Raw genomic sequence first — 72,089 nt, 5'->3', positions numbered from 1 at the left:
TGGTAAATGGGATTCAAGTCAATGTGTTTGTTGATAGAGTTCCAGTTGGAATGCCATACTCCTAGGAATTCTTGTGCATGTCTCTATTTGGCTTGTCCTAGGATGGATGTGTTGTCCCAATCGAAGTGGTGTTCTTCCTCATCTGTACATAAGAATACAAGTGAGAGGAAATGATGTCACCACAGGAAATGACTACCAACCCAAGAAAACTCAAACATACAGGTGACTGACTGTGTGGAGTTTGCACATTCCCCCCGTGTCTGCATAGGTTTCCTCCGGGTGCTCCGGTTTCCTCCACAGTCCAAAGATGTGCAGGTCAGGTGAATTGGCCATGCTAAATTGCCCGTAATGTTAGGTGAAGGGGTAAATGTAGGGGTATGGGTGGGGTGTGGACTTGTTGGGCTGAAGGGCCAGTTTCTACACTGTAAGTAATCTAATCTAATCTAATCTAATATAAAATACAAAGCGGGCAACACCACTCGTGATTAATTCGGAGGCTCACTGAAGCTATTCCCCAGTATGGTGACGAAACATCTGAAAACAAACCTTCCACCTCAGTGAGCAAACCTACATCCAGATGTAAGTGTTTCTTTACACAGATACTGAATATTTCGAGAATTTTGAAAGACTCTTTCCCAAAGGCAGCAATACCTTATTCAGAATTAACTTTTGGCCACATGCAAAATGGTTGTTTTCTACATCCGCTATAAACTTCTTAGCGATTACAGCATTCTTACAAATTAATTTGAAAAGCAAGACAATGATATGTTGTTCTGTTAAACCCATTCAACTACTTTTACTTAACACTTTTGATGGACATCAGAGATAGGAGATGAACTACTTATATGAAATGGAAACACAAATAGCTCACAAAAATGATTGCTCCTCTCAAGTTTCTAAATTTACCTCAGAAAGCTTGGGGGGGTGGGTGGGCACAGTGGCTCAGTGGTTAGCACTGCTGCCTCACAGCACCTGGGACCTGGGTTCGATTCCAGCTTCGGCAACTGTCTGTGTGGAGTTTGCACCTTCTCCCCTTGCCTGTGTAGGTTTCTTCCAGGTTTCTTCCCACAGTCCAAAGATGTGCAGGTTAGGTGAATTGGCCATGCTAAATTGCCCATAGTGTTAGGTGCATTAGTCAGAGGCAAGTGGGTCTGGGTGGGTTACTCTTTGGAGGGTCGGTGTGGACTTGTTGGGCTGAAGGGCCTGTTTCCGCACTTTATGGAATCTAATGTAAAGTAATCTGTTACCAATTCTTTGAACTAATGTTGCATCAGTTCAGATGAAATGAAACTGCTAACTGAAATTATTGGAGCATTTTAATCAATAAATCAGAAATTAACGTTCATAACTTTGTATTTTCAGACATATTTGCTAAGGCCACAATCAGATCAGCCCATGATTTTATTGAATGATGGAATATGGTTTGATTGCCCTACCTCTGTTCCAACTTCTCACATTCATTTTTCTCTTTGTTGCATTGGAAACAGCTAGGCAGCCTGAAAATAATGAGCTTTTACACTTCTTAACAATATTGAAAGTTTATTATTTGATAAAATCAAATAACCAGCCATTAGAAGAAAATAATTTAATGAAAATATATATAATTATAATCAACAGATACAAAAAGGAGACGTGAAATGTCCCTCAGTGCTCATCAATGGTCTAAACGTCTTTTCAATCAAGCATTTTATTATTTTTGCTACCTTCCCTCTGAGTGTCTGAGATAACTGAAATTTGAAAAAAAAGCTAGCTTTACTTATGAAACACGACACAACATACATTCAGCGAACAGAAAAATGGATACACAATCACTTTTGATGTTTTGTTTTGCAGCAAGTGAATAGCCACAGTTATCGAGGAGAAACCACCCATTTCATTCATGTTTGCTTATTCAATTAATCAGATCCAGGACACTGAAACATTTCATTTCATGGCAGTGTTATATAACAAGACTCCGCTGTTTTCAATTAGTGTGATCCTTTCATGTGTGGCTATACAATGGAGAAATGGTTTGAAAAAAAACCTCTGAAAAATAAAGACTAACAAGAAAGTGGAAGGGGACCATTCATTACAATGCATAGTCTGTGGTTGAAATAATGCTTTTTGAATCAAAATAATGGCAGCTCTTAAAAGAAGTGATGAATGGTAACAATGTTGAGCTGCAGTTTCACTGCAATCACAGACTGACTAAAAATCACAGCCACACAGTTGCACGAAATGCTTTTTCACTAGAAAACAAACCTCACCAAATATGAAATCTGTCAGTACTTTAAAAAGGAGTTCTTCCATTTTGTTTCTCTGAGTGGCTTTTTCCCACATTGTGGCCCAAACAAGTCACTTTTGCTTTAACAGATTCACTTTTAGCCAGATGTATGCCAATACTAGCTCTCTGTAGCCATTCAAACAGTTGTTCAAGTGTTGTAAATGATTTTTTTCAGGTTTGGCTGAAGAGAGCCATGTTGTTTATTTTTAATGTTGGGTCATCCTTTACTGGTCTTGCTGGTCAATTTTGGAAGTTGCTGGTGAATCTTTCATTCCAAACAATATGACTCGACATGGAAAAGGTTCATTGACGCCTCAAAAGCTGATTTCTTTTGGTTGCATCAGCCAATGGAACTTGCCAATATCCTCTGAACAAGTCAATTTTTGTAACCAGTCATGCTTGTCTAATCTGCTCAATACAATTCTGCAATTGTGGAAACAATATTGATCTGCCCTTGTTACTGCATTGGCATTGCAATAATTAATGCCTGTTACAATCAGATCCTGGGTAATGTTCTTCAATTCCTTACACTTCCTGCTGGGATACCCCAAACTGTTAAGGTCCCATGTGAGGAGGGATGAACTGCTCCCCACGTCCCTTCTCTCCCACTCCCCACCACCCCCAAACCCCACCTTCTTTATTCATTCACCCCCTTGGTTTGTTGCAACTAGATTAATTTAGAAAGACTCCCTTCCTTTGTGGATGCCTTTCTTCCCCATCCCAAATGGGAATGGCATGGTGGCTCAATGGTTAGCACTACTGCCTCATAGCACAAGGGACCCGCATTTGATTCCAGCCTCAGGTGACTGTTTGTGTCCCTTTGGTTTCCTCCCAAAGATGTGCAGATGAATTGGCCATGTACAGATTCTATGAAAATGAACTCATGTTTTAAAAGCAGCCAAATTAACCGGGTTTTCTTAAACTAACAAAGGATGAGATTATTAATTATTAAACACAACAAAAATTGGTAATGCTACACACAGATTAGAAATAAGAGATGAATCCTGAAAGATAAAAGTGAAAAAAAAATTAGTCCCTGCACTGTTCATGATCTATTTCGGACAGATATCTCAAAGTCTCTCTTTTTCTTTGATATTTGTGTTTTCCCACATGACCATCTACCCACCTGTAATTGTCGGTGCAAGATATCACAATAAACTGCCAGGAACTCTGCTTCTTGAATCTTTAATACCTGACACAATCAGTTTTTAAGTTTGTTGGAACGTAATTTCAGAATTCTTCCATGATCATCATTTCCCTCACAGTCTCAATTTTCTTTCTAGCTTTAGAGATCTAAAGTAATGATTCCACAGCCTTGCAAACTATCTAAATGCCTGATTAGGTTCATTTCTTGTTGTCCTAAATTTGAACTGACAGACTTCAGACACAAGCTCATAAGCAATGAATATTGCCAGTTTCATAATCTGCAGATTGTTCTTCTGACTAACTGCCACAGAGATATTATTGTACCTGTCAAAACACTGTGAAACGTGAAAGTCCAATCAACTTTTGGCCACTTCATTTATCCAGCTACCTTCCCATTGCTATGAAATACATTTCAACGTCCTGCTCAGGACATTTAGACACCAAGTATCGATACTTAGTTAAATCAAGCTGCTCATTGACATCAGAATCGTTCTCTGAGCTAGCACCTTTTGTTTCCTTCTATAATCTAAGCTTTTCTATGGCCAACTCATATTATCTAATTACTCTAACTGCTTGGTTTTTAAATCCCATGTCCTTTTCCACTGGTCTCTGTTTATCTTTTCCCTAACTTTCCATTAGCCTTTGTTCTTTGCTGTCTCAAGTAATTTTATTTTGAACTGTATCTTAGTAAATTCCAGCTGTAAATTCTCAATTTCAGATTTCCCTTCTTCCAATTCTAGATGTTGGATAATCAGTTGAAACATCTTCCTCTTAGGAGGTGCGGTTACTAATTCTGCCTTTCATCCATCTGCTAACTCTCTAAGTTTAGTTCTGCTCAAATAAACGGCTGTTATATCTTGCACTTCATGATGAGGTATATGGGAAGGATTTACAGGCTGTGATAATCAAGTTGTTTGATCATGCTATTAATGCACCTTTGATGGTCAAAGTCCCTGAAATGGAACTCGAATCCAGAGGTAGGACAGTACCACTGCATCATTAATCCTCCCTCCTTGTGGTCAAGAATAACACTGGAGTTACAGGGCTGTTCTTCTGAATAGATACTTTGTCATCTATTGGTACAGTTGCTGCAAAGAAGGGGATTACTTAGTCACTTCTTTTTGCAGTTTGAGTAATAAGATTTACTGGCAATTGCCAACTAGTTGATGGTAACAGGGCATCTGAATAACTCAGATTCAGACAGAGTAACATAGCAGTCAGAATAATTTCTCTCTCCGTAGGGAAGTATATAATCAGGAAGGGTAAATTTGCCATAGTCTTACCATGAGCAAAAGATGACTGCTGGTAGTTTAACCTAAGGGTCATCATGCCTCAGGTGAGGAGAGTGGTTGAGAAGGGAGGACCTTCATGTTAATCTCAGCTGTTACAGGAATTGCTGGCATCACTCGCCAGCCAACTGAGCTAAGTAATCCCCAATTGTGTAATTGCTAATCTCATGCAATGTGTTCTATTTAATGAGCATCTTTCTAGTAAAAAAAATAAGAATCCCAAAAAACTAGAAACATAATTTGCAATCATTTTGACCCCATCTATTCTGTGTGTTCACTGATGCTGTGAGACTCCCAGATAGTCTAGTGATAATGACAAGGCAATCATTTTGCATGTAAGGAACAATGACATGCTAATCTATCTAGAGAGTAAACTGTTATCACTTGGTGACTTTATGCGTTCCTAAACAACAGATTCTCATTATTCCCCGACAACCAATGTGTGGTTAGTAAATTGATAATCTTGCTTACCTTTCTTAAACAATGATGTTATATTGGCAGTTTACTAATCTAAAGGGACAAGTGTGAATCAAGAGGGCTTTGTCAGCTCTTGAGCAGGCTTCAGAGATGTGTCTAATTTTAATTTCTTTCCCTGGTATGGGAGGCTTTCTTGATTTGATTTTCCTTGCATGAGACTGGTATGTAAGGTAGAGGTCACTATAGCTCTACTGGACCATATGGCTGCTGTCTCATTAGGGAGAGGTGACTGGTGGCAGTTTAACTTGAGGGTCACCATGCCTCAGGGGAAGGGAAAGGTTGAGAAGGAAGTGTTTGATGGTAATCTGAGCCCCTGCAGGAATTGAACCCACATTATCAGTATCACTCTGCATCACAACTCAGTCAATGAGCTAACCACCCTTATATATATATGCTTACTGCTAAAGAATAATTGGACTGAATGTGACAATGTGCTACATATTAGATACCACCCTTTGCAATATTGGAGAGTTCTGACCTGGCTGTCAGATTTCTAAAGGTTTGCTTTGCAGTTAAGATGAAGTTTATGGGCAAGACTGTGTTAATTGTTCTTCCCTGGATGTCTTAATAATGCCATGGTGATTTTTTTTTCTTTTAAAGTGATTTTTTTGTGCAACCAGATGGCTTTCAAAGCCACTTCCGAAAGAATTAAAAGCCATCCCCATTATGTCATGCGTATGCCAGAGTTGGAAAGCTTAGCACACCTCATATTCTGAGAGGAATTAGGGGACTACTTAGATTTTGATTACCAGAATTGACTAGTTTTATGATCATTTTTCTTGATACTTCCTCACAAATGATCAGGTTTATTAAATTCCACAGCTTCCTGTGATGAGATTTGAATTCACATTGACTATCAAAACCCCTGTGTTAGCCTGCCCAATATCAGTTCTGAAACAAGATGGATCTCAATCATTAAACTTAACCATCAAGTTATGTGTCTGTTCAAACAATCCATGTAGGAGGTGGGTTGTGCCACATTTCTTCGGTTTGTGAAATACTGCCCTGAATATGTTGTTCATTAAACTCTTTCATTTGTTTATCCCTCACAGTGCCAGGGACCCAGGTTCGATTCCACCCTTAGGCCGCTGTCTGTGCGGAGTTTGCACGTTCTCCCTGTGCCTGCGTAGGTTTCCCCCGGATGCTCTGATTTCCTCCCACAGTCCAAAGATGTGCAGATCAGGTGGATTGGCCATGCTAAATAGCCCAGAGTGTCCAGGAATGTGCAGGCTAGGTTGGTTAGCCATGGGAAATGCAGGGATATGGGGATAGGGTGGGTCTAGGTGGGATGCTCTTTGGAGGGTCAGTATGGAGTCAATGGGCCAAATGGCCTTTGTCCACACTGTAGGGATTCTATTATTCTTTTAAGAAGTTGAAATGTGCAGTTAGCTAATGCTTGCTTAACCATGTTTTTTTTAAGCATGCTTGGAATTTTGGACTTGCCAGCAAGGCCAATATTGCTACATTCCCAGTTTTCCATGAAAAGAAGTTCATACCTTCTTTTTGACCTCCTGCAGTCTGTGTGGGGAATAAATGAATGAATGACTTAATGTCATATATAACTTGAAGATGAAGGGATAAGTGTTTTGTTGCCATAATCCAACGCCATTTTGAGTTACAATAAGGATAAAAAGAAATTATTTAAATAAGAGTTCATCTTCTGTTGAAATTGGAGACTCAAGCACAGCTTCAGGTCTTCTGCAAGGTCTCTGCAAGGCGTTCTGGTCCTCAAGGACTCCGGCTCCAGGAACCACAACCACGATGCTGATGCCCCAGGAGACCCCAGCTCTGCTGCTGTCTCATTGAAGATAATCCTATGGTGAGATTAGGTAGGGAGTTCTTGGATTTGAATTCAATAATAATGAAGCACTGGTGAGTTCAGGATGGTGTGCCATGATGATGGGCCAGAATGCTGAAGTACCATGGACATTTTTAAGTCATTGAGTCATACGTCATAGAAACAGGCCCTTCAGCCCACCAACAAACATCGAACTACACTCATCCCATTTAACCTGCATTGGCCCAACGCCTACGACACCCTGGTATTTTAAGTGCTCATCCAGATGCCAGACCCTCTCAGGCAGCACCTTCCTTTTATCTGTCACCGCCCTGGTGAAACCAGTTTTTCTTGTATCCCCTCTTCACCTTAATCTTATGCTGTCTGGTTTTAGGTATGTCTGCCATGGGGGAAGGATTCTCACAATCTGCTCAGTCTACCCCTCTCATAATGCTGTAAATCTCGATCAGATTCCCCCTCAGCCTCCTCTGTTCCAAGAAAACAAACCCAGCCTATCCAGTTCCCATCATAACTGAGACTTTCCATCCCAGGCAACATCCTGGTGAATCTCCTCTGTACCCTCTCTAGTGCAATCACATCCTTCTGATAGTGTGATGACCAGAGCTGCACACAGCATTCCCTCAGTGACCAACCTAAAATTTTATGAAATTGAAACAAGATTTCCTTGCTCCTATATTCTGTGTCCTGATTAATGAAGGAAAGCATCCCATTTGCCTTCTTCACCACCCTCTCTACCTGTGCTGATATATTGAACAATCTATGGACTTGTAAACCAAAGGTCTCTTTGTTCATCTGTACTCCTTAAGGACCTATCATTCATTGTGTAAATCCTTCCATTCCAAAATGCATCACCTCATGCTTTTCGGAATTAAATTCCATCTGAAATTATTCTGCCCAATTTACCAGCTGATCAGTATCAGACTGTAGCCTGACATCATTTTCCTCACTGTCAGCAACACCACCAATTTTCGTGTCATCTCCAAACTTATAATTTTAAATATATTTTTATAAAGTGGGGTGATACAGCCAAAAATGGCTGCATCTAAATCAAGTAAATCAAGTCTGGAAAGAGAGACAGAGACAGAGACTTATAGAATGTTACAATTAATGATACAGAGGGAACTACAAACCACAACCCCTCAAAGGGGGAAATGGCAAGACAACATGGACTAGAGTGTAATCTCTTTTGAGTACAAAGATAACACAGGCTGACAAGTCCCTACTCAACAGCAACCACCCCTCCCCCACCTCAAAATGACAGATACATCTTATGCTTCTCACTTTGAAGAATACTCAAGGACAATGGTTCAAAGGCCTGGTTAAACTCTACAGGAGTGTGCAGTGGGACTGAGCGTCAACAAACTAAAGTACCCAGGTTTACTAGTGTCGTGGAAATTAAATTGACTTGACTCAATAATTAGCAAGAGCAAAGCAAGGGTTTTTATTAAAAATCTTGCAAGATTGACTCATTACACTAAGTCAGATGCCTCAATGCAATGAGTACCGAAAATTACACAGACGCCTGCCTTATAGCATTCCTTATCACATTCTCAAGGGCAGAGACTGGGGAAACTCAAGTAGTTATCCTCTCATCCCCTGATCCTAGACATAGCAGTTATTCAGCTTTCGCTGAGTCCGACTATCGCAAGGTCGAGTTGAATGTTTACAGAATTCAAACAGAGATAAGCTAACTGCACACCTTCATCAAAGCATCATTTACAAAGCTCAGCACAGCGTTGATTTAAACAAGCATTGTCTTTAAATTTCACAGTAAATGGATAATTAATTTCACAGTAAATGGATCATTTTCCATTACACTAACCTGAGTTTTAACATTAATGTGCTGTACAGGTCATGGTCAAATAACTGTCCCCTGTGGGTGGCACAGTGGTTCAGTGGTTTGCATTGCTGCATCACAGTACAGTTTGATTCCACCCTCAGGAAACTGTGTGGAGTTTGCATGTTCTCCCTGTGTCTGCGTGGGTTTCCTCCAGGTGCTCTGGTTTCCTCCTACAGTCCAAAGATGTACAGGTTAGGTGAATTAACCTTGTGAAATGCAGAATTACAGGTATAGTTTAGGGGAGTGGGTCTGGGTGGGATGCTCTCTGGAGGTCAGTGTGAACTTGATGGGCTGAATGGCTGTTTCCATACTGTAGGAACTCTAGTCACCTTTATGTTGTGGGTAAAACTCTATGACTCTGAAAGGCAGAAGTCAACGAGCTAGCAAGCCAGACAAAGGAAACAGGACACACAAGGATTCTTGTTCACTCTGAATACTGGCATTGAATCACAGTCAAAAGGAATCAAACCTTCAGAATTTCAACCAACCTGCAAAAGTAAGGATTGTAACACCAACTGCTAGATTACCAGTGTCAAAACTGTAGATAACCTGCATTGCAATGGCTGCAATGTTCAACTATCTGCCCTTCAAGGACAACTTAGAGACCTTTTTTAACTTATATCTTTTCGAACTCAGTTTTTATTTATGATTTGTGTATATCTTCTTGTGTTACTTATTCTTCACATTTAATAAATAATAAACTCATTCTTTGTTTATTCAAGTATCACAAAGCTGGGCCCTTCTGAAAGTTGTTCCTTTTCTCAAGGGTATTACATCCTTGTTTTTTTCAGAGAGGTTGTAAACAGTCCTGATGCCGATTAGATTGGTTTGGTACAGAGATTAAAAGGTACTGAGAGACCTTTTTGTGTAGATGTAAACAAATGAGTCTTCAGGCCAAAGTGGTCATGTTTTAAAAGTGACCTGAATAATGAAAGGGGAGTGGTCAGCTCCCCAGCTGCGCAGTTCAGTCCAGAACTAGTTAGGAATTCAACAGTGAGCGGTGTGGAAACTCTTTCTCTCTTTCTGCCCTTCTAACTTCAACCTGTAAGCAACTGTTCCATTTTCTAAACTGTGTTTTAAGGGAGTTTGCTCATTGGGACTGTTGTGTATATTTGGAACAGCATAATTAAGTCTAGTTTGAATAGCCTGGGTTCTTTATGCTGTTCTTTGTGTTTCATTGTGTAATTTTGTGAATACATTTTTTTTTCTGTTTTAAAACCTGATAGTCAACCTAGCTAACTTACTTCGGGTAATTTTCACTGTACACTTACCAAAACAAATTGCAAAGTTATGTTCTGGGTTGCCTGCTCAAGAATGTTTTGAGTGGTCTGGTCTAGTCCATAACACAAGAAAGCCTGCATTGTTCACTTTAAAACAAAAAGTTTTATGGGTCTGGAAGAGAGGTATTCAGAAGATAAGTGATTTGTTTCTAAATTAACATTGTTGTGACCTAGTAAGGGATTGGATGGATGAAGAATGGAGCCAGCACATCCCTCCTCACCAGAGTGATTAATAACTTCTGGAACAAATTGAGGAATCTTGTCCAGGGTCTGGGCGTAGCAGCTGTCTGACATACAGTAGAAGGTGAAGTCAACAGAAATAAGAAAAATGTAGGAGCAATGCAGAATGAATCACTGAAAATAATTTTACATGATCTGAATAAGTTGGAAATGGTCCAAATGACGCCTGCACCGTTCTAATTCCCAGACCTAAACCTAAACCTATGACCATTGGGCACCACATGGACAACAATATACTAGCTACTATGAATTTCTATTTAAGTTAATTAGGTTTATTTATATTTAATGAAACATGCAATATTTTTCATATCATAATTGATCATTGCAGTAAGTAACTCCACACATTGTCCAACAGTTCTTTTGCATCTGAGTGCAGGAATATTGTTCTGCACTTTTCTGTGAACAAATCTTTTCTGTAATTCTCTGTCATAACCGAAGTGCAAATTGCAGCAAATTAGATCAAACAATGACTTCCACTTAATGATGTGAAATTTGTACAGCTTGTTTCCTTTGACATTTCTAATAACTGTCTTATTTGCACGTGATAAAAAACAGACTGAAAACCATCTTCATTAAAATTTGAAACAATCTGGTTGGTTGAATACAACTAATCTAGAAATAGTTGTATTCATGTTCATCCTTTGGAAGCTGAAGTTAAAGATGTGTTCACTGTGCTAATGCCACACTTGCCCCACCCAAGGAATTAATCCACATCTAACAAAGACTTCAGACTGCCTCCTCTCAAAGCAACCAAGTTGCAAATTTGTATTGCATAGACAAATTTTGACAGAATAAAGTACAGAAACATGCAAAACAATCCACCTCAATCCTTTCAATTGAAACACTACAACAGTTGCCAAAATCATGCCACAGTACTAAGTGAAATGATAATGATTTTCATTCATGTCCTATAATTTGAGCTGATTCTAAAGCTTTGAAATCTCACTTTGCTTCAACCTAAGCTATCACATGTTAAAGAAATCTATGTTCATTTCGCAGTGTCTTTAGGTTTGCAGCCAATTTAAAATTATACTTTAACTAATGGCTCTGTTGTCTAAAGAAACCGCAGGCATGAGCAATGGTTTTGAAAAGAAAACAAACTTTTATTGTATCTTGGAAAGTTGACATTTTGGATAGTTGTTCAAGAAATGAGTATGTATTTTTGCTGACTCACTTTATAGTGGAGCAAATCCAATTATCTAATAACTTTGCTTTTGGCAAAATGAGTGAAATATAGCAGTAATTAACACTGTTACCACCTTAAACAATACACTGGCAGAGATTTTGGGCAGGAGTAACATGACTTTTTAGATAGTAACTGGAAGGATGATTCTGATTTCTGTTGAGGGCAGAAACCTTTCAGCAGTGGATTCCGTGCCCATCATCCTCTACATCATTGACTTCAATGGATCAGAAAATTAGGCAGGGGTTTAATAACCTGCTGACCTAATGTCCTACCCCTGAACAAATTAACAATCGCTTCTTCTGTTCACTAAGAATTGTGTTATGGACCAGTCCAGACCCTCTCAAAATATTTTAAGAAGGTTGCCTAGACCCTAATGTTTTATTATTTTATGGATAGAGGTGAAGCGCCGTGTTCCAGATGTAATGTGGCTGGTCAACCTACTCAATGTTAAACAAAACACAATTTATTTAAACACTGTAGTTAAAATACAAACAAAAAAAGGAGGAATTTAGATTAACTTAACTGCTGGAAAACTTAATCAAATAATAAATACAGTACCTATTACTAATTATCTGTTCCAATATAATAACATACCATAAATATACCCATTGGGAAAAAGGCAAATTTAGACACAGATTCTCATATGCAGTTCTCCAATCCAGGAGGAAACAACATCAAGAGAAAATTCAGAGAAAGTAGCAGCTAGGAGATATTCATGGAAGCTTCTGACTCTTTTGAGACCCCAAAGGCTTCTGCTTAAAACTAAAACTAAAAAGAAAACTAGAGAGCTTGGTCTACGAGAGTGGGCCACACCCCCACTGCTTGCCTAGTTCCAACGTTTTAAAAAAATCCCCAAGTCCTTATAAATTGTTAACTTACTTAGAGACATCTTTGTATTTCTGCCTTACAACCTCTCTTCAAAAAAAAATCAGCCTCTTAAAATGAGAGCCTTGTCACGACTGAGAGCCTGAAATGTGGAAATCATGAGTAGGAGCTACTGTCATTAAAGCCAAAGTACTGTCTGTATTACCACTTCAAAATGTTTAAATCACAGCAATGATTTAGGAATGAAAGTTTCTCAAAGTTTGAGAAACAGTTCTCTGCAGCAGAAGATGGATGACAAGTGAAATTTCATATGCTGTCAATCTGTCAGCAATTATAGGAAATGGTTGCAATTCATGTATTAGATTTTTTACATTAGATTAGATTACATTACAGTGTGGAAACAGACCCTTCGGCCCAACAAGTCCACACCGACCCGCCGAAGCGCAACCCACCCATACCCCTACATTTACCCCCTACCTAACACTACGGGCAATTTAGCATAGCCAATTCATCTGACCTGCACATCTTTGGACTGTGGGAGGAAACCAGAGCACCCGGAGGAAACCCACGCAGACACGGGGAGAATGTGCAAACTCCACACAGTCAGTCGCCTGAGGCGGGAATTGAACCCGGGTCTCCGGCGCTGTGAGGCAGCAGTGCTAACCACTGTGCCACCGTGTCGCCCATAAAGTTTTGAAGTTTAATTTTCTACTTTGTGTCAATGCCATACCATGGTCTTCAGTTCTCTATTGTGCAACAAACACACCCACTCTATGGAGTTTCAGCCAGTCAGTATTGTTTTCTTAATATGATCATAGAGAAAAGGACAATGGGACAGAACCTGCACTGTATGATAGCTGTAGCATGATATTGCATTAGGAGTGAGCGGCTTTTGTTAGTAACTCAAACAAACACAAAGAGAAACTCAGCAGGTCTGGCAGCATCTGTAGAGAGAGAAACAGTTAATGTTTTAATTAGAAACTGCTGCCAGACCTGCTGAGTTTCTCTATATTTGTTTCAGGTTTCCAGGATCTGCTGTATTTTGCTTTTATAACATTACCAGCTCCTTTGGTCTGTTATGTGCAGCACATGATGAGGCCATGGGCAAATGGTGGAGTTTGAATTCAATTTAATAATAAAATCTGGAACGATGAGTCTAATGAAACCATGAAATGATTGTTGGGAAAAACCCATTTAATTAGCCCTTTAGGGAGGGAAACTGTCATCTTTATCTGGCCTGGCTGACCTTTGAATTTAGAAACATAGCAACAGGGTTGACTCCTAATGCCCCTAGGAAATCAGGGATGGGCAAAAATGCTGGCCCAAGCAGTGATGTCCATATCCCATGAATGAATAAAAAGTGAAAGTTGATGGGAGCTCAGGGAATTAATACAACCAGCCATGAGCTCATTGTCTCAATTCTTGTAATTCTATTGTGACTAGCATATGGGACTGGGAATAATCCTGACGCTACTGCTTTGGAGGGGCCTTTCAAGCTCCTACTGAACATCCTGAAATCTGTTTTCATGACCTCATTCCCGATCTTACTTAAGCCATTGCTATCAACTTGGACAACAAATTCTGCTTAACCACTCTTTCTCCTGAAAGAATGTCTTGCAGCTGGTTGTAAAATGTTTTACCCTGGCACCAGGGAAGAAATATACCATTTTGAGTCATGTCACCAGCAGCAGAAGCACTTGCCTCATACCCTAACTATGGAATCCTCTAACACTATTGCTCATCTACCCTTCTCCAGCATTCATGTTTACTTGGAAAGGCTATCATTAATTAATTGTTCCAATTTAGTTTCTGACCCTCTTAAAAAATCGCAGAAATAAAACTAAAGAAACCTTTACTTTAGAATTCAAATTCACAAATAACATTATGATTAAAAACCTTTCTCTCACCAGTCAGAAACATTGACGATAGTGAAGGGGAAAATGTCCCAAAGCAGCTAAAAGATAGTGCATCAAAATCTGATATTTTCATCAGCCTGAAAACGTACAATGTTTGAAACCACGGGGGATTAAATGAAAGTCTCCAGTTCTGAGATTGGGAAGTGAAAATGCCTCTTTTCTGAAGCTGATGGAAGATGGAAACTCTTTTTATTGCAAAAAGTGCAGAAGGTTATTCAGTCAATGCTCAAACAAAACTCCAAACTCAGAAACAATTTTTCATGACTTCACCGGGTTAAAGGTCCCAGCTACATCTTCCCAGAATATATCACACTAAAAGCATTTGAAACCTATAATCACCTGTCATCAATGTGCTAAAACTCTTCAATAGTTCTCAACTGATACTTTAACATTTCCTTCAGAGCAAATTTCAGCTGTCAGTCCTGCCCTGTAAGTACTTCTTCATGCACATAAATAAACCACGAGTAATTGAAACCATGGAAACCAAATCCGTGGATATGGGATTGCCCTGTACACCGATTGCTCAAATAGATAGGTTGAACAGCCGAGTTCTTTTGCCCAGGGTAGGTGAGTCCAAAACTGGCGAGCAGAGGTTTAAGGTGAGAGGAGAAAGATTTAAAAGGTACTTGAGGGACAACCTTTTCAAGCTAAGGGTGGTGTGTGTGGAATGAGCTGTCAGATGAGGTGGTAGATGCTGGTACAATTACAACATTTAAAAAGGCATCTGGATGAGGACATGAATTGGAAGGGTTTAGAGTGTTACAGGCCAAACAAGAAGGCGTTTGGCATGCTTTCCTTTATTGGTCAGAGTATTGAGTACAGGAGTTGGGAGGTCATATTGCGGTTGTACAGGACATTGATTCCTGAATTCCTGAAGAAGGGGTCATGCCCGAAACGTCGATTCTCCTGCTCTTTGGATGCTGCCTGACCTGCTGCGCTTTTCCAGCAACACATTTTCAGCCAAGGACATGGGTTAGGCCACTGTTGGAATATTGCGTGCAATTCTGGTCTCCTTCCTATCGGAAAGATGTTGTGAAACTTGAAAGGGTTCAGAAAAGATTTACAAGGATGTTGCCAGGGTTGGAGGATTTGAACTATATGGAGAGGCTGAACAGGGTGGGGCTGTTTTCCCTGGAGCATTGGAGGCTGGGGGGTGACCTTATAGAGGTTTACAAAATTATGAGGGGCATGGATAGGATAAATAGACCAAGTCTTTTCCATGGGGTCAGGGAGTCCAGAACTAGAGGGCATAACTTTAGGGTGAGAGGGGAAAGATATAAAAGAGCAACTTTTTCACGCAGAGGGTGGTACGTGTATGGAATGAGCTGCCAGAGGAAGTGGTGGAGGCTGGTACAATTGCAACATTTAGGAGGCATTTGGATGGGTATATGAATAGGAAGGGTTTGGAGGGATATGGGCCGTGTGCTGGCAGGTGGGACTAGATTGGGTTGGGATGTCTGGTCAGCGTGGATGGGTTCGACCGAAGGGTCTGTTTCCGTGCTGTACATCTCTTTGACTCTGTGACTCTAAATGGAACGAGATCAGTTTAGGATGGCTGGTCAGCATGGATGAGTTGGACCGAAGGGTCTGTTTCCGTGCTGTATAACTCTATGACACTAACTCAAAAGGTTCACATGACACATCATAGTTTTGCTTGCGCACCTATTCAAATAACTATCGCCATCTATAGACTGACGTTGGAATTGCACATAGGTGCTAGTCTATAAGGCCATTGGATGGAAGAATAGAGGTTGGCCATTTGAATCAAGTCTGCCCCACTATTCTATGAGACCACGGCTGATCTGATATTCCTCAACAATCCTTTCCTGTCTTTTCTCCATAAATTTTCATTCTCTTACTGATTAAAAATCTGTCTCAGGTTTGAATGTACATAACGACTCTGTTTCAATAGCCCTCTGTGGTAAAGAATTCCACAGATTTACCACCCTCTGACAGAAAAATCCTCTTTATTTCTACAAGAAAGCCAGATGATGAATCATGAAACTAGGCAAAAGTCCTTTACTTGATTGTTTCATTGTTTGTAGAATGCAGCTTTGCATTTGGCTGCCTTTTTCCAAGCCAGTGTCACAACACTGTATAACTTGATAAACCAATAGGAAAATGAATCTAAACTAAACTAAATTAAACTGAAAGAATGAGTCGACAATGCATTAGGAGACCACAATAACTAAAGACAAAATCACAAAGGAAGCATATTATTTCAATTACAATGTCTTGTAGAATTAGAATTAGGTTTATTGTCATGTGTACTCAAGTACAGATGTACAGAGATACAGTGAAAAGTTTACAATGTTGCTCCTCATGGTACCTCGATACAAATCTTAGATACAAAATGGGGAAATAAAGGAAAAACAAGTTACATTACCTTATACTGATTCATAGTACAAGCGAGAAAATAAGGAATAAAGTTAAAAGGATAAACATTATAGTCAGATAAACAGATTACAGATAAACATGATATTGCAGTAGCTCAGCACAGCAGCTTCCACACATAGTTTGACCAGGCTCACCAGACGCCGATTGCCCACACTGTCCCCCAGTCCAACACCTGCCTCCACTCCGCTCTGTGCCGTCAGCCCACTGCTCCACTCCGAGCTTCAGACTTTAAATGCTTAGAAAAAAAGAGAATGGAAGAAAAGAGAAAAGAAAAAGTGGATGAATTTTTGTGGGGTTTTGATGCTTCCCAGTCCTTGGGCTGCCCACTAATTCCAAAGCCCTAAGTGATAGCCACTAGAACACCATGTGGTTTTTCTCAAAGATCACCCATGACAGACACAACCGCAGAAATAGGATACAGTCTCTTTTTATACTAGTTTATATAAAACCAGTTGTAAAGATCATATCTTTTTATTTTCTGTAATTTCGATTGTGGATTGAAATGGGAAAAGGACTGTATTAAAAACCGAGTATTATGGAAGAGCTTGCTTTACTTTTTAACAGCAAGTTACAGAACCTCATTGCAAGTGATGTTTACACTTCTGCTTTGTCCAGCCAGTGGGGGAAATGGGCTGGCATGACAGGGAATGTGTACAAAGTGAAGTTTGGCTGGCAACTAGTAGCTGCTTAGTTTGTGGAATGTGGTGATCTGTTGTTGATAATAAAAGCCATCAGCCAGCCAACAACATGATTGATTCCTCAGTAGCTGAAGAGTTTGTGGAAGTGAATGATAAGATCAGAAGGGGAGTGGTGTGTCCCTCTATAGTAGGACATATCTGAAGCCTGAAGAAAACCAAATATCTTCTCCCACCAGTTGATGTAAGCTGTTGTGTTTAGCTAATAAGTCAGAGACTTTCTAAGTTGTGAACCAATTGCTCTGTGCCTCCTGCACAAAAGTGAAAAATACCTGGAAGAACGATTGAAGAATGGCAAGCCATGCCAAACAAAACAGCATCCCAGCAAACAGCATAGACAGGCACCTCTGAACAGCTTTAAAAACTTTTTTTCCTCACCACTATAAAACCAAAGTTTTTATCTATCTGTGTCTGCCTGAATGTGAATGTGTGGAGAGTTTTACATGTGAGTTAGAGTTTTAACTAACAGAGTTATATGCTGACAGTTCTCAGTTGTTAGAAACAAATAAACTGCAGATGTTGGAATCCAAGGTAAACAGGCAGGAGGCTGGAAGAACACAGCAAGGCAGGCAGCATCAGGAGGGACAGGCAGGAGGCTGGAAGAACACAACAAGGCAGGCAGCATCAGGAGGGACAGGCAGGAGGCTGGAAGAACACAGCAAGGCAGGCAGCATCAGGAGATGGAGAAGTCAACGTTTTGGGTGTAACCCTTCTTCAGGACTGGGGGTGGGTGTAAGGAGAGCTACAGATAAAGGGGGTGGCAGGGGCAGCGTGGTGAGTAGGTGAAGACAGTAGAGGGTATGACCTTGTTGGTCAATGGGAGGAATGAACCTGGTGCAGAGAGGAGTGGAATGGAAGGGGACAGGCTTTGAAGGGAGTCAGAGGAACGGAAGGGAGGTTATTTGAAATTGGAGAACTCAATGTTGAGTCCTCCGGGCAGTGGGCTGCTTAGGTAGAAGATGAGGTGTTGTTCCTTCAATTTGCAGTTTGGTTCATTGTGGTAATGGTGGAGGCCAGGTCATGTCAGAAAGGGAGTGGGAAGGGGAATTAAAATGGGCAGCAACTGGGAGGTCCATCTGGTCAGCCCGTGTGGGCCTGGCTGAGATGCTTGATGAACTGTTCCCTAAGTTTTGTCTGTGATTATAATCTATTTGTACAAAATAGTAATTCTTCTTAAATACAGAAGCTAAATCCACTTTTTGTTACCTGGGTCTACAAAGAGTATAAACTGGAGACTTGGCATACTTTGATAAAATATTTAACTTTCATGATGACTGTGAGAATAGCTGGGTTTGATTTCCAGTGCATTAACCCATACTATACTGCAGAGTGATTGTACATTCCAGGCCTGGTCTCCAGCCCCACAGTTTCCTTTGCATTGCAGATCAAATGCAGGCTGCGTGTCCACTTTGTGGGAGACTTTGGCTCTGTCCATAGGTATGACCCGGACCTTCTAGGTGCTTGCCATTTCAATAACCCACCTTGCTCTCATGCTAACGTTTCTGTCCTGGGTCTTCTGCACTGTTCTAATGAAGCATAACACAAGCTGGAGGAACACATCTCATTTTGCATTTAGGCACTTTACAGCCTCGTGGATGCAATATTGAATTGTGCAACATTAGTGCCTGACTGCATGATGTTTGTTCTCCTTTTTCTTACATTTCCTTCGGCCTCCCCCTCTTCTTCCACCCTGCCAGCTGCTCCGCGCTCTCCCCATCACCACACACCCCACCCGCCCCGCCCCCCCCCCCCCCCCCCCCCCAGCTCTGCCACAACTTTATCTAGTTTGTGTCTAGTTTCCTTTGCTTTCAGTAGGCAGTGTCCATTTTCTCCCTCTCATAACCTACACCCATTTTTCATCTCTTTTTCTCTTTTGCCACCATTAACAATTCCTTTGTCTTTTGCACTGGGCCTCAACACTGTTCCCTTCTCTCTTCCTCCAACTCTGTCAAAAGTATAAACACAAACATTTTCCAACACCCTTAAATTTTGAAGAAATAGTTTCTCTCTCCATGTTTGCTGCCAGATCTGCAAAGTTTCCAAAACATTCTGTAATCACAGTAATTTGCTTTCATTACAATTATTCTCAGTTGTTTGAAATTCCTTCCTAACTAATCCATTTTTTCTTACCAGGTTTGAACCTTGTTAGAAATAACCTCGAGGAATTTCAGATATAGACCTGCAAATTTGATATTGATGGTGGGTAAGTTGTTGGAAGTGATTTTAAAGATAGAATTTAGATGCATTTGGAGAGCCAAGGACTGATTAAGGATAGTCAGCGTGGCTTTGTGTGAGGGAATTGGTGTCTCACAAACTTGACTGATTTTTTTTGAGGAAATAAGTAAAAAGTTTGATGAGGGCAGAGAGGTTGATGTTGATTGCTTGGGCTTGAGTAAAGCCATTGATAAAGTTACGCATGGTAGACTGGTTAATGAAATTAGATCAGCTGGGATTCATAGTGACCTTGCCAATTGGATACAAAATTGGCTTGACGGTAAGAGACAGAGGATGGGTGGTGGAGGGCTGTTTTTCAGACTGGAGCCCTTTGGCCAGTGATGTCCCACAGGAATCGGTGCTACATTCACTTTTGTTTGTCATTTATATAAATGGCTTGGATGAGAATAGAGAGGCATGGTTAGTAAGTTTGCAGATGGCACCAAAATTGGCAGTATAGTGGACAGTGAAGAAGGTTATCTAAGAATACAAAGAGATCTTGATCAATTGAATCAAAGGGTTTACGAGTGGAAAATGGACTTTAATTTGGATAAATGTGAGGTATTGCATTTTGGTAAAACAAGGGCACGACTTATACAATTAATGCTAAGCCCCTGGATAGTGTTGTCGAACAGAGAGACACCTAGAGTTCAGATACATAATTCTTTGAAATTTGCATCACAGGTCGACAGGGTGGTTAACAAGGTATTCAGCACATTTGCCTTCATTGCTTAGACCTTTGAGTGTAGGGGTTGGAATATCATCTGGAAGTTGATGAGGCTTCTTCTGGAGAACTGTGTGCAGTTCTGGTCAGCCTGTTTTAAGGAAAGATATTATTAAATTGGAGAGGGTTCAGAAAAGATGTCCCAGGATGTTGTCAGGAATGGAGGGTTTGCATGATTAAAGGAAGACTACGACTTCTTCCACTGGAACGTAGGAGATTGAGGTGTGATCTTATAGAGGTTTATAAAATCATGAGGGGCATAGATAAGGTGAATAGCAAAGGTCTTTTCCTTAGGGTGGGGGAGTTCAAACCTGGGGAGCATATTTTTAAGGTGAGAGGAAAAAGATTTAAAAAGGACATTGGGGGCAACTTTTTTTATACAGGGAATGGTGAGAGTGGTGAGTGAACTGCCAGAGAAAGTGGTAAATGCAGGTACAGTCATAAAATTTAAAGACATCTGGATAAGTACATGTCCAGGAAAGGTTTGGAGGGATATGGGGTAAACACAGGCAGGTGGGATTAGTTTAGCTTGGGAAACCTACATGGCATGGATAAGTTGGACTGTAGGCTGTAAAGTTGTGCTAACTATATGATTTTAATTTAAATAAATCTTATTACCAAAAGTTAAAGGAAAGAAAGCCTATGTGAAAATGCTGCTGGTTTTGAACAGCAGCTAACAATGTAGAAGATATATTTTCAGGTTAACCTAGTGTCAGCAGTAGCATTAGCTTTCTCGTAATGTTCAGAGGCTGAACATAAATTGTCTGGGAGACTGATGAATGGACTGAGCACCTTATAAATCTGGATTCACACTAATTAATAGCTGTAACATGCACAGCATAAGCAGCATGAGTTGTCTCCTGTAATGGCTTCGCAAGTGAATAAATTGAATTATTTTCTCCATATTTTAATTCTGCAAATTAATTTACCTGGTATATCTTAACAACAGAAATATCTGAAAGTGTGACTAATTAAACTGAAGACCACGGGAGATGGTGGGCAATGACGTTGATAATGGGAAAACCATTTTGGGTGTGAATCCATCAAAATCTGCCAATTAAATGTACTGAAATAGGCAGGCAGGAGATTGGAAGAACACAGCAAGCCAGGCAGCATCAGGAGGGACAGGCAGGAGGCTGGAAGAACACAGCAAGCCAGGCAGCATTAAGTTGATATGGTTGTTAAGAAGGCATATGGTGTGTTGGCATTTATTGGTAGGGGGATTGAGTTTCGGAACCACACAGTTATGCTTCAGCTGTACAAGACACTGGTAAGGCTGCACCGGGAGTATTGCATACAGTTCTGGTCACTGCATTATAGGAAGGATGTGGAAGTGTTGGAAATGGGTCAGAGGAGATTTACTAGGATGTTGCCTGGTATGGAAGGAAGGTCTTATGAGAAAAGGCTGAGGGAACTGAGACTGTTTTTGTTGGAGGGAAGAAGGTTAAGGGGTGACTTATTTGAGACATATAAGATAATCAGAAGGGTAGATAGGGTGGACAGTGAGAGCCTTTTTCCTCGAATGGCGAAGGCTAACATGAGGGGTGATAGATTTAGGACAGATATCAGGGGGAGTTTCTTTACTCAAAGAGTAGTAGGAATGTGGAATGGCCTGTCTGCAACAGTAGTAGACTCGCTGATGTTTAGGGTATTTAAATGGGCATTGGACATACTTATCGATAATAATGGAATGGTGTAGGTTAGATGGGCATCAGATTAATTTCACAGGTTGGCGCAGCATCAAGGGCTGAAACGTTCTATGTTCTATGTCCTAGGCAGAGTGTTCGGCCACGGGGCAGTGGGGTTGTTTGGTTTGGGTGTCCCAGTGATGTTCTCTGAAACGATCCGCAAGTTGCCACCCTGTCTCCCCGATGTGGAGGCGACCACATTGAGAGCAACAGTCACAGTAGATGACATGTGTGGAGGTGTCGGAAAATCTCTGCTAGATGTGGAAGGATCCTTTGGGGCCTTGAATGGAGGTGAAGGGGAGGTGTGGGTGCAGGTTTTACACCTTTTGTGGCGGCAAGGGAAGGTTCTGGGAGTGGAGAATGGGTTGGTTGGAGGTGTGGACCTGACAAGGGAGTCACGGAGGGAGTTGTCTCAATGGAACGCAGATAAGGGTAGGGAGGGGAATATATCTCAATCCTTGACACAGAAATCTATTTGGGACGTAACTGATGCCATTTTGTCTAGACCATAGTTCACATCCTTCCCCCATGATGAGGAAAGTCAAGCAGCTCAGGCAGTGAGATTATCCACCATCACTGACTTCCACCAGGGGCAGGCTGCCCTCACGTTGCTTTGAGACCCCCCTGTCGCCAATCTGCAGAGTTCCTCATTAGCTAAGACTTCCCGTGTCCAAACTGTATGCGACTATTGGTGCCAAATTATGGAGGTCTGCTTGAAATATCTTGGGAGTTGCTGTGACTCTTACATAGTTGACATCTCACAGATTTGTGCCTCTTTCCAAGGTCCTTGGGCGACAGCAGGATGGTTGCTAGGAGAGAAGAGGTATCCCTCCCCCTCCACACATGGCTTATGGTTCCATTACGAACCCTCAGACTGACATGGCACGAAGATACCATGCTGCCTACGCTTCATGTCAGGGCTGAAGTGGACCAGAACATAATCCTCATTAAAATGAGGTTCTAATACCTGGACCAGCCTGAGGGGGCGCTTATGGTAAAGCCCCAAAAGGGTGCCCCTGCATCATTGAGGCAAGTAGTGCCTTTTGCTGACAAAGGGCTGGTTGTCATGGATGCAAACAAAATGGAGGTGTGACAACGGCCATCTAAGGATGAGGATGAGGCTGAACTTCAGAACAGTGACCGGAAGGCCGTCTGGACTGAACGAAGCATTATTGAGCCTGAGAGGCCAGAGATAACCTCAATGCAAACATTTTCCTGGGTGGAATAACTTTGTTTGCTCTTTGTTTAACTGTTTAATGTTGGTCATGTGGCAGGCAGCCTCTGTTCAGTGTGAGAAACATGTGGACCTTATGAGTCAGTTTTGAGAAGACATTTGGACCTTATTTTTGAGGTCTTTGACCTTTCATATTTCTGAATAAATGTCCTGTTTTCCATGTGATTGTCTGCTTGATTTGTTTTGGTGATCCCACTTTCAAGTATCTGGACCTTACATGTCCTACTAACCTTAAAAATGTGTTGTTGGAAAAGCGCAGCAGGTCAGGCAGCATCCAAGGCGAAGGAGAATCGACGTTTCGGGCATAAGCCCTTCTTCAGGAATGAGGAGGGTGTGCCAAGCAGGCTAAGATAAAAGGTAGGGAGGAGGGACTTGGGGGAGGGGCATTGGGAATGCGAGAGTTGGAGGGAGGTTAAGGTGAGGGTGATAGGCCGGAGAGGGGGTGGGGGCGGAGAGGTCGGGAAGAAGATTGCAGGTCAAGAAGGCGGTGCTGAGTCTGAGGGCTGGGACTGAGATAAGGTGGGGGGAGGGGAAATGAGGAGGCTGGAGAAATCCACATTCATCCCCTGTGGCTGGAGGGTTCCTAGGCGGAAGATGAGTCGCTCTTCCTCCAGGTGTCGTGTTGCCATGGTCTGGCGATGGAGAAGGCCAAGGACGTGCACGTCCTTGGCAGAGTGGGAGGGGGAGTTAAAGTGTTCAGCCACGGGGTGGTTGGGTTGGTTGGTGCGGGTGTCCCAGAGGTGTTCTCTGAAACGTTCCGCAAGTAGGCGGCCTGTCTCCCCAATGTATAGGAGGCCACATCGGGTGCAGCAGATGCAGTAAATGATGTGTGTGGAGGTGCAGGTGAATTTCTGATGGATATTGAAGGATCTCTTGGGGCCTTGGAGGGAAGTGAGGGGGGAGGTGTGGGCGCACGTTTTGCATTTTTTGCGGTTGTAGGGGAAGGTGCTGGGAGTGGAGGTTGGGTTGGTGGGGGGTGTGGATCTAACAAGGGAGTCGCGGAGGGAGTGGTCTTTCCGGAACGCTGTATGTTCTACTGACCATTAGGGATAAAAGCTGCTGACTGTGAGGCAGTGCACTTACAGCACAGAGCAGTAAGGTTAGGTAGCTCTTCAGGCATCCATCAGGGTATCACATCAAAGTATTATGTAGTCAGGTCTCTCATGATAGCCAGAAGGTTAAGAGGAATCCAGAGGAGTGTCCAGTATTGATATACCTTTGGTGCTACCGAATGCGTGTAGACAGCTTCATTGACCCGAATCTTTGACCATCCTTGTGGGGCAGTGATGAACCTGTTAGACATAGAGCTAATGCAGGCTCTCTCAGTAGACCAGGTATTATGAGGGAGAGTGGAGGTGCCCACTGGAGGTGCACAATGGGCCTTGAATGACAGTTCACTCCTTTGAAAAGCTTTTACATAGAATGAATGACGTGTGGAGTTCTCACTGATTCTGTAGTCTCACATTGAAGTTTGGCAGGTGTGTGTAGATCAGGCCCTGTCCATTACATTGAACTATTACAGTGCTGTCCCTGTTACAGTGTGGTGCCTTGGCTGCAGTCATCAACGTTATGGTTTCAGATGTCTGAGGCTATCGCCTGTCAAAGAATCGATTGCTTGTCAGAGATGAGCAATGATTGGCCATTCCAATGTATTTCATCTGTGGGGTGTGTGAGGAGGTGGCTCATTTCTCATATGGCTGCAGTGTAACCAGGTCCAACAGCTACACAGTGTAGACAGGCAGGAGGCTGGAAGAACACAGCAAGCCAGGCAGCATCAGGAGGTGGAGAAGTCAACGTTTCGGGTATACCGGTTACACCTCAAATGTTGATTTCTCCACCTCCTGATGCTGCCTGGCTTGCTGTGTTCTAGGCAGAAGTGAGGACTGCAGATGCTGGAAATCAGATTCTAGATTAGAGTGGTGCTGGAAAAGCATAGCAGGTCAGGCAGCATCCGAGGAGCAGGAGAATCGACATTTCGGGCAAAAACCCTTCATCAGGACCTGCCTGTCCCTCCTGATGCTGCCTGGCTTGCTGTGTTCTTCCAGCCTCCGGCCTATTTACCTTGGATTCCAGCACCTGCAGTTGTTTTTGTCTCCAACAGATATGCAGGTACTGGAGCAGACATTTGAAGGGTGCGAGTGCACAGATATTTACAGGCGTGCAAGAATTACAATGACGTGTCAACTATGACACCCATGTCCCTCCTTACATTCCTTTCCTCCCTCTCCCTCCCACGATGCAGTCTTGTCTCCATTGTTGTGCTGGACAGAGCATGCTGTGCTTTTGGCTCTGTTGGTGCGGAAAACATGAGAAATGACCCTTGATGCCTGCTCAAAGTCCTCTGCTCAGGAGTAGGCCCACAATCCTTGGCTTCAACATCTGCAGGCTTTGGGGTGACTGGCAGGGGCAGACATGAAGGGATGGGCACCTCCAGACTGTCCTGAGAAGAAGATTCTGAAGGTTCTGTGTGTTGCTCTCACCCCAATAACACCACCCTGCATCCTTGAGAGAAAGAGGTCCCTCACTCCCCTCTCTCACACTAAGCACCAATGGCTAGAACGACGGAGTGCGTGTCTGTGTACATATCCGACAACATCTCGCATTTATCTGAATTAAACTCCATCTGCCACTTCTCAGCCCATCTGGTCCAGATCCTGTTGTAATTTGAGGTAACCGTCTTCGCCTCCATGGTGTCTATCCATGAAAACAGCCAGACACACGTGTGCTGGAGCCAGTATAATACTGGTCTCCATTCTGGTTTCCCAAGTACCTCTGGTAAATCTTCCAGCTGTCCATTTGCCTGTCTGCACCTTCTGACAAAGCTACTAACGGGCGAGAACACAGCATCATCTTCTGCCGAGGGCTGAACAGATTCCTGCTCACGGGCAGCCCTCTGAGGGTTATAAATCTGGGGAATTCTGTCCTGGACCAACAGCAGAGACGTGTCAGGGACATTGCCAGCAGACTGTGCCCCTGAGTCTGGTCTAGAACCCACTAAGGACAATAGCCCTGAGTTGCTGGAGGTTGCAGGTGAAAGCCTTGCTGCTGCATCATGTGTGGGTTCGAGAGCAAACCGAGGGCTCAGGGTCAGGGTCAGGGGTACCGCACTGGGGTTGGGTGGATGGATGGGGCTTGGGGTCAAATGCAGTTCTGGGGGTCTGTGCCAGGATCCAGCCCAGGCCCTTTAATTGTGCCCCTGAGAGATAAATAGGAGGGTGGGGTTGGGACGGTGTTTGGGCAGGCTATCGGTGGATGCAGGTGTGAGGGTAATTGTGATAGGTTGTTGGGGAGGGTGGAGTGAATAGGTGGGAAGGAAGATGGACGTGTAGGACAATTCAAGAGGGCAGTGCCAGGTTGAGGGTTGGATCTGGGATGAAGTAGAGGGAGAGGATTTAGAGGGTCCCAAGGCAGAAGATAGAGTCATAGAGATGTACAGCATGAAACAGACCCTTCCAACCCGTCCATGCTGACCAGATATCCCAACCCAATCTAGTCCCACCTGCCATCACACGGCCCATATCCCTCCAAACCCTTCCTATTCATATACCATCCAAATGCCTCCTAAATATTGCAATTGTACCAGCTTCCACCACTTCCTCTGGCAGCTCATTCCATTCACGTACCACCCTCTGCATGAAAAAGTTGCCCTTTAGGTCTCTTTTATATCTTTTCCCTCTCACCCTAAACCTATGCCCTCTACTCCTGGACTCCCCGACCCCAAGGAAAAGACTTGGTCTATTTATCCTATCCATGCCCCTCATAATTTTGTAAACCTCTATAAGGTCACCCCTCAGCCTCCGACGCTCCAGGGAAAACAGCCCCAGCCTGTTCAGCCTCTCCCTGTAGCTCAGAACCTCCAACCCTGGCAACATCTTTGTAAATCTTTTCTGAACCCTTTCAAGTTTCACAACATCTTTCCGATAGGAAGGAGAACAGAATTACACGCAGTATTCCAACAGTGGCCTAACCAATGTCCTGTACAGCCGCAGCATGACCTCCCAACTCTGACCAATAAAGGAAAGCATACCAAACTCCTTCTTCACTATCCTATCTACCTGCGACTCCACTTTCAAGGAGCTTTGAACCTGCACTCCAAGGTCTCTTTGTTCAGCAACACTCCCTAGGACTTTACCATTAAGTGTATAAGTCCTGCTAAGATTTGCTTTCCCAAAATGCAGCACCTCACATTTATCTGAATTAAACTCCATCTGCCACTTCTCAGCCCATTGGCCCATCTGGTCCAGATCCTGTAGTAATCTGAGGTAACCCTCTTCGCTGTCCACTACACCTCCAATTTTGGTGTCATCTGCAAACTTACTAACTTTACCTCTTATGCTCACATCCAAATCATTTATGTAAATGACAAAATGTAGAGGGCCCAGTACCGATCCTTGTGGCACTCCACTGGTCACAGGCCTCCAGTCTGAAAAACAACCCTCCTACACCACCCTCTGTCTTCTACCTTTGAGCCAGTTCTGTATCCAAATAGCTAGTTCTCCCTGTATTCAATGAGATCTAACCTTGCTAACCAGTCTCCCAAGGGGAACTTTGTCGAATGCCTTACTGAAGTCCATATAGATCACATCTACTCTGCCCTCATCAATCTACTTTGTTCTTCAAAAATCTCAATGAAGTTTGTGAGACATGATTTCCCACACACAAAGCCATAAATATGAAATAAGAAATAAGAAAGTGCTGATCACCTTATTGGGATTGTATTATAGACCCCCCAATAGTCAGACGGAAATTGAGAAACAAACTTGGAAGGAGATCTCAGCTATCTGTAAGAATAATAGGGTAGTTATGGTAGGGGATTTTAATTTTCCAAACATTGACTGGGATTGCCATAGTGTTAAAGGTTTAGATGGAGAGGAATTTCTTAAGTGTGTACAAGACAATTTTCTGTTTCAGTATGTGGATGTATCTACTAGAGATGGTGCAAAACTTGACCTACTCTTGGGAAATAAGGCATGGCAGGTGACTGAGGTGTCAGTGGGAGAGCACTTTGGGGCCAGTGACCATAATTCTATTTGTTTTAAAATAGTGATGGAAAAGGATAGACCAGGTCTAAAAGTTGAAGTTCTAAATTGGAGAAAGGCCAATTTTGACAGTATTAGGCAAGAACTTTCGAAAGCTGATTGGAGGCAGATGTTAGCAGGTAAAGGGACGGCTGGAAAATGGGAAGCCTTCAGAAATGAGATAACAAGAATCCAGAGAAGATGAGGCATTCTTCCTCCAGTCATCAGGTGATTAGGATTTGGCAGTAGAGGTGGCCCAGGACTTGTATGTCCTTGGTGGAGTGGGAGATGGAGTTGGAGTGGTCAGCCACAGGACCACAGGGTCAAGCACCCCCACGCCCACCCCCACCCTCTTATTTATCTTTCAGCCACCCCCCCAAAATTCTTGATGAAGGGCTTATGCCTGAAATGTCGACTCTACTGCTCCTCAGATGCTGCCTGACCTGCTATGCTTTTCCAGCACCACACTTTTCATCTCTCTATCCCTCATGAGTGGTCACACTCTTCGTTCACAGGTTGAGTCCATTGTCCCACCCACTCTGCATGTGGTCACAGTCATTTTCTTCCCCATTGCGCACTTTGGGGTTCCAGCTCAATGTCAATGGAAGGTGACAGTCCGAGTTCCTCAGTCAGTGGGTTCCAGCCTCTGCCTCTAAGTGTGGGTGAGGTCCTGAACATTCAGAACCCCTTCCTGTAAAACCCACATGTGCACACATCCCCAGTTCCCTAACTAACCTATCCATATGTGCCTGCACCTACCCACCCTGCAGCCCCTTGTGTGTGAAGAGGTGCAATGCCCAGTGTCATTATTCACTGAAATCAGAGTGCCCCTCACTGTGAAAAAAAAACCCTTCCTTATGACCTCCCTTGTATTCATGATCTACCATAACCCTCCTTGCAGATTTAAAAATTTCATTATTCATTCACAGGTTTGGGGGTGTCGCTGGCAAGGCTAGCATTTATTGTTATTAAGTGCCAACCATATTGCTGTGGGTCTGGAGTCACATGTAGGCCAGACCAGGTAAGGATGGCAACTTCCTTCCTTAATGACATTAGTGACATAGAACATAGAACAATACAGTGCAGAACAGACCCTTTGGCCTTCGATGTTGTGCCGACCTGTGAACTAACCTAAGCCCATCCCCCACACTACCCTATCATCATCCAATGGCCCTAATGTGGCTGAGTTAACTACCTTGGCAGGCAGGGCGTTCTACGCCCTTATCACTCTCTGAGTAAAGAGTAAAGAACCTGCCTCTGACATCTGTCTTAAGTCTATCACCCCTCAATTTGTAGTTATGCCCCCTCGTACAAGCTGACGCCATCATCCTAGGAAAAAGACTCTCACTGTCCACCCTATCTAATTCTCTGATCATCTTGTTTTTTTTATTAAATCTCCTCTTAGCCTTCTTCTCTCCAAGGAGAACAGACCCAAGTCTCTCAGCCTTTCCTCATAAGACATTCCCTCCAGGACAGGCAACATCCTGGTAAATCTCCTCTGCATCTTTTCCAATGCTTCCACATCCTTCCTGTAATGGGGTGACCAGAACTGTACACAATATTCCAAGAGAGGCCGCACCAGCATTTCATACAGTTGCAGCATGACATCACGGCTCCGGAACTCAATCCCTCTACCAATGAAACCTAACACACCGTATGCCTTCCTAATAGCACTATCAACCCGAGTGGCAACTTTCAGGGACCTATGTACACGGACACCAAGATCCCTCAGCACGTCCACACTACAAAGGATCTTTCCATTGACCCAGTACTCTGCCTTCCTGTTATTCTTCCCAAAGTGAACCACCTCACATTTAGCTGCATTGAACTCCATTTGCCCTCTTCCAGCCCAATTCTGCAATTTATTCAAGTCCCCCTGCAACCTGCAAAATTCTTCTAAACTGTCCACTACTCCACCGACTTTCGTGTCATTTACAAATATACTAACCCATTCACCTATGCCTGCGTCTGTTATTTATAAAAATGACAAATAGCATGGTCCCAAAACAGATTCTTGTGGCACGCCACTAGTAACCAGACTCCAGGCTGAATATTTTCCATCATCCACCACTCTCTGCCTTCTTACAGAAAGCCAGCTTCTAACTCAAACTGCTAAATCACCCTCGATCCCATGCCTCTGCATTTTCTCCAAAAGCCTACCATGTGGAACCTTATCAAATGCTTTACCAAAGTCCATGTACACTACATCAACTGCCCTACCCTCATCCACATGCTTGGTCACCTTCTCAAAAAACTCAATGAGGTTTGTGAGACGCGAGCTGTGTTTGACAGAACTATATTGACTATCTGCAATCAAATTGTTGCTTGCTAGATGATTATAAATTCTATCTCTTATAATCCTTTCCGAAACTTTTCCTACAACAGACATAAGGCTCACTGGGTCATCTCTACTGCTCTTCTTGAACAAGGGCACAACACTTGCAATCCTCCAGTCCTCTGGTACTAAACATGTAGACAATGATGACTCAAAGGTCAAAGCCAAATGTTTTGCCATCTCCTCCCTAGCTTCCCAGAGAATCCTCGGATAAATCCCATCCAGCTCAGGGGACTTATCTACTATCACTCCCTCTAGAATTGATAACACCTCCTCCTTACTAACCTCAATCTTTCTGGTCTAATAGCCCATATCTCAGTCTTCTCTTCTACAATATTCTCCTTTTCCTGAGTGAAAGCAGATGAGAAATATTTGTTTAGCACCTCTCCGATTTCCACAGAGTCCACACACAACTTCCCACTTCTGTCCTTGACTGGCCCTATTCCTACCCTAGTCATCCTTTTATTCCTCACATACGTATAGAAAGCTTTAGGGTTCTCCTTTATTCTACCTGCTAAAGACTGCTCATGTCCCCTCCTTGCTCTTCTTAACTCTCTCTTAAAATGGTTCCTAGCTAATCTGTAACTCTCCATTGTCTCTTCTGAACTATCTAGTCTCAACATCACATAAGCCTCCCTCTTCCGCTTAACAAGAAATACAATTTCTTTAATAAACCATGGTTCCCTTACCTTATCACTACTTCCCTACCTGACAGGGACATATCTATCAGGGACATACAATATCTGTTCCTTAAACCAGCTCCACATTTCAATTGTCCCCATTCCCTGCATTTTGCTACCCCATTCTATGCCTCCTAAGTCTTGCCTTATCACATTATAATTGCCCTTCCCCATCTATAATTGTTGCCCTGTGGCATGTACCTATCTCCTTCCATCCCTAAACTAAACGTAACTGAATTATGGTCACTCTCTCCAAAGTGCCCACCCACCACTAAATCAAACACCTGGCCTGGTTCATTACCAAGTACCAGATCCAGTGTGGCCTCCCCTTTTGTTGGCCCTTCAACATATTGTGTCAGGAAACCCTGCTGCGCACATTGGACAAAATCTGACCCATCCGACGTGCTAGAGTTATAGCATTTCCAGTCAATGTTGGGTAAGTTAAAGTCTCCCATAATGACCAACCTGTTCCTTTCACTCCTACCCTGAATCATTTTGCCAATCCTCTCCTCCACATCCCTGGAACTCTGCAGAGGTCTATAAAAAAGCTCCCAGCAGTGTAACCTCGCCTCTCCTGTTTCTAATCTCAGCCCACACCACCTCAGTAGACGAATCCTCGTCAAATGTTCTTTCAGCCACCGTTATACTGTCCTTGATTACCAAAGCCACACCTACCCCTCTTTTATCACCTTCCCTGATCCTAATGAAAGATCTAAACCCTGGAACCTGCAATATCCATTCCTGACCCTGCTCTCTCCATGTCTCCGAAATGGCCACAACATCGAAGTCCCAGGTCCCTATCCATGCTGCAAGCTCACCTACTTTATTCCGGATACACCTTGCGTTGAAGTAGATACACTTCAAACCAGCTTGCTGTCTGCCAGTACACTCCTGTGACTGTGAAACCCTGTCCATATCCTCCCTACTCACATCCTCCTGTGCACTGGAACTACACCACAGGTTTCCATTCCCCTGCTGAGCTGGTTTAAGCCCACCCGAAAAGCACCAGCAAATTTCCCACCTAGATGAGTTTTAACTGACAATGGATTCATGGTCATCATTAGACTTTTACTTCCAGAATTATTTTATAAATTCAAATTCCACTATTCACCATGATGACATTCAAACACAGGCTCCCAGAATATTACCAGGGGATCCAGATCTGGTGATAATACCATGCTTCACAGTTGATTCACTTGGCCTGTTAACCATGTGTTTACCAAAAAATAACCCCTCTTAATTGGCATCATGAAACTCCCCAATGAAAAAACTCACCACTGAAAAGATGCAGCAAGATACTCCCAATGTCAGGATAGTCCTCTTTGGAATTTTTGTCTGATGCTGCCATAGATCTCGCCATCCCCCATTTTGTCATAACATTCCACCTCCTGAATATTTTTAAACAGAGGTAGATAGATTCTTCATAAGCAAAAGCGTAGGCAGGTAAACCGAGTAACCAGATTAACCATTACCAAGACAGGCAGGCATACGGAGTAATCAGATCAACCATACCCTTCTTGCAGGCGAAACAGGCTTGAGTAGCCTACTATTGCTCCTTATTTATAAGTTCATTTACAAAAACAAAATTGCTGGAAAATCTCAGCAGGTCTGGCTTTTTTACAAGTTTGTGTATTTGTTCACACTATTGTCAAGAGTGTCAACAACACTGTGCTTGCGGTGTAGCACCAACTTGTTTTGCAGTGAGTTTTACAGAAGAGTATCTTTTTAAATCAAATATTCTTGTATTATTCCCATACCATTTGACTCTGACAGCTTCACAGATCAGACCTTATTGTTGGGTTCTTTCCAAGACCAGTGAATAGGAGCAAGATGGAGACCAAGCAGGAGTGTTAAAAGTTTTCTTTATTGAAAGCACTTCTTTGTACATCTTCAAGCTTAAGATTTTTTTACTGTGAATGCACATGGCTTTTCATATCGCATTGCAACTGAAGTTTGTTTTACAGTATTCTTATGGTTATCTGTCTCTACTATGATAGTTAAAAATCACACAACACCAGGTTATAGTCCAACAGGTTTAATTGGAAGCACACTAGCTTTCGGAGCGACGCTCCTTCATCAGGTGATTGTGGAGGGCTCGATCGTAATTCTGTGTTACGATCGAGCCTTCCACAATCACCTGACGAAGGAGCGTCGCTCCGAAAGCTAGTGTGCTTCCAATTAAACCTGTTGGACTATAACCTGGTGTTGTGTGATTTTTAACTTTGTACACCCCAGTCCAACACCGGCATCTCCGAATCATCTCTACTATGATAGACAGACTTCTTACAGAGTATTTACTTATTCTATCTCTCTTACACACTCAGCTTGACAGCATTTGCTATCATGCGCTCCTTGAGTTATCCACGTTAACCCAATCATTCACATTAACCCACATTCATCATATTTGCTATCATGTGCTACTTTAGTCATTCACCTTAATCATCCTAACTATCTTCAGTCGCCTCCTTCCACATTATCTATAGATCATTACCCCTCTGTATTATCTTTATGCCATTATTGGAAGCAGAATCAATATTTACATTTACTCTTTCTGATTTTTATAGATGCACCATAGAAAGCATCCTATCCTGATGCATCACAGCTTGGTAGGGCAACTGCTCTGTCCGAGACCACAAGAAATTACAGAGAGTTGTGAACACAGCGTAGTCCATCACAAAAACCAACCTTCCTTCTATTTATTCCATGTACACTTTCCATTACCTAGGGAGAGCAGCCAAATTAATCAAAGATCTCTCCCACCCCAGTTATACGCTCTTCCACCCCCTTCCAAAGATTTGAAAACACATACCCAAACATTTCAAAACAGCTTCTTACCTGCTATTATCAGCCTTATGAACTGACCTTTCATATATTAGAGCTGATCTTTCTCTGCACCTTCTCTGTTGCTGTAACAATAGATTTTGCATCGTGTACTACCCTGATGTACTTATGTAAGTTATGATTTCTCCGGTGAGCATGCAATACAATATTTTTCACTGTATGTTGGTACATCTGACAATAATAAATCAAATCCAATCAAATTTTCAAATCAAGATTTATCTTAGTTGAGCTAGGGCATTGGGATGGATGAATTACCAACTTAAAAAGCAGGAGCACATTGAAAGGGAATTTGTCACATACATTAATCAGTGAAACTAACCCTGAAATCAGCTCAATCACATAATTAAGCAGATGTTATTATCTTTAAAGAGATATTTATATAAATAACTTTGACAGCAGTAATTTGTGGAGTGCCAGGACTTACTCATGTATTACTTATGATCGTTTCTGAAATCTCATCTGATTACATTAGTGTAACTTATTTATTACAGATTCCACAATTATACATAATAAATGAGTCTCATTAGTTTTTAACCCCTAAAGTCAAGAATAAACCTAACTTCAAAGAGATAGTAATTTTTAAAAAGTCTGCAATTACGGAATTCTTAATAACGGAAATTGCTGGAAATGCACAAGTCAATCAACACCTGACAGCGAATACAAAATTATTATTTTCAATGGAACCCTGCATCAGATTTCCTATTAAAAGTGTCCACTAGAAATATTAATCAGCCTTTGCTTCATGGAGAATGTCTAAAATGTGATTATGATTTGGTCTGGTAGCTGTCAACATATTATACTTGACTGTTATATTTTTGTCTTGCTATTGCCAATGCAGATGCATGATCCACTTTGAAGTAGGTCATTTCTGTCCAAATGGCAGATGCTCCTGAAGATGGCAATCATACCACACTAGAGTTTAAAAATGTGTTGTTGGAAAAGCGCAGCAGGTTAGGCAGCGTCAAAGGAGCAGGAGAATCGCGTTTCGGGCATAAGCCCTTCTTCAGGAATGAGGAGGGTGTGCCAAGCAGGCTAAGATAAAAGGGAGGGAGGAGCAACTTGGAGGAGGGGCGTTGGGAATGTGATAGGTGGAAGGAGGTTAAGGTGAGGCTGATAGGCCGAAGAGGGGGTGGGGGCGGAGAGGTCGGGAAGAAGATTGCAGGTCAAGAATGCATTCCTGAGTGTGAGGGCTGGGACTGAGAAAAGGTGGGGGGAGGGGAAATGAGGAAGCTGGAGAAATACGCATTCATCCCCTGTGGCTGGAGGGTTCCTAGGCGGAAGATGAGTCGCTCTTCCTCCAGGCGTCGTGTTGTCATAGTCTGGCGATGGAGGAGGTCAAGGACGTGCACGTCCTTGGCGGAGTGGGAGGGGGAGTTAAAGTGTTCAGCCACGGGGTGGTTGGGTTGGTTGGTGCGGGTGTCCCAGAGATGTTCTCTGAAACGTTCCGCAAGTAGGCGGCCTGTCTCCCCAATGTATAAGAGGCCACATCGAGTGCAGCGGATGCAATAAATGATGTGTGTGGAGGTGCAAGTGAATTTCTGATGGATATTGAAGGATCTCTTGGGGCCTTGGAGGGAAGTGAGGGGGGAGGTGTGGGTGCAAGTTTTGCATTTTTTGCGGTTGCAGGGGAAGGTGCGGGGAGTGGAGGTTGGGTTGGTGGGGGGTGTGGATCTGACAAGGGAGTCGTGGAGGGACTGGTCTTTCCAGAACGCTGATAGGGGAGGGGAGGGAAATATATCCTCGGTGGTGGGGTCTATTTGGAGGTGGCGGAGCTACACTGGTACCACCTCCCACCTTTTCCTTCGCTACATTGATGACTGTATCGGCACTACCTCGTGCTCCCACGAGGAGGTTGAACAGTTCATCCACTTTACTAACACCTTCCACCCCGACCTCAAATTTACCTGGACCGTCTCAGACTCCTCCCTCCCCTTCCTTGACCTCTCCATCTCTATCTCGGACGACCGACTCAACACGGACGTATTCTATAAACCGACCGACTCCCACAGCTACCTAGATTACACCTCTTCCCACCCTGCCCCCTGTAAAAACGTCATCCCATATTCCCAATTCCTTCGCCTCCACTGCATCTGCTCCCAGGAGAACCAATTCCAATACCGAACAACCCAGATGGCCTCCTTCTTCAAAGACCGCAATTTCCCCTCAGATGTGGTTGACAATGCTCTCCACCGCATCTCCTCCACTTCCTGCTCCTCCGCCCTTGAACCCCGCCCCTCCAATCGCCACCAGGACAGAACCCTACTGGTCCTCACCAACCACCCCACCAAACCCCACCATACATCAGATCATCCTTCGTCATTTCTGCCACCTCCAAACGGACCCCACCACCAAGGATATATTCCCCTCCCCTCCCCTATCAGCGTTCCGAAAAGACCACTCCCTCCGCGACTCCCTGGTCAGGTCCACACCCCCCACCAACCCAACCTTCACTCCCGGCACCTTCCCCTGCAACCGCAAAAAATGCAAAACTTGCGCCACACCTCCCCCCTCACTTCCCTCCAAGGCCCCAAGGGATCCTTCAATATCCATCAGAAATTCACCTGCACCTCCACACACATCATTTACTGCATCTGCTGCACCCGATGTGGCCTCCTCCATATTGGGGAGACAGGCCGCCTACTTGCGGAACGTTTCAGAGAACACCTCTGGGACACCCGCACCAACCAACCCAACCACCCCGTGGCTGAACACTTTAACTCCCCGCCCCACTCCGCCAAGGACGTGCACGTCCTTGGCCTCCTCCATCGCCAGACCATGGCAACACGACGCCTGGAGGAAGAGCGACTCATCTTCCGCCTAGGAACCCTCCAGCCACAGGGGATGAATGCGTATTTCTCCAGCTTCCTCATTTCCCCTCCCCCACCTTTTCTCAGTCCCAGCCCTCAGGCTCAGCATTGCCTTCTTGACCTGCAATCTTCTTCCCGACCTCTCCGCTCCCACACCCTCTCCGACCTATCACCCTCACCTTAACCTCCTTCCACCTATCGTATTCCCAACGCCCCTCCCCCAAGTCCCTCCTCCCTACCTTTTATCTTAGCCTGCTGGACACACTTTCTTCATTACTGAAGAAGGGCTTATGCCCGAAACATTGATTCTCCTTCTCCTTTGATGCTGCCTGACCTGCTGCGCTTTTCCAGCAACACATTTTTAAGCTCTGATCTCCAGCATCTGCAGTCCTCACTTTCTCCTAATCATACCACACCAGCCTGAATAATCATTTACCCCATTGTTACCATTCCAGCTGGTTCATGCACAAGTGATTCCTGGTCCTGAAGGCCCCTCTCACTGACTATGAGTCACCTTCCTGAGTTAGTTTGTGAAGAGTTAAATCCTAACTATCCTAAATAGGCCTTTTCTTCAGGGTCTTTTAACGATTGTATGGCGGAGGGCCAGCGGTCATATTTTGTCAAAATGCCCACCAGAATTCATGAAACACAAAAAGAAATTGCTGCAAAAATGCAGCAGGTCTGGCAGCACAGTGTGAGGAAAGCAGAGTTAATATTTTGAGTCTGGTGACTCATCATCAGAACTGTTCGCAGCCAGGTAAAAATGGTATTTCTGCTGAAAGTATGTGGGGGAGGAGGGGTAGTGGATAGGTGGAAATGGAGATCAGAGAGATAGAAATATGAATGGGGTAGGTAAAGAAGGAGATAATGCATAGCAGGCCAGGACAGAAAAGCTGAAAAAGTGATAATAAGAGCTAAGAGTAAGAGAAAATGGGTCAGCTATACTGAATAGAAGCCATACAATGTGACAATGCTTCTAGGAGTACCTGCTAATGGATAACTGTGCCAAAAACAACCCATGCTGTTAACAGGACTGGGTATGGTGTGGGTAAAAACATGGGAGGATGGAATCAGGCTCTTAATTCAGTGAACTTGATGTTGAATCCTAGAGTTTCAAGGGTCTTTAAGTGAAAAATGAGACATTGTTCTTTAAGCTTGCACTGAGGCTCACTGGAATACTGCAGCACCAGAAACATTAGCCAGGGAACATGGCGGTATGTTGAAGTGGTGAGCAACTGGAAGCACAGGGTCATTTTTGCAGATAGAATGTAGGCATTTTGCAAAATATTCACCCAGTCTGTGCTTCGTCTCCCCACTGTACAGGAGACAACATTATGAACAGTGAATATAGTAAATTACATTGAGTGAAGTAAATTGCTGCCTCACCTACAAGGTATGTCTGGAGCCTTGGATTATGAGAGAGAGGAGGTAAACAGGGAAGTATAGCTCTTCTGGGATTTTATGGGAAGGTGCTGGGTGGGTGTGACATGTTGGGAATGGAGGAGGAGTGAACCCAGTGTGTCGCAGAGGGAACAATCCCTGCAGAATGCTGACAGGGGAGGGAAGGGATAATGTATCTGGTTGTTGGAGGTGACAGAAGTAGAGTCCTCACAATTATTTGGATGCGGAGGCTGGTGGGGTGGGGACCAGGAGGATCCTATCATGCCCAGAATTCATCTCCACCCTATACTGCCAGAGAATGCAGTGCCAAGAAAGTAGGGAACTAAAATATTTTTACAGATTAAAAGCATCAAGTGTTATGAGTGACATATTAAGTTGTTTTCAATAGTGTAGCCCCCCTCTAACAGGTCTTGCATGTTTACTCAGTGTTTGACATTGCATTTGTAGCATAGTCATCTGTTACTTCTTTCCTCAACTGAATCAACCGACAAATCAAATGGTACCTCAATTAGGTGCTCATTACTCTGTTGTAATGGCACATCAAAAGGGAACATGCTAATGATTGAGTAACTAGGATGTAGAACATGTCACCAGCAGCCATTGTCAGCCGAACTTAGAATTTGCAGTGTTAAGAAGTGTAGCAATGTTTCCCTGTTGTAATAGTTACTGCAATTTTGTAACAAATCTATCGACTGATCTATCCTTTAACAGACGTTCAAACAAATGGAATCTATTTTGTGTTATGTCTCAGCATTTCAATAAGACATGCTAATGATATTGCCCCTGTCTCATAGGATACGACTTGAGTGTATAAGGGTGCAGAAGGGTATAAGCACCATTTTACTAGGGTTCACTTGAATCATGTCACACCAATAGAAATGTGGTGTTCTGTGTAACCTAATGGCTTAATATTAGCCCAGCACTCATGTGCCCGTGAATGTAAAATTTGTATATAATTAATAACTTTAATAAAGATCTGTCGGATTCAGTACCATGTCAATGACGTCCTAGATGCTATGTTTCAATAAATAATGTATGCAATATGGCATCTGGTAAAATACCATGCCAGAGGCAAAATCCCTACCATGGTTAGCAGTGATGGCTGTCTATTTTAAAAAATGACTCCAATGCCACTTGGGTGCAGGTAGTTGAAAAACTAATTGAAGACTGACTGAATAGCAGCTCTGGACATCAGAGAATTCAGGTAATGGGCAGTATTAGGTTCAGTGAGTGTAGACCTATAGTTAGATCCATGACCAGCCAGAAGACAGAATTAATTTATTTTAGATTAAAGTACCATTTCCTTCAAGGACTTTTTAAGCTTACCCGTACTTAACACTAAAAGAGCTAAAGTTACAAATACAAGAAAGATTAAAGGCTTCATTAAAAAAAAAGACACTTCTTCTGGCAATCAAATAACCCTGAAAGCACAAATCTAAAGTGCTCCAAAAAGAAAATGCACCTTTAAAATTTTCAACAAAGTGGTTTTCTGCATTAAGACAGTTTACCTCTGACAAGACATTAACTGGTTATCTCCATTATCTTTCTCCAAATTGTAGAGGGAGACAAAAAAAAAACTGCAGATGCTGGAATCCAAAGTAGTCAGGCAGGAGACTGGAAGAACACAACAAATCAGGCAGCATCAGAGGTGGAGAAGTTGACATTTTGGGTGTAACTTGTCTTCAGGACTGGGGGGTGGGTGTGAGGGGAACTACAGATAAAGGGGGTGGCAGGGACAAGGTGGTGAAGTGGGGATAGGTGATGACAGGAAGAGGGTACGACCTGGTTGGTCAATGGGAGGAATGAATCCGGTTGGTGGCAGGGAGGAGTGGAAGGGATGGGGAGGGACTGGGAATGGAGTCAGCAGATGACAAAGGTAGCTATTTGAAATTGGAGAACTCAATGTTGAGTCCTCCGGGCTTTAGGCTGCCCAGGCATTAGATGGAGGTGTTGTTCCTACAATTTGTGGTTTGGTTTGTTGTGGCAATGGAGGAGGCCAAGGATGGTCATGTCTGAAAGGGAGTGGGAAGGGGAATTAAAATGGGCAGTAACTGGGAGCTCCGGTTGGCACCTCATCTTCCGCCTGGGCAGCCTACAGCCCAGAGGAATCAACATTGAGTTCTCCAATTTCAAATAACCTCCCTCCTCATGCCCCGACTCCATTCCTAGCCCCTCCCTTTCCCTTCCACTCCTCCCTGCCACCAACCGGATTCATTCCTCCCATTAACCAACCAAGTCTTACCCTCTACCTGTCTTCACCTATCCCCACGGCACTACCCTACCCCCGCCACCCCCTTTATCTGCAGCTCCCGGTACACCCATCCCCAGTCCTGAAGAAGGGTTACACCTAAAACATCGACTTCTCCACCTCCTGATGCTGCCAGGCTTGCTGGGTTCTTCCATGAAAGTAGAAGGAACCCACATGTGATGTTATCACTCCTTATTTGGCATGAATGCCACTCCTTAGTTGGCATGAATGCCACTTATAGGCAGAAACTTGCAACTGTAAACCTGGAATTTTTAAAATACAAGCCTGTAGTTCTCAAAGTGACCTTTTTAGAATGATCAAGAGCAGGAAAGGTATTGCAACAGGAAAAAAGAGAGTGAAAGAGAAGCAGAAGAGGGAAAAAGAGAAGGAAAATGAAGCAAACCAGTGAAAGAAATAAACATTGCATTGTATTTTACTGCTTAAAGGAAGGTAATGATCTGCAAAGAGAAATAGAAGGCAAACATTTAATTATGGACAGGGCATCTAGTGCCACCTTTACTGAATTATGATTGTTCAAAAAGCACATGAAATTTGTTTTTTACAAATTGGGCAATAGATGATCCCACAAAATATTGTTTGCAATTGGCACGGAGGGGTTTTGCAGTATTAATAGGTCTTACCTATCCACCAGTGATCAGAAAGATCTGAAAAGTTTTCTGAGACCAGCTCAAGGAAAAAATTAACCTCAGGACTAACAGACTCAAACTCATACTGAAAGTAACCCCAAGAGTCTATTGACGTGTTGGTCGAAAGATGCCACATCAAAGATATGAGTGCTATATTTCTGAAGGGCTACTGTCAGACTGGCTTATTGAGTTAGTTATGGTTTCCACAGCAATTAAAGCTTTCAGTAAGGCTCTCCTGGGGAAGGAAAAGAGCCCTATGATTGATATTATACTGGAGGATAGACACAAGTGGGAAGCCATCATGACAGGCCAACACTACCACATGTTTCTGATGTAGCCAACACTTTACGACTGTCAGCAAAACACACTGAACCAATCAACTCCGTATCAGATCTGATTTGCTGCACCTACTAAAGATCTGTCTAGCTTTTCTTAATATCTTGAAAGCAGGCGGCACCAAGGGACATTGGGGCATGCACCTCCATCTGGGTTTAAAGGCTAATTCAGACCCCAGAGCAAAACACAGGTGACTAACAAGATAGTACACTGGTAGCAAGGGAAGTGTTAAAAAGCTGCACATATACAAACTCATCTATGAGGTTCAGAGATAACCAAGTGAAATGCAAATTTCAGAAGATGACCAAGTTTACCATAACATTAACCTTACCCATCATGTCAACAGTATAAAGCAATCAGAAGCTTTTATGACCAGTAATATTATATGTCCTGAAAACGCAGAATGGCACATTCAATGCAAAAATCAACACAATACCGACTGATGACCATTATGTATCCTGAAAGATATATATCTCAGCAAGTGGTGCTCCATGGTAGAGCCTATCATAGATCCCAATTCCATTGCAAGCTCATGTTGGCTTTCCAAAATCTTGTACCTCGGACGTACCAAAGGTCCAGCATTGGCAGGACTATCAGTATGCATGAATCCCGGTCTGGCCATAATTCATGAGTTTCAAACCAAACCCACTGTGCCAGAACAGACCATGTGCAATGGAAATGAGTCCGTCAACAAGCTGCAAATATATGATTTTGAAGTAAGGCATAAGCCAGGCACCGGGATGATAAGAATGAAAACGTTAAACTGCAGACACTGGAAATCTTGCTCTTTCCTTCTCTATAGTTCCTTTCCCTCTGTATTTAGACTTAATTCAAAACCTTTCACTCTATGTGTGTTTGGTGTTTCTAATGTCGCATACTCTTAGTGCTTGGTAACTCAAATAGATATTTAACATTGTCCTGGAAACAAGAGGGGTGGGGCTATGGAGGTGGTGGTGGAGGTGGGGGGGGGTGTGTGTGGTAGGGAATGTTGGTTGGGTGGATATAAATTGCGAATACAAGCATAGAGTCATAGAGATGTACAGTAGGGAGACAGACCTTTCGGTCAAACCACATATCCTAACCTAACCTAGTCCCACTTGCCAGCACCCGGCCCATATCCCTCCAAACCCTTCCTATTCATATACCCATCCAAATGCCTCTTAAATATTGCAATTGTACCAGCCTCCACCACATCCTCTGGCACCTCATTCCATACACATATCACCCACTGCGTGAAAAAGTTCCTCTTAGGTCCCTTTTATATCTTCCCCTCTCACCCAAACCTATGCCTCTCGTTCTGGACACTTCCACCCCAGGGAAAAGACTTTGTCTATTTATCTTATCCATGCCCCTCATGATTTTATAAACCTCAATAAAGTAACCCCTCAGCCTCTGACATTCCAGGGAAAACAGCCCCAGCCTATTCAGCCTCTCCCTATTGCTCAATCCTCCAACCCTGGCACCATTCTTGTAAATCTTTTCTGAACCCTTTCATGTTTCACAACATTCTTCCGATAGGAAGGAGACCAGAATTGTACACAATATTCCAACAGTGGCCTAACCAATGTTCTGTACAGCCGCAACATGACCTCCCAACTCCTATACTCAACACTCTGACCAATAAAGGAAAGCATACCAAACACCTTCTTCAGTATCCTATCTACCTGTGACTCTACTTTCAAGGAACTATGAACCTGCACTCCAAGGTCTCTTTGTTCAGCAATACTCCCTAGGACCTTACCATTAAGTGTATACGTTCTGCTAAGATTTGCTTTCCCAAAATGCAGCACCTCGCATTTATCTAAATTAAACTCCATCTGCCACTTCTCACCCAATTGGCTCATCTGATCAAGATCCCATTGTAATCTGAGGTAACCTTCTTCTCTGTCCACTATACCATAAGATGAAGACAAAAACTTGGTTTGAATGGTTAGCATTGATCCAGCTACTGAGGAATATATTAAAATAGCCTGAAAAGAAACAAAATGATGCCAACAGCCTCACCGAGGCTGTGGTCATAACTATCTGCTTGTTTATCACTCTTTCCTTTTATCCATACCTCCCATAAAACAGCAGAGTTGGAATGTGGCACTCAAATCTTCTCAGAGCCTCCACACACGGGCAGGTGCTGGAGAAATGGTTATGTCACTGGACTCAATATCCAGAACCCTATGCCAATGTTCTGGGGGATATGCTTTCAAATCCAGCTGTGGCAGATGATGAGATTTGAATTCAGTAAAAATTTGGAATTGTGAGCTAGCCTATTGCAAATCATGCCATTAAAAACCCATCTGCTTCATTAATGTGCTTGAGGGCATTAAAACACTGGAATATAAGAATGTACTGCAGTTGGACAAACCTTGGCTTGGCCCCATGTGAAGTTGACTGGGCACCACAACTTAGGAAGCATTGGTCTTAGAAGGAGTAAAGAGTAGATTTACAAGATTGATACCTGAATTTCAGGGTTAACAGGAGAGATGATACAAATTAGGGCTGCTTTCTTTACAGTTTAGAAGGTTACGGGATGATTTGATTGAAGACTTCAACCTCTAAGACCAATATATCCTTCCTAAGGTGTGGTGCCCAGTTCTGCTGATCGTTCTCCACATAGGGTCAACCCAATGTTGTCCAACTGCAGCATGCCTTCTGCAGTATGTTCTTGTACTCCAGTTTTCTAATGCCCTCAAGTACATTAATGAAGCAGATGGGTTTTTATGACATGGTTTCCATTAGGCGAGCTCATTATTCCAGGTTTTTATTGAACTCAGATTTCACCATCTGCCATAGAGGGATTTGAAACCATTTCCCTTGAACATTGGTTTGGGTTCTGGATAAGTAGTCATGTCTTCAAGATGTTAATGGGAAAAGACAGGGTAGGGAAACCATTTTCAGTAGTTGGAGTTTCTAGAATTAGGGGACACAGTCTGAGAATGAGGGCCAGACTGTTCAGGAGAGAGGTTAGGAAACACGTCTACAAAGGGTGGTAGATGTTGGGAAATCTCTTCCACAAATTGCTATGGATGCAGGATCATATGTTCATTTTAAATCTGAGATAGATAATGCTTTGTTAGGCAAAGATATTAGGGGACATGGGACAATGGCAGGTGCATGTAGTTAGGCCACAGATCAGCTATGATCTCAATGAATGATAGAACAGGCTCAAGGGGGTGAATGGCCTATTCCTCTTCCTATGTTCCAAAAGTTTGTTGTCCTTACACAGCCTGGCCTGTATGTAACTCCAGAACCACAACAATGTATTTTACTCTTGACTGCCCAATTAGGAATGGGCAATAAATGCTGGCCCAACCAATGATGCCCACAATGAACAAATTACACAAAAATAGTGGCAGAAACATGCCTGTCTGAAATGAGAACTGCTAAGGGAAGCATACCTTTTACTCCAAGTGTAGCTACTGAGCGTGTGCAAAAGAGAATATGACATAATGATGTTAGTGATGCCTGTACCTGATGGAGGTAATGGCCCAATGGTAATTATCACTGGATTATTAAGCCAGAGGTAATACTTTGGGTTTGAATCCAGACACAGTAGAGTGTGGAATTTGAATTCAATAAAAATCTGTAATTAAGAGTGTAATGATGACCATTAATCCATTGTTGATTATCAGGGGAAAAGCCCACCTGGTTCACTAATGTCCTTTAGGGAAAGATACTGCCATCCTTATCTGGCTTGGCCTATGCTCTCCGACTCTCAAGTTATTGCTTATCATTGTAGTTATGTTTAACAATGCCACCCCAATGGGTGAGGGCTAACTACAGGAGATCTGGCAGTCAGAATGGTAAGCAATGACTTGAGACACAAAAAGCATAGTTCAATAATGAGAGTTCCTTAGCTGATTGGAAGAGGTATTGAAGAGGAGGCGCTAACAAAAAATAAAAATGTTCATTGATTGGGCCCAAAACATCACAATCTTTTTTTGAAAAATTCATTCATGGGACATGGGCATTGCCTGTCCCTAGTTGCTCTTGAGAAGGTGGTAGTGAACTGCAGTCCATGTGCTGTAGGTAGACCCATGACTCCCTTAGGGAGGATTTTGGACTCAGCAACAGTGAAGGAATGGTGATATATTTCCAAATCAGGCTGATGAGTGGCTTGGAGGAGAACTTCCAGGAGTTGGTGTTCCCTGTATCTGTTGCCTTTGTCCTTCTAGATGGAAGTGAACTGTCTAAGGATGGTTAGTGAATTTCTGCAGTACTCAGCATCAGTGGTGGAGTGAATGGTCATTTGTGGACGTAGTGACAATCAAGTGGGCTGCTTTGTCCTGAACAGTGTCAAGCTTCTTAAATGTTGGTGGAGCTGCACTCATTCAGGCAAGTATTCCATCAGACTCCTGACTTGTGCCTTGTAGATGCTTCCTGCAACACTCTTGAGAGTTGCTGTGAATCATGAGTTATGTGGGATATATTGGAAGTGACAGAAAAAGTATTCAGTGAGCAACATTACAGAACAAGATTAGCTTTGCATGCACAAGTAGCTGTTGAGATGTGAGCGTTACTACTCTAATGAATCTTACAGCAGATTGAAAGGTTGCTGTAATCCTTTGTTTGTGCAGAGGAAAGCCAATAAAAAAGTTACTTAGTAGTGTCAGAACAACATCCCATTCAGCTAATTCATAATTAGCCTCAGTGGTCCTGAAAAGCTAATTTTGTATTCTGAAATATAAAATTTCTCCGCACAAGAAAATGCACTCATTTAAAAATATACTTTTCCCTTTATTGAAATATTTACATTTAGTTTATTTATTAAATTTTAATTTAGTCGCAATTTTGGTATCTGAAAATTTAAACTAAACATGATTTCAGCATCCTCATTGTATGTTAATTGTGTGAGGCTCTCCGCGTGCATTTATTTGCTGACTTCATTGCTGCTTCCAGCCTCTTGCTTGTACCCCTTGACTTGTCACTAGATTTAAACTCAATGCAGGAGCAAATTACTGCAGATGCTGGAATCTGTACTGAAAACAAGAAATGCTGGAGAGCACAATAGGTCAGGCAGCATCCATGGAGAGAAAGCAAGCTAACTTTTCGAATCTAGATGAAGAGTCATCTGTTCAGGTTTAAACTGTTCTGAACAGAAGGCAAAGCCATGCCAGACAGACAGCTTTTAAGGTTAGTGGCAAGCACTTTGGCTTTGACATAGATTACAAGGTTTTGGTGACAATGTGCCTGAGAGGGTAGTACTGGTTCAGCATTGTTAATCCAAATAAAAACTGAAATAACTGTGAATCTTGCTAAACCAAATGGTATTCTGCACCCCCCATTCACTTCAGTCGTTGTACATGTATTGATTAACAATTTTATTGCTGAATTAAATTGAAATGTAAGGAGCAAAATTGATAACAATATTCAGATTTTAACTAATACTCAGGTAAAATTTCCAAACATTCAGCATCTAGAAATGACAGATCAGTATGTCATAGCTTTTTCATCACGAGCACACTTTTTAAAGGTTTGATCCACAACAAATCACCAAACACTCCTCTTGCTCTCCTTCCCATGCAGGCACAGAGTGCTCTTCCACATGCTCGACTGTATCCATCATTACAAGCATCTCCTTATAAATGCGAACCTTCAAGGATTAATAAGCATGGCCATATGAGCCGGTGCAGATTTGATGGGCTAATCAGCTTCTTTCTGTGTTGCAAGAACTTCATGACAGATGGATTCCTTGCAGCCTCTGCATGGGGACTGCTGGTCAATATTACAACTATTCAGACACAGTAACCGGAATGAAACATTCGAAACATGCTCCCCCACATGCAACCAGCAAAACACTGTGCAGATCGACACACACTCCAGCAGAGATCAGTTACGACCACCATCAGCTTATTGTGGGTGTTGCAGTGATCTCACAGTGAACTTGGAACAATGACTTCTAAGTTGTTTGTTAGATTTAAAATATTTATAGAGACATAATAGTACAGCCAGTGAGATTATCATTAATATACTGCCAACAATATAATTTGTGAGATTTATATAGTGCGGTTTTGACATCGACGTTTCACATCCTAAAAACAGAAATTTAAAAAATGGAAAAAGGAGAGTTTTATTAATTGAATATAAGGAATCATATAAATAAGAATATATCATAAATAGAGGCAGGAAGTCAGTAAGTCTAGCAGCACCTAAGGAGGGAGAAACCAAGATAATGTTTTGAGTTTGATATGATTTCTCTCTGTCCACAGATGATACCAGGCTTGGTTAAAAATCACACAACACCAGGTTATAGTCCAACAAGATTATTTGGAAGCACTAGCTTTCAGAGCGCTGCTCCTTCACCAGGTGATTGTGGAGAATAAAATTGTAAGACACAGAATTTACAGCAAAAGTTTACAGTGTGATGTAACTGAAATTATATATTGAAAAAGACCTGGATTGTTTGTTAAGTCTCTCATCTTTTAGAATGATCATGCTGTTTTCAGTTCTTTCATATGTAAATCACTAAACTTTTTTAAAAAGTTACATAACTGGTGTTGTGTGATTTTTAACTTTGTACACCTCAGTCCAACACCAGCATCTCCAAATCCTGACTACCAGGCTTGGCTACTTTCTCCAGCACTTTGCTTTTATTTCAGATTGAAAGCATCTGCAGTATGTTGCTTTTAATTCCTCTTCATAAAGAGCCTGCACTAATTTTGAATTAGTGGTTAGTTAGCATTAAAATGATGAGATTCATCAAGTTATTTAACTACTCCAACTGATATTAAATGTACCACAGAGGCAAATTGCCCTTTCTTTTTTGTTTTGTAGACCAATTTTCCAAAATAATGAATTGTGACTCAATGTGTGTCCATAACATTGGGCTTAATAATAATTATGGTTGATGATGCAAGCAGCTCCAAAGCCATAAACCTATCTGCTGGGATGCTTCCAGGATGACATGTACTGTGTAAGGATGCTACATGGTTGAATTTGAGAATCTTATGATTGCTATTCAGCTAATAGTCATGAATCATTAGATTGTTCACCAAATCTGGTTTATTATTAATTACAAAACATAATATGGGACTAGGAGATAAACATGAAGGGGTGACAACGTGGGGCATCATACATTTTGATTCTTTGATCTGATATTGGGGGGGTGGTGTCCTAACCCAATATACATCGCAAAAGATATCTTACGTACTGCTTAAATCCTCCAGTGGCTTCCTAGATCTGTCTATGTGCTCAACATATGCTACATCAGGTGCTAAAAGCTGGAACAGCAGTACCAATATGACAATTGACCTATGTACCCTGGTGAAAGTAGGTACTGCAGATGCTGGCGATTAGAGTCAAGATTAGAGTCATGCTGGAAAAGCACAGCAGGTCAGGCAGCATCCAAGGAGCAGGAAAACCAATGTTTCGGGCCAAAGCCCTTCATCAGGAATGAGCCTCATTCCTGATGAAGGGCTTCTGCCCAAAGTGTTGATTTTCCTGCCCCTCGTGACCAACTCTGCAATCCCACGTTTGTGAAAAAAGGTCTGACGTTTTCGAGACAGATCCTTTTGCAAAACACCCACTATTAATGTACACCCAGACAATGATATGCAGAGTGTTATCACAGTCTCCTAACTTCAGGGGAAACAGAAAATTGGTGAGGAAAGAGGAAACAAAATCTTACCTTCAGTTATCAAAGTAAAACTCCTCGAGATGGTTTGATTGACCACAGCATTTCTTAAAACAAAAGTACAGATTGTATTGCACTTCAGGTTGTTGATTTCCACAACACTTTGGACTGTGTACAAACCATCAGCATCTTGCTGGTAGGAAGTGTTGGACAAAAAGGAAACATCTTTGTTGTCTCCGATATACCAAGAAATATCAGCGTTAGGGTAGCCGGTGGACTCAAACATTAAACTGGTGCCACATGGTTCTTGCTTGATGATTAACCTTGGCTCATTGTAGAATGCTGTGAAATTCAAATAGTCAATTATTTCCTCAGTAATAAATATCTCAGGGCCATTCCAAAAGGCAGTGTACAAACATCACGATGCTATTAATAATGATGTTGCACTGGCTCATGCAGAAGGAAGTTAATGTCATTTCAATCCAGAGCCCACCTCCAAAGGGTGAGATGGATTCTGGCTGTAATCGAATCTGACCACACATGGGTGACTCTGCATACACCATACCTCAATGGTGAGATAGGGTAAAACCACTACAAACGTTACTCATTCAGTGTGTATCATTTCCCCTTATTCTGGCAGGAATCCTGATGGGTTTATTCTGAGCAAGGTCTGGATGAACTAAGTAAGTTACCTTCACGGTCCCTGGCAGTCAAATCCTCACCCAACTCGAGGACTGTAGATTTGGTTCCAAGATGAAGCAACATTCTTTGTGTGTTGTGTAACAAGCACACAGCTTTTGGCTCAGGTGAAAGGTAGGAGAAATGATCATGAAAAACCTTAGGTAGATAAACCATCTTCAGCAGTTCGTACTGCTGCCTCACAGTGCCAGGGATTCAAGTTTGATTCCAGCTGTGTCTAGCTGTATGGAGTTTGCACATTCTCCCCATGTCAGTCTGGGTTTCTTCCCACAGTTCAAAGATGTGCAAGCTAGGTGGGTTAGTCATGGGAAAAACACAGTAATGGGCCTGGGTGGGATGCTCTTCAGAGGGTTGGTGCAGACTCAGTGGGTCGAATGACTTCTATCTGCACCATTGGGATTCTACGAGTTGTAGTTCATATTAGCCATGCTTGCATCTGAAATCTCTGCTGAATGTACACAGATGTGGTAACCAAGAGGCATGCTTCCTGTATTTCTGTAACTGAGAGTATTTTTAGATACAAAGTACAGTACAGCACAGGAACAGGCTCTTCGACCCACCAAGCCTACACTAATTCCCAATCTTTATTTAGACCCGCTATTTATTGCCTATACTTGGTTTCTATCCCTCTGTTCACCTCCCATTCACGCGTCTACCAAAATACTCCTCACATGTTGCTAACGTGCCTGTTTCCACCATCTCCACTGGCACTCCATTCCAAGCTATGCAGCCTTATCTATGCCTCTCATAACATTGGAGACCTCTGTCAAGTTGTCCCTCAGCCTCTGTCTTTCCAGTGAAAACAATCCAAGTTTATCCAACCTCTCCTCATAACAAAAAACGCCCAAACCAGGCAATATCCTGGTAAACCTTTTCTGTGCCTTTTTTCAAAACATCCATGTCCTTCAGGAGTGTGTGAGTAGCACTGCATGCAATATTCCAAATGTGGCATAACTAAAGTGTTATGCAGCTGTAACATAACTTGCCAACTTTTGTAATCAATGATTTGCCCAGTCTTAGGTAAATATAAAATAATGGGCCAGAGAGTTATAGAACCTGCTAACACTATTTGATGGGGAGATATTGCTTGATCTGATCTTGAATTATTTTGATAAAAGTAAAAATTGTTGTGAACAATGAGAATCATGCTTTGTATTACTTTTGGAAGTATTCATGGAAACCTCTACAGTCCCTCAAATGCTGAACAAATCAATTTCTGAACTTATTTGTTCACTCCCTTCTCTAAAAGAACTTTTAACAGGATCAGGATGAGGATGTGTACTCAGGGTGGGGCTCACTTGGTTGCTTATTTGAATGCATTGGAGTAGTTTTAAAATAGTTTAATTAAAGTTCTCTCGTTCTCTATACCTCGAGCTTCAATTTTAACATTACTTTATATTATACAAAATGTTTGAATGGACGAGCGATGAACCTGAAATGAACTTTTGTTTGGACAATAAAGCAAAATTACAAGGGCTCTTATGGTGCAGTGGGAGTGTCCCAACCTCTGAGCCGGATGGCCTAAGTTCAAGTGTCATCGTGAGGTGTGTCAGAACATCTTGAAATAGACTGATTAGAAAATATTGAAGTGAGATTGGATTGCACTACAATGGCCTGTTACTAATTTGTAATTTGTAAACAAGGAGGATGGTTTGCTGGTGACACAAACTCCAAAGCATAGAAAGTGGCTTTTGAGCCCATCAGGTCTGCACTGACCCTCCGAAGAGTATCCAATCCAGACCCTGACCCTCACCCTATCTCTTAACTCTGCATTTCCCATGGCTAATCCAACTAGCCTGCACATACCTGGTCTCTACAGGTAATTTAGCATGGCCAATCCAACTTACCTGCGCATCTTTGGACTGTGGGAGGAAACCAGAGTGCCCAGAGGAAACAAACAGACACAGAGGAGATGTGCAAATTTTACATAGACATCGCCTGAGGATGAAAGTGAACCTGGGTCCATGGCACAGTGAGGCAGTAATGCTGACCACCGAGCCACTGTGCCACCCCCTACATGAAACAGTACTTTCAAGTAAGATGTGAGAAGAAAAGAAACATGTTATCTCTATTTACCTGCAAGAACAACAGTAATTGTTCCGTTATCTCCTTTACGTGCATTGCCAACATAACACAGGTACTCCCCACTGTGCTCTGGGTTTACTCCTTCTAGTCTCAGGGAAGCATTTCCATTTTTAAACTCTTCCGGGAATAAACTCGTTTTGCCGGAGTAATGAGGATTCTGCTTGCTCAGCTGGTCTTTCCCATAATAGTAACTATGGACAACCTCCCTGTTCTCATCACGCTGCCAGGTGATAACCACGTTTCCCAAAGGTAACTCTTCAGACACAGTGAAACTGCATTCCAGCACCACAGCTTGGTTAAGGATAGCTACTACGTGCTCTTTAGGCGTTAGGACTTTGAATCTTTCTGTAAATAAAAGAGAGGATGAACAAAATGTTGGCAAATCTGATAGAGAACCGGAAAACGCTCAGCAGCATTGGTAATAAAACGCCCTGCATTTACAGGAGAGGTATCGTATGGGCAGTAAACTCATGGGCCAAGGTTGGTATTTAAGGACTCCCTTCAGTTACCACTAAGATTTTTATCGTGAGCTGTGGAGCTAGCTGAGGTCTCACCTGTTTCGACATGCTGTGCTTAACAAAGCAGTAAACACCCCTTTCATCTTGCTGACCCTGGCCTCCCAGCTCTGCTATCTGCAAGTCCTCACCACAATTCCTGGATTTATCCAAAGTATCACCCCCTGCAGAGTTTACCAACTCTAACCAACCCCCACTTCAAAACAAACTGCATGTGCACAAATACAAACAGTACTAATAGAGATTACTCAACCACAGAGTTGTAAACTATTGATGGTCTCCTTCAATTGCATTGGGGGGTTGTGGGGAGCTTTGCTGAATACACATTCACATGTTTAAAAGATAAAACTGACTCTGCTGCTGAGGGGTGGCATGGTGGCACAGTGGTTAGCACTGTGGCCTCATGGCATCAGGGACTTGGGTTTGATTCCAGCCTTGGGCAACTGCCTGTGTCGAGTTTGCATGTTCTCCCTGTGTCTGTGTGGGTTTCCTCTGGGTGCTCCAGTTTCTTCCAAAGATGTGCAGGTTAGATGGATTGCCTGTAATATCCAGAGTTAGGCAGGTTAGGTGGGTGAACCAGGGTTCAAAGCTGCCTGTGGGGGAGTGGATCTGGGAGGGATGCTTTTCAGAGGGTCAGTTAAATAGAGACCTGAAAGGATTCCTAACTTATTTTTTCAGGAGTCGCCTGAGCTGCTGGCTGACAGCTCTCAGAAGCGGGACGCCCTCTCGAAAGGGACCAGCTCAAGTCAATTAATGGGGAATCATGACAAAGATAAATTTAGGAGAAAGTGAGGACTGCAGATGCTGGAGATCAGAGTCGAGACTGGGGTGCTGGAAAAGCACAGCAGGTCAGGCAGCATCTGAGGAGCAGGAGAGTTGAAGTTTGAAGCATAAGCTCTTCATCAGGAACGTGCTTATGCTCAAAACGTCGACTCTCCTGCTCCTCGGATGCCGCCTGCCCAGCTGTGCTTTTCCAGCACCACACGTTTTGAAAAGATAAACTCAGGTCAATCAGGGTGGAAGGAATAATTGGAAACAATGAGTCAGATCAAAGAGGAGAAATGTGCTTTGAGTCATTACTAGCATGAGTTGACTTAAATTTCTAATCTAAGAAAGGATGTTCTAATCCATAAATATTCATGCTTTAGTTCTTACTATTTGTCAGGTGCAGACCATGGAGCATTGTTGGCCAAAAAAAGAGTTTTAATCAATGTTCCCAGTAAGTTACAATCCACTACCTGCAGATTGAATTAGAGCATGTCTATAGTACAGAAGGTACTGGGGTCTTATGATGCAATGAGTCGAGTCCCTACATCTACACAGATAAGCTATACAGCTGGGCTGAGAGGTGGCAAATGGAGTTTAATGCGGAAAAGTGTGAGATGATTCACTTTGGAAGGAATAACAGGAATGCAGAGTACTTGGCTAATGGTAAGATCCTTTGTAGTGTAGATGAGCAGAGAGATCTCAGTGTCCAGGTACATAGAGCCCTAAAAGTTGCGACCCAGGTTGATAGGGTTGTTAGCTGAAAATGTGTTGCTGGAAAAGCGCAGGTCAGGCAGCATCCAAGGAACAGGAGAATCGACGTTTCGGGCATAAGCCTGACCTGCTGCGCTTTTCCAGCAACACATTTTCAGCTCTGATCTCCAGCATCTGCAGTCCTCACTTTCTCCTGATATGGTTGTTAAGAAGGCATACAGGTATGTTAGCTGTTATGGGTAAAGGGATTGAGTTTCAGAACCATGAGGTCATGCTGTAGCTGTACAAAACTCCGGTGCAGCTGCACTTGAAGTATTGCTTCCAGTTCTGGTCACCGCATTGCAGGAAGGATGTGGAAGCCTTAGAAAGGGTTCAGAGGAGATTTACTAGGATGTTGCCTAGTATGGAGGGAAGGTCTTACGAGGAAAGGCTGAAGAACTTGAGGCTGTTTTCGTTAGACAGAAGACGATTGAGAGGTGATTTAATTGAGACATATAAGATAATCACAGGGTTAGATAGGGTGGACAGTGAGAGCCTTTATTCTCGGATCGTGATGGTTAGCACAAGGGGACACTGCTTTAAATTGAAGGATGGTAGATATAGGACAGATGTCAGAGGTAGCTTTGTTACTCAGAGAGTAGTAGGGGCAATGTAATGGCTTCCCTACAACCGCAGTAGACTCACCAACTTTAAGGGTGTTTAAATGGTCATTGGATAGACATATGGACGAGAATGGAATAGTGTAGGTTAGATGGGTTTCACAGGTCAGCACAATATTGAGGGCTGAAGGGTCTGTACTGTGCTGTAATGTTCTATGTTCTGTCTGAGCCAGAAACTCCAGGACAAACATTTATTTCAAGAATATAGTGCATTCATAAAAATTCTCTTTGAATATACTGTATTCCTTGTCACAAAAGCAGTTCAGTTCTATATGTTGCATATTAAGTAAATAACCAAAACATTGGACTTTGTCTCTAGCCATAAAACCAAAGACCTCTCTTACACATACAATACTAATATTTACATATATTTGAGGCACAGGGAGGGTCCGATCAATGCCCTCTTCGAAACTAGGTAGCTCTGGAAGGGGGTAGTCACAATGTAGTGAAAGGCCTTCTGATACACTAGCAAGAGGAGGCAAGTCTTTTGGACAGAGTGACAGCCCTCAATCTACTGCATCTGTGACCTGTCCCAGTAGAAACAAGCTGTGAAGTAGACCAATGCACAAGTCTCTGGGTCTGTAATGCACAAGAGGTGATTTCTCTGGTTGAGTTCATACCAGCTGCGCGTAAACACTGAAAAAAAATCACATCATATTCCTTGAAATTAAGATATTGATGACTTACCACTTAATGCCAGTCGTCCCCACAGAACAAAAAAGCTGAATTGAGAGATCTTTCGCAGCATTGTTCACTTTGCTCATAAACCCCTTTGAGAAAGAAATGCAAAGTATGGGAATAAAGAATGATAATAATTAAATGGGTTGACGAACATTAATCAATAGAAACTTTCCCAAGAGTTCATTTTACATATGCGAACCTTGAAAATGAATGATTATAGCTCTGGAGGAGGCCATCCAGCCCATCCAGTCTGTGCTAGCTCTCTGCAGGAGCAATGTGCCTGGTGTCGTTCCGTGGCCTTCTCCCCATAGTCCTGCAGATGCTTCCTTTTCCAATCCAATTCCTTCTTGAAAGCTTAGATTGAACTTGTGTTTGCCGCACCTAGGCAGACCATTCCTAATCTCTATCACACACTGTGCGGAAACATTTCTCCTCACCTTTCTGTTTCTTTTTCTGCCAATGATCTTAAATTTATGTCCTCAGGTCCTTCCACCATCAGGGGCTGTCTCTGCCTGCTTACTCTGTCCACAGCATTCATGATTTTGAGCACTGCTGTCAAACCTCCTCTCAAATGTCTGGTATCTGAGCAAACAGTTCCAATATTTCCAAACTTCCGACATAACTGAGGGACAACATGGGTGATTAGCTGCCATTTCTGCTACCTCCAGCAGGATGCCACCATCAGGCACATATTCCCTTCCCCTCCCCTCCCTTCCCTCTGTTACCTTCCACACGGAGCATTCCCTCTGGACACCATGGTCCACTCTCCTTCACTCCCACCAAATCCCCCACAGGCACACAGTACCTTCTCCTGCAACCACAGAATGTGTACTACCACCCTCCTCAGTATCCAAGGCCCCAAAAATACCTTTGAGGTGAAGCAGCACTTTACCCGCACTCCATACAATCTAGTCTACTGAATTCGCTGCTCACAATGTGGTGTCCTCTGCACTGGGAAAGTGAAGCGTAGACGGGGTGACCACTTCACAGGCCACCTACGTTCTGTCCATAATAATGACCCTGAGCTTCCAGTTGCCTGCCATTTTAACACCCCACCCTGTTCCCTTGCCAACATCTCTGTCTCAGGCTTGCTGCAATTCTCCAGCGAAGTTCAGTGCACACTGGACGAACAGAATCCTATTTTCCGCTTGGCAACTCTACAGCCTTATGGACTTAATACTGAATTCAATAAGTTTGGGGCTTGAGGCACCTTCTCCCATGTCCTTACCCCCCCCCAACACACATCAGGCCTTGTGATCACATGGTCTGCTATTACACACAACCCATTGTTAGCCACTAATGGACCCCATTAGCAGCTAATCATTCTCCTCAGTTGACCACTTTTCACTCCCTTGTCTGTCCAATTGTCCTTCTCTCTCCTTCTATCTCCATCTATTGTTTACTCGTTATGCCCTCCTCCCACCCTATCTTCTACATGTGGTCATAAAAGCACATCAACATCTCTACTTCCTCAAGAGGCTAAGGAAATTCAGCACATCCATAAAGACACTTACAGATGTTTCTAGATGCACCATAGAAAGTATCCTATGCGGATGCATCACGGCGTAGTATGATAAAGGCTTGTCCCAAGACTGAACAAAACTACAGAGAGTCATAAACACAGCCCAGTCGATCACACAAACCAACCGCCCCGTCCATTGACTTCATCTATACTTCCTGCTGCATTGGGAATGCAAGCAACATAATCGAAGACCCCTCCCACCCAGGTTATACTCTCTTACAACAATCTCCATTGGGTAGCAGATATAAACGTTTGCATACACATACAAACAGATTCAAGAACAGCTTCTTCCCTGCTGTTGTCAGAGTTTTGAATGGATCTCTTTAATGTTAATCAAAAAGTGTGGTGCTGGAAAAGCACAGTAGGTCAGGCAGCATCCGAGGAGCAGTAGAGTTGAAGTTTCCGGCCTAAGCCCTTCATCAGGAATGTTCATCACATTCCTGATGAAGGGCATATGCCCAAAACGTTGATTCTCCTGCTCCTCGAATGCTGCCTGATCTGCTGTGCTTTTCCAGCACCACACTTTTTGACTCTGATCTCCAGCATCTGCAATCCTCAGTTTCTCCTATTTTTTAATGTTAATGTTAATATCTTTCTACACCTTCTCTGTGGCTGTAACATTATATCCTGCACTCTGTTCTGTTCCCTAATGTGAAACTTTATTGCTGGAACAGCACAGCATTCTACTACAAACCTACCGACTCCCACAGCTACCTGGACTACACCTCCTCCCATCCTGCCCCCTGTAAAAACGCCATCCCATTCTCCCAATTCCTTCGTCTCCGCCGCATCTGCTCCCAGGAGGACCAGTTCAAAATACGTACAACACAGATGGCCTCCTTCTTCAAGGACCGCAAATTCCCCCCCGACGTGGTCGACGGTGCCCTCCACCGCATCTCCTCCACTTCCCGCTCCTCCGCCCTTGAGCCCCGCCCCTCCAACCGCCACCAGGACAGAACCCCACTGGTCCTCACCTACCACCCCACCAATCTCCATGTACAGCGCATCATCCGCCGTCACTTCCGCCACCTCCAAACAGACCCCAGCACCAAGGATATATTTCCCTCCCCTCCCCTATCAGCTTTCCGTAGAGACCACTCCCTCCGCGACTCCCTTGTCAGATCCACACCCCCCACCGACCCAACCACCACTCCCGGCACCTTCCCTTGCAACCGCAGGAGGTGCAACACTTGCGCCCACACCTCCCCCCTCACTTCTCTCCAAGGCCCCAAAGGAAACTTCCATATCCGCCACAGATTCACCTGCACCTCCACCCACATCATCTACTGCATCCGCTGCAGCCGGTGTGGCCTCCTCTATATTGGGGAGACAGGCCGCCTACTTGCGGAGCGATTCAGGGAGCACCTCTGGGCCACCCGGACGAACCAACCCAACCAACCTGTGGCACAGCATTTCAACTCCCCCTCCCACTCCACCGAGGATATGCAGGTCATTGGACTCATCCACCGCCAAACCACAACAACCCGACGGTCGGAGGAGGAGCGTCTTATCTTCCGACTGGGAACCCTCCAACCGCAGGGGATGAACTTGGACTTCACCAGTTTCTTCATCCCCCCTCCCCCCACCTTGTCTCAGCCGGATCCTTCCAGCCCGGCACCGCCTTCCTGACCTGCAGTCTTCTTCTTGACCTCTCCGCCTCCACCCTACTCCGACCTATCACCCTCACCTTGACCTCTTTCCACCTATCACATTTCCAACTCCCCTCCTCCAAGTCCCTCCTCCCTACCTTTTATCTTCTCCTGCTGAACACTCTCTGCTCATTCCTGAAGAAGGGCCTGTGCCCGAAACGTCGAATCTCCTGTTCCCTGGATGCTGCCTGACCTGCTGTGCTGTTCCAGCAATAAAGTTTCAACTTTGATCTCCAGCATCTGCAGACCTCACTTTCTCCTCTGTTCCCTAATGCACTTGTATGGTACCACCTGCCTGTAAATCACATTTAGACAACACTTTCCACTGTACCTTGGAACACATGACAGGAATAAATCAAATCAGATAAAACGTTTTGTTAGCTACCATCAGTTCTGAAGAAGAGTTACCAGACCAGAAACGTTAACTCTGATTTCTCTCCATAGATGCTGTCAGACCTGCTGAACCTTTTCCAGCAATTTCTGTTTTTGTTTTCACTTTTACAATCTTCCTACATAACTGAGGGACCTCAACCCCATAACACACTTCTCTTCTCCCTCTCATTCCTAGAGTGTGATGCCCAGAGGTGGGCGTATGCCCCATGTGGAGGCTCTGCAAGTTAGAAATCACACAAGACTAGGTTATGGTCCAACAGGTTTATTTGGATGTACTAGCTTTTGGAGTGATTCTCCTTCGCCAGGTAGCTGTGGAGCAGGGTCATAGGACATATTTATAGTAAAAGATCATGCAAACAATATATTGAACAAACCTACACTGTTCCCTCTGGGTGCTCCTAAATCCTCCCACATTCCAAAGATGTGCAGGTTAGGATGGATTGGCCATGCTAAATTGTCCCATAGTGTCCAGGGATCTGTAGGCTAGGTGGATTAGAAATCTAGGTATATTCAATATATCGTATCAGTTCCATGCATGACACTGTAATCTTTTGTGTGATTTTTAACTTTGTCCACCTCAGTCCAACACCGGCACCTCCACATCATGTCTGCAAGTTTGACATGGGCAGACGGCTATTCGGCAAAAGCAGGCATCACAGTTTAGTCTCACTGCCCTCGCCTGATGGCCCGAATGGATGCCAGCCAACGTTGAGGGTGAGGGCAAGCGGGAAGTTTTCTACCATTCCAGTCACAGAATTTAATTCAAAATATCAAACTTGCATCGTGGAAGAAAGCAAAATCACCGCCCAGTCCGGCTCCTGCCAAAACTTTACATTACATTACGGAAACAGGTCCTTCAGCCCAACAAACCCACACCGACCCGCCACCCACCCATACCCCTACATTTACCCCCTACCTAACACTACGGGCAATTTAGCATGGCTCATTCACCCTGACCGGCATATCTTTGTGACGGTGGGAGGAAACCGGAGCACCCGGAGGAAACCCACCCAGACACGGGCAGAACATGCTAACTCCACACAGACAGTCGCCTGAGGTGGGAATTGAACCCGGGTCTCTGTGTGAGACAGCAGTGCTAACCACTGTGCCACCGTGCCGCCCCAAGTATTTGCACGGACAGAGGATAGTGGCAGGGCTTATCACGGCGCTGCCTGGATTTCCCAGCAACTTTGAACAGCGTGCAGCCTGGACTAAACCTCCAACTGCAATATGAAGGAAGCACATCCAGACTCTGAAAGGTGCAGGCATTCCCGGGAGCAAAAATATTTACCTTGTGCGGCCAGGCTCCTCGGGATCGAACACGTTTTCCCTGGTGGTTGATGACACCGCCCCCAGCACTGCAGAAGAGTGAAAGTAAGAGAGTGAGAGTTACACTGAGCGGGTGTCTTTAAACTTGTCTGTGACGTGGGCTCTTCCCTACAACATGGGCTGTTCCCCTTGACAACAGGATTCATAGCAAAACAGTGACAAATCACTACTGGACCAGAATCACGTCAGGCATGAGTAGACTCACCTCTGAATGTGCAGCCCCAGAGGAAATTACACTGAAACTGACGATTCTGCCCTTAGTATTGATAAACTCTCACCAGAGAGGCGATTTGTCACTCATTCTGCCGTGACTGTAAATAGAACATTACAGCGCAGTACAGGCCCTTTGGCCCTCGATGTAGTGCTGCCCTGTCAAACCAATCTGAAAGGCAAAAGTGAGTACTGCAGATGCTGGAAACCGGAGGTTAGATCAGAGTTGTGCTGGAAAAGCACAGCAGGTCAGACAGTATCCGAGAACCAGGATATTTTCCTGCCTGACCCGCTGTGTTTTTCCAGCACTACTCTGATCCAAACCAATCTGAAGCCCATCTAACCTACACTATTCCATTTTCATCCATATATCTATCTAATGACCATTTAAATGCCCTTAAAGTTGGTGAGTCTATACTGTTGCAGGCAGGCCATTCCACACCCCTACTACTCTCTGAGTAAACGCTTTCCATTTCTTGTTAGGAATGGATCTGTTTGGCTGTTCCTAAGAAGGCGACTCCTGTATCCTGAATTGCTGTGCTCTTCCAGCACCACTGATCCAGAATCTGGTTTCCAGCATTTGCAGTCATTGTTTTTACCTCTATCCCAGGATTCAGCCAAGGAACTCTCTTTCCTACTGGCTGCAATCCCTGTACAACTCCGTTCATAAAAATGCAGGCCCCATACCTGTACACAGCACTCCCCAATGCTCTACAGGCAGTGTTCAATTCCCATTCTTCTTATCAGACTTAGGAATGGATCTCTCATATATTAGATTTTATAGAATCTCTACAGTGTGGGAGCAGGCCATTCAGCCCAATGGATGAACACTGATTCCCCAAAGAGCATCTCACCCAGACACACTTCCCATCTTATCCCTGTAACCTTTGCATTTTCCATGGCTAAGCCATCTATCCAACACATGCCTGGACACAATGGGTAATTTAGCATGGCTAATTGACCTAGACTGCACATCCCTGGAGACTGTGGGTAATTTAGAATGGCCAATCCATCTAACCTGCACATCTTTGGACTGTGGGAGGAAACCTATGCAGACATGGGGAGGATATGCAAACTTAGTTGCTTAAGGATGGAATTGAACCCCTGTCCCTGGTGCTGTGAGGCAGCAGCACTAACCACTGAGCCACCATGCTGCCCCAGTTGATCTTTGTCACCAGCTTCCCTGTAGCTGTAACAATATGTTCCATCTTCTGCTCTAATACCCTGATGAATTTATTTAAGTTATGATTTGTCTGGATAGAATGCAAAGCAATACTTTTCACTGTATTTTGGTACATGTGACAAATCAATATAAAATGAGGCCACAATGAAGGTCCCACCTTCTCAAAACTGCCCCTCACTGAGGTGTGATGGCCTTCAGGTTAAACCACCGCAAGCAGTGTCTCTCGCTTTCTCTCTCTCTCTCTCTCTTTAATTACTGAGCAATTCTATAGTCTCCTGAGACTAAGGCAGCTTTATGCATGCAGTTGTAAGAAGTTGCCTCTATTTTTAATATCCAACATCCGAGCAATAAAGGCCAAAGTTTTACTCAACTGCTTAATTACAGGCTGCACTTGCATGCTAACCTTTTGTGTTTCATGCGCAAGGGCACCTGGATTCCTCTGTGCTGCAAGGTTTGTATTCTGTCAACATTTAAGCAGTACCGTGTCTTTTGAGTCTTCCTACTAAAGTGCCTGATCTCATACTTTGCTGTATTAAATTCTGACTGCCACATTTTCACGCACTAACTCAACCTGTCCATAACTCCTTGCAGATTCCTTATATCCAATGTTGGGTGGCACGGTGGCTCAGTAGTTAGCACTGCTCTCTCACAGCTCTCGTGTCCCAGGTTCGACCCCAGACTTGGGCAACTGTTTGTGTGGAGTTTGCACATTCTCCCTGTGTCTGTGTGGGTTTCCTCCAGATGCTCCGGTTTCCTCCCACAGTCAAAAGATGTGCAGGTTAGGTGAATTGGCTGGGCTAAATTGCCCATAATGCTAGGTGCATGAGGGAGATGGGTCTGGGTGGGTTACTCTTCGGAGGGTCAGTGTGGACTGGTTGGACCGAAGGGCCTGTTTCCACGCTGTAGGGAATCTAACCTAAATTTCCAGTGTCTGCAGTTTTTGGGGTGGCTCAGTGATTAGCACTGTTGCCTCACAGCACCAGGGTCCCAGGTTCGATTCCAGCCTTGGGTGACTGTCTGTGTGGAGTTTGCACATTCTCCCTATGTTTGTGTGGGTTTCCTCCGGGTGCTCCAGTTTCCTCCCACAGTCCAAAGATATGCAGATCAGATGAATCGGCCATGCTAAATTGCCCCATAATGTTAGGTCAATTAGTCAGAGGGAAATGAGTCTGGGTCGGCTACTCTTCGGCGGGTCGGTGTGGACTGGTTGGGCTGAAGGGCCTGTTTCCACATTGTAGGGAATCTAATCTAATCCTCCCACTTGCTTTTGTATCATCAGCAAAGGAAAGGTAATTGCCATCCTTACCTGGCGTGGGCAATATTTGACTCCAGACCCACAGAAATGTGGTTGACTCTTAATTGCCCTCTAGGCAATAAATACTGGCCTAGCCAGTGATGCCATATCCCCTGAAAGAATCAAAAAAGGTTATGTGGATTAGCGATAGTAATTCAGAGTTATAGTGTAGGGGTGAGTCTGAGTGGGGATGCTGTTCAGGGGGTCAGTGTGTCCTGTTTCCAGTTCTATAATCAACAGTTGTCCAGTCTGTTGGAATCTTCCCAGAATCCAATGAATTCTGGAATATCTTGACCACTCTCTCTGTAGCCACTTTCTTTAAAGCCTTTGAAACCTAAGCCAGCATTTATTGCCTAGAAGGAAATTAAGAGTCAACCACATCTCTGTGGGTCTGAAGTCATATGTCGTCCACGCCAGGTAAGGATGGCAAGTGGTGCAGGTATCCTATCCTGTGACTAGTCTGCATTTAGTTCCATCAGTTTGTCAAATACTTTGTCCCTTGTTAGAGAGACTGTTACGAGATCTTTCCTCCCATTAGCACCTTGCTTATAGAGTCATAGTCATAGAGTCAACAGCACAGAAACAGATCCTTTAGTCCAACCAGTGTGCGCTGAACATAATCCCAAACTAAACTAGTCCCACCTGCCTGCTCCTGGCACATATCCCTCCAAACCTTTCCTATTCATATATCCATCCAAATGTCTTTTCAACATTGTAATTGTACCCACTTCCTCTACATGCGAACCACCCTCTGTGTAAAAAAACGTGAAAACTAGTGCAAAATTTCAATTTGAATTATCTGCTAATTCCCTGTTATGAATTTCCCAGTTGCATCCTCCAGGTTCTACACTTACTTTAGCTACTCTCTTTTTATATACTCATAGAAGCTATTGCTGTTTGTATTTATATTTCTTGCCAATTTACTTTCTTATTAAGGTTCTCCCTCTTTATCAGCATTTTAATCATCCACTGCTGATAACCAAAATATTCCAAACATCTGGGCCTACCATGTTTTTTCATTTTGTATGCATTAGCTTTTAATAGGATACTCTCCTTGACCTTCTTTTCATCCTTTCATAGATTCCCTCTTTTTGACTGGAATAAATTTTTTTGAACATAATTATATATTTGCTTAAATATTTGCCAATGCTCATCTATTGGGGGTCATGTTGCGGCTGTACAGGACATTGGTTAGGCTGTTTTTGGAAGGATGTTGTGAAACTTGAAAGGGTTCAGAAAAGGTTTACAAGGATGTTGCCAGGGTTGGAGGGCTTGATCTATAAGGAGAGGCTGAATAGGCTGGGGCTGTTTTTCCTGGAGCGTCAAAGGCTGAGGGGTGATCTTATAGAGATATTTAAAATCATGACAGGCATGAATAGGGCAAATAGACAAAGTCCTTTCCCTGGGGTGGGGGAGTACAGAACTAAAAGACATAGGTTTAGGGTGAGAGGGGAAAGATTTATTAGGGACCTCTAAGGGGTAACCTTTTCATGCAAAAGTTGGTGTGTGTATGTAATGAACTGCCAGAGGAAGCTGGTACAGTTACAACATTTAAAAGGCATCTGTATGGGTATATGAATAGGAAGAGTTTAGAGGGATAAAGGCTAAGTGCTGGCAAATGGGACTAGATTAGGTTAGGATATCTGGTCAGCATGGATGAGTTGGACCAAAAGGTCTGTTTCCGTGCTGTACGTCTGTATGACTCTATTGACATTCTCCTTAATGATTTTTTTCACAGTTGCTTTAGATAACTCTTTCTTCATACCTCTGTAATTGCTCTTATTTAAGTTGAGGACTTTAGTTTGAGACCCAAGTTGCTCTCCCTCAAACTGAATTTGAAATTCAATCGTGTTGTACTTGATAACCCCCTAGAGGATTTTTAACTGTAAGATCTTTTAGTAATCTTACTGCATTTCACATTACTAGATCTAAAACAGCCTCTTCATAGGTTAGAATTGCAACATATTGTGCTAAGAAGCAATCACTGATGCATTCTAGAAACATATCTTCCATGACGTATTGTCCATCGGATTTGCCATTCAATATGTGGTTAGCACTACTGTCTCACAGCACCAGGGACCTGGATTCAATTCTAGCCTCGGCTGACTGCCTGTGAGGACTTTACACATCCTCCCTGTGTTTGAATAGATTTCCTCTGGGTGCTCTGGTTTCCTCCCACAGTCCAAAGATGTGCAGGTTAGGCGGATTGGCCATGCTAAATTGCCCATAGTGTCAGGTGCATTAGTCAGAGGGAAATGGGTCTAGGTGGGTTACTCTTCAGTGGGTCGGTGTGGACTTGTTGGGCCACATTGTAGGGAATCTAATCACAACCCTAGTCTCAGGGTGGTTCAGATGAAACCTATCCCAATGAGCCAGCTCACTCTTACACTGTACCAGTGCCCAGGCTCCATGAACTGGAACCCAGTTCTCTCCCACTAAACTTTGAACCATACATTTTCCTCTCTATTTGAATTTATACAACACAAATTTGTACATGGGTTTGTCAGTAATCTGAAGACTATGACCTTCATTGTCCTGCTTTTTGATTTAGTTAGCCCTGCAATTTCTCAGCAGATCAGCTTTCCTATGTGGAACACAATGACTGGATCGTTCCCTTCCACTCCAAGCTCCTCTGCAGCCCAGAACAGGTACACTGAATCTTTGGCACCTGGTACACAACAAAGCCTCTGATTTAAGCTGCAAAAAAAAGCAACTCTTCTTTCTCCTATTATTAGGACATTTCCATTTTTCTACCATCCACCCCCACAACTTGTGTTATGAGATGTTTCATTGAATCCCTACAGCTCATTTGGTTCAGCAGGTATGCACCAACCCTCCCACCCTATCTCCATATCTATTTTACCTAGCCTAACCAATCAAGATTGCAGACAATTTAGCATGGCCAATCCACCTAATCTGCATATCTTTTGACTGTAGTAGGAAATTGGAACAAACGCCACACAGGCGGTTGCCTGAGAGTGGAATTGAACCCAGGTCCTTGGCACTGTGAGCCACCGGAGCCACTGTGAGCGCCGAAAGCTAGTGTGTGTTTCCAATTAAACCTGTTGGACTATAACCTGGTGTTGGGTGATTTTTAACTTTGTGCATCCCAGTCCAACACCGGCATCTCCAAATCCTAGGGAAAGAAAATACAACATTGTCAATTTGTTATTCCGTGTCAATGTTTATTTCTGTGCATTGCCAACCTTTTGAGGTATTGATGAATTCTCTTGGATTTCCTCCTCCTCATTCTGTGTCAGCCACACCTGTAACATGCTATAATAGCATGAAACTCAGCCTACGCCGTCTTATCCAGTGCCACATCAGCTTACACCCACTGCTGGGCATGGCAAAAGGTATTGCACAAAATCAATAGACAATAGGTGCAGGAGTAGGCCATTCTGCCCTTTGAGCCTGCACCACCATTCAAGATGATCATGGCTGATCATCCTTAATCAGTATCCTGATTCTGCCTTATCTCCATAACCCTTGATTCCACTATCCTTGAGAGATCTATCCAACTCTTTCTTAAACGAATCCAGAGACTGGGCCTCCACTTCCCTCTGGGGCAGAGCATTCCACACAGCCACCACTCTCTGGATGAAGAAGTTTCTCCTCATCTCTGTCCTAAATGGTCTACCCCATATTTTTAAGCTGTGTCCTCTGGTTTGGCACTCACCCATCAGAGGAAATATGTTTCCTGCCTCCAGAGTGTCCAATCCTTTCATAATCTTATATGTCTCAATCAGATCCCCTCTCAGTCTTCTAAACTCAAGGGTAAACAAGCCCAGTCACTCCAGTCTTTCAGCATAAGGTAGTCCCGTTCCAGGAATTGACCTCGTGAACCTACGCTGCACTCCCTCAATAGCCAGAATGTCTTTCCTCAAATTTGGAGACCAGAACTGCACACAATACTCCAGGTGTGGTCTCACCAGGGCCCTGTACAGCTGCAGAAGAACCTCTTTGCTTCTATACTCAATCCCTCTTGTTATGAAGGCCAGCATGCTATTAGCCTTCTTCACTACCTGCTGTACTTGCATGCTTACCTTCATTGACTGGTGTACAAGAACACCCAGATCTCTTTGTACTGCCCCTTTACCTAAATTGATTCCATTTAGGTAGTAATCTGCCTTCTGTTCTTGCCACCAAAGTGGATAACCATACATTTATCCACATTAAACTGCATCTGCCATGCATCTGACCACTCACCTAACCTGTCCAGGTCACCCTGTAATCTCCTAACATCCTCCTCACCTTTCACCCTGCCACCCAGCTTAGTATCATCAGCAAATTTGCTAATGTTATTACTAATACCATCTTCTATATCATTAACATATATTGTAAAAAGCTGCGGTCCCAGCACTGATCCCTGCGGTACCCCACTGGTCACTGCCTGCCATTCCGAAATGGAACCGTTTTCCACTGGAACCTGCCTGTTAAGTTATTTACAAATCTATCTGCTTACTCTGTTCTGACAAATTCTATGACCACCGGCTAACTGATTGGGCATATTCATACAAAACAGCTAAATATAATCGACTATGGAGGGATATTTATCTTGAAGAAATCCTGTGTGACAGTTCAGTTTGGGCTACTATATTGATGAGGCAATAAGGCTAAATATTTGCCTAAATTGAGGCTTCCCATTTCACTGCTAGCGTTCATGTCAGCTCCAATGAAGAGTCATCTTGATTCAAACTTCAGCTTGCTCTCTCTCCACAGATGCTGCCTGACCCGCTGTGATCTCCAGCATTTTTTATTTTCTGTTGCAGGCTAAATATGACCTACCTCACCAAAGAAAATTAGGGATGGCCAACACAGACTTGGCTTCCCAGCAACATATCCAGGAAAGAATGTAAGAAAAATATGGCATTAAACTTGTAAATACACAATTGTGAACTTGCACATTTTTAATGGTAATGTAAAATTTGATTCATTTCACTCAGTTCAAAGACCTTCCTGTATCTACCCATTCAACGTATAATTGTACTGTGCTAACCCCATGTGAGTATCAGTATTGGAGTGGGTACGAGTGGATTAAACTGCAGGCAATCGTAATGCTCAAAATAATGAAACACTTTAAATGTACACCAGCTGGACCTCATAGAATATGAGTTCCTAAATTGGGGCTGTTTAAGTGGTCCCATCAGGGAACCCTGGCTGACAGATAAAAAGGGGAGAAAGTGAGGTCTGCAGATGCTGGAGATCAGAGCTGAAAATGTGTTGCTGGAAAAGCGCAGCAGGTCAGGCAGCATCCAGGAACAGGAGAATCGACGTTTCTGGCATAAGCCATTCTTCAGGAATGACAGATAAAAAGGGTGAGTGTCAGGGATATCGACACTTTGGTAGCTGACAGAGGCAGCACTAAAGTCAAGAACTGTTCATGTGTAAATAAAGGGTGATAGGAGACCGGCCGCTGTTGAGTTAGTTTGGTGGCGATGGAGGAAATCACGATCCTGAGAAACCTGTCCACAACAATTGTCTTTGAGTTAGACTAAGCATCATGCCTTTGCTTGGGAAATTTGACTTGTTTGACCCTGCCATCGAGGGCTGGGCCCAGGTATGTGGAAAGAATGCATTATTTTTTTCCAGGCAAATTACATTGTGGTAGATAATTAACAGCGAGTAATTCTCCTGACAGCCTGTGGAGCTGCAGCTTTTTCTGTCATCAGGAGCTCAACTTTCCCTGAGGCAGCAGATGTTAAAATCTTTTAAGAATTGTCAGATGTTGTTCAGGAATATTATGACACCAAGCCTCTTCCAATTCTGAGATGCTATTGCTTTTACTCGAAAATTCGAGAACCATCTCTGGAATCTGTGTCAGGCCTTTTGACAAAGTTAAGACAGTTGACAGAAGTCTGTGAATTTGGTTAGACTTTGGTTAGACCCTTAATGATATGCTTAGAGACTTCTGTATATGGGATTAATAATGTAACTGATGCACCATGTGCACAGTCTTACTTTGGAAATATCCTGAACAGAGGCACTCTAGGTCAGCCCACAGCAAAACCCCAAAACAATACCAAGCCTCAGCCAAATGGTTAAAATTTTCTTCAGGATCTGGGCCAGCAAGCCACTGTAGTTGCTGCTGGTATGCAGACTCGAGACAGCAAAAGAATCCCAGTAGACCAAAATTGTGTAAGGTAACTCATAGGCTTGTATCCAGGAAGGAACCAGGAGAGTGCGCACCCTGGAAAGCCCACCCACATCTGGTTTGCAACAGTTAAATTGCTGAGCAACATCAAAATCAGAACCAATCAAAATAAACATCTGGCTAAATGGTCACTTAGTTCTAATGGAGGTCAATACTGCTGCTGCCATTTCAGTGATCGCAGAACCAGTATTTAATAAAACTTGCTCTGGATTCCAGTCCTTAACTTTGCGCAAGACCTCAGCTGGAGAATCTATACCAGGGAACCTTTACAGATTAAGGGTACAACGTCGGTTCTGGTCCCTTATGTAAAGCAACTGGTTCAGTTCGCAGTGATTGTAGTTAAAGGCTTAGCTCCAAGTTTGGTGCAGCAAAATCGGTTGCGAGAAATTCATCTAGATTGGCTCGATATTTTTCAACTAGAAAGTAGCTGCCTGACTGAAGTCATAATTAAATACCCAGAAATCTTCCAGAAAAGTGTAGGGACCATCAGAGGAGTCGAAGCCACCTCGCATGTTGACCAGGAAGCAATTCCGTGATTTTGCAAGGCCAGCCCAGTGCCATTTGACTTACAGGCAAAAGTAGGGGCAGCAATCAGAAGGCTGGAAAGGGAAGGAATCCTCAAACCAGTCCAGTTTATACAATGAGCAGCACCGATCATACCAATTGTGAAGCCTGACGGGTCGGTTTGCCTCTAGGAGGATTTTAAAGAAATGGTAAATCACATTTTACAGCTGGATAAATACTTAACCCCTCCGATAGGGAGTTTATGCGCAAAGCTGGACATGCATACTTGCAATTGCATTTATACCAGGATTCCCAGAAGTAAGCTACAGTTAGTACTCAGAAGGGTTTATACCAATGTATGAGACTGATATTTGGGGTATCGTCAGCCTGGTCAACTTTTCAGCAAATGATGAAAAGGCATTTTGCAAGGTCTACCTTGGGTCGCCACTTGTCTAGGCAATGTCCTAGGGGAACAGGGAAAATTAATAAGGAAAACTAGAGAACTTGGATATAGTCCTAAGGTATTTTTCCAAGGTGAGCATTTGCCTAAGAAGGAAAAAAATGTGTTCCACGCCTCCCAAGTGACTTATTTGGGCTCTGACCTTGACAAGGTCAGGTTACACCCATTGGAAGATAAAGTGAGAATGATCCCTGGCTCCCACATCTGTCCAGGAGTTGAGGTCATTTCTAGGATTGGAAAAGTATTATGGAAAGTTCATATTTAACCTGACCTCCATCCTGGCACCTTTGCATCAACTCTTTAAAAAGGGGCAGCCTTTGAAATGGTTGCATAGAAAAGCACCAGCTTTCAGTGACATAGAGAAACAGCTCTCATCCTCTAATGTGATCCCAAGAAAGATCTGATATTTACATACAATGCCTCCCCATCCCGCTTTGGGGTAGTCCTAGCTCATAGGTGGACCAATGGAGAGGAATGTCAATAGCAACTAGGACTTTGGCTAATGTAGAGAGTAAATATGCCCAAATAGAGAAGGAGGGTTTGGTGGACATATTTGGAAACAGGAAGTTCAATCAATACCTTTATGGATGAAAATCTGTGATAATCATGGGCCACAAACCCCTCCTGGAGCTTCTGAAAGAGGACATGGCACTGCCATCCATAGCTTTGGCCTACATTCATCAGTTGGCTCTAATATAAATGCTTCCAATTACAAGTTGGAACACTGTCCAGGAGGCTAAGTAGCAAATGTGGATACATTAAGCCACCTCTCTTTAGTACATACACCATGGGTGGTATCCCCAATGGAAGAGTCTAAATGACATTAAATATTCTGGACACGCTCCCAGTCACAGCTGACAATATCAGACTTTGGACCTAGGAAGGTGTTTCTGTTCTTTCAAAACTGAAACAGCTGGGGGGACTGGCTGTCACAACTAGAACTGAAACCTTTCTGGACCAGGGGGAGACCAGCTCATGGTAGAGGACAGCATATTATTTTGGGGAGCAAGAATGATTATCCCAAGTAAAGGTCACTGCTGGACACTGGCTGAACTCTACCAGGGTCATCGGGGGTTTCCAAAATGAAGGCCAGGCTTGGATGCAGACATAGCCTCATTTGTGGTGTAGTGCCCAGAATCTCAACAATGCAAAAATTATTGCCAGCAAATCATCCCACATCCATGGGCATGGCTGGGTTAACCTCGGACTCAATTGCACGTTGACTATGCAGCTTCATGGGTTCAATGTTCTTAGTCATTGTAGGTGTCCACTTAAGGTGGTTGGACATTCATAGGGTTCATCCATTAGACATGAGAACAATGATAGAAAAATTGCATGCGTGTTTTTCAGCACATGGAATCCCAGAAGTGTTGGTCACTGACAATGGTCCATCATTTACCAGTGGGGAGTTTGATCATTTCTTAAAGTCAAATGGGATATGACATATAAGGACAGCTCTGTACCATCATCTAATGGCCTGGCAGAAAGAGCAGTCCAAACTTTGAAGGCAGGCTTGAGAAACCAGCCTACAGCATTGCTAGATACCAAGCTGTATTATCTGACTATAGGATCATCTTGCATGCAACTACAGGGATAGACCCAGCAGAGCTGATAATGGGTAGAAACCTCTGCACCAAATTAAATATGACCTTTCTGAACCTGGGAGAAGGATAAATGGCTTCAGGAATGTCAATGTTGGACAAAAGACTTCGCTAAGTGAGCGAAACCGTTTGATGCAGGGGACCAAGTTTGGTGTAGGAACCAGGGAAATGGACCCACATGTATGTTGCAAGGCCAGGACCAGTGATGTATAAAGTTTGGGTAGGAGTGGCAGTCCTGAATAAGCATGTGGACCACATGAAGGCCGCAAATTCACAAACGGTTCAGGTGCAAAACAGTACCCTGCCCCTTGGGACAATCAGAAATGCTGCCAGAACCCATGGGTTCATCCTCTCCATGAAGTGCAGTTGAATCCTCTGAATCCAGGAGGGACATGACAGATGTTGCCACCTCATTGCCTTTGCCGCCAGAAGAAGAGAGTGAAATTATACCGAGGTGCTCCTGGTACAAGAGACAAACTCCTATGTGTTACATACTGCCCACATTGGATTCCAAGTCAGAGGAACCTTCCCAGGGCTCTCCAAGGAGAAAGACTGGCCTATGTCCTTGGACACGGAGGGG

At 43.4% G+C, this 72,089-nt stretch overlaps 1 protein-coding gene across 2 annotated transcripts; it reads right to left on the bottom strand.

The window, feature by feature from the left end:
* Window positions 1-16,491: 16,491 nt before the first annotated feature.
* On the bottom strand, window positions 16,492-60,188 carry LOC122546538 (CD276 antigen-like). 2 transcript variants are annotated; one of them, XM_087976766.1, is made up of 5 exons: window positions 60,066-60,188; window positions 55,217-55,299; window positions 51,868-52,221; window positions 49,147-49,434; window positions 16,492-16,892 (listed from the first exon to the last, which is right to left on the bottom strand). In XM_087976766.1, exons 2-5 carry the CDS (start codon window positions 55,275-55,277, stop codon window positions 16,879-16,881), a joined length of 717 nt encoding a protein of 238 aa, XP_087832892.1. In that variant the 5' UTR covers window positions 55,278-55,299; window positions 60,066-60,188; the 3' UTR covers window positions 16,492-16,878. The 2 variants fall into 2 exon arrangements, with proteins under 2 accessions (XP_087832892.1, XP_087832891.1); XM_087976765.1 differs by lacking the exon at window positions 16,492-16,892 and adding an exon at window positions 46,826-47,551.
* Between the last annotated feature and the right edge of the window lie 11,901 nt (window positions 60,189-72,089).

The sequence above is a fragment of the Chiloscyllium plagiosum genome, unplaced genomic scaffold, assembly GCF_037043375.1.
Source record: "Chiloscyllium plagiosum isolate Xiang-an unplaced genomic scaffold, Cpla_swu_hap1 HiC_scaffold_30, whole genome shotgun sequence".
In the NCBI taxonomy this organism is placed as follows: Eukaryota; Metazoa; Chordata; class Chondrichthyes; order Orectolobiformes; family Hemiscylliidae; genus Chiloscyllium; species Chiloscyllium plagiosum.
Note: the sequence above shows the minus strand (reverse complement) of the source record. Positions and strands in the feature narration are given on the sequence as shown.

Bases quoted from the DNA above. Each gene is read 5' to 3' on its own strand.
- LOC122546538 (XM_087976765.1), bottom strand. From the start codon at position 55,277: ATGCTGCGAAAGATCTCTCAATTCAGCTTTTTTGTTCTGTGGGGACGA. The intron at 49,435-51,867 runs GTAAATAGAGAT...TGAATTTCACAG, and splicing joins AATTACTGTTGTTCTTGCAG to CATTCTACAATGAGCCAAGG. The intron at 47,552-49,146 runs GTAAGATTTTGT...TTCTGTTTTTAG, and splicing joins TTTTACTTTGATAACTGAAG to GATGTGAAACGTCGATGTCA.